General features: G+C 42.7%; 5 protein-coding genes across 9 annotated transcripts; 2 read left to right on the top strand and 3 right to left on the bottom strand.

The window, feature by feature from the left end:
* Nucleotides 1-6,873: 6,873 nt before the first annotated feature.
* On the bottom strand, nucleotides 6,874-9,247 carry LOC121996881 (putative kinase-like protein TMKL1). Its single transcript, XM_042551042.1, has 2 exons — nucleotides 8,826-9,247; nucleotides 6,874-8,470 (listed from the first exon to the last, which is right to left on the bottom strand). Exons 1-2 carry the CDS (start codon nucleotides 9,220-9,222, stop codon nucleotides 7,869-7,871), a joined length of 999 nt encoding a protein of 332 aa, XP_042406976.1. The 5' UTR covers nucleotides 9,223-9,247; the 3' UTR covers nucleotides 6,874-7,868.
* Nucleotides 9,248-13,789: 4,542 nt separating this feature from the next.
* On the top strand, nucleotides 13,790-15,222 carry LOC121996879 (homeobox-leucine zipper protein HAT4-like). The gene is made up of 3 exons (XM_042551041.1): nucleotides 13,790-14,088; nucleotides 14,163-14,527; nucleotides 14,628-15,222. The coding sequence occupies exons 1-3, from the start codon at nucleotides 13,959-13,961 to the stop codon at nucleotides 15,048-15,050; spliced, it is 918 nt and encodes a 305-aa protein (XP_042406975.1). The 5' UTR covers nucleotides 13,790-13,958; the 3' UTR covers nucleotides 15,051-15,222.
* A 1,133-nt stretch (nucleotides 15,223-16,355) lies between these two features.
* On the bottom strand, nucleotides 16,356-20,529 carry LOC121996878 (60S ribosomal protein L3-like). 3 transcript variants are annotated; one of them, XM_042551038.1, is made up of 6 exons: nucleotides 20,388-20,529; nucleotides 19,979-20,099; nucleotides 19,063-19,173; nucleotides 18,256-18,560; nucleotides 17,036-17,445; nucleotides 16,356-16,824 (listed from the first exon to the last, which is right to left on the bottom strand). In XM_042551038.1, exons 2-6 carry the CDS (start codon nucleotides 20,061-20,063, stop codon nucleotides 16,566-16,568), a joined length of 1,170 nt encoding a protein of 389 aa, XP_042406972.1. In that variant the 5' UTR covers nucleotides 20,064-20,099; nucleotides 20,388-20,529; the 3' UTR covers nucleotides 16,356-16,565. The 3 variants fall into 3 exon arrangements, with proteins under 3 accessions (XP_042406972.1, XP_042406973.1, XP_042406974.1); XM_042551039.1 differs by having other exon boundaries at nucleotides 19,979-20,089; nucleotides 20,388-20,508; XM_042551040.1 differs by lacking the exon at nucleotides 20,388-20,529 and adding an exon at nucleotides 20,269-20,287.
* A 144-nt stretch (nucleotides 20,530-20,673) lies between these two features.
* LOC121996876 lies at nucleotides 20,674-28,170 on the bottom strand. 3 transcript variants are annotated; one of them, XM_042551035.1, is made up of 10 exons: nucleotides 28,014-28,167; nucleotides 25,594-25,654; nucleotides 23,574-23,644; nucleotides 23,250-23,376; nucleotides 22,895-23,081; nucleotides 22,078-22,206; nucleotides 21,902-21,951; nucleotides 21,718-21,815; nucleotides 21,365-21,652; nucleotides 20,674-21,260 (listed from the first exon to the last, which is right to left on the bottom strand). In XM_042551035.1, exons 3-10 carry the CDS (start codon nucleotides 23,640-23,642, stop codon nucleotides 20,772-20,774), a joined length of 1,437 nt encoding a protein of 478 aa, XP_042406969.1. In that variant the 5' UTR covers nucleotides 23,643-23,644; nucleotides 25,594-25,654; nucleotides 28,014-28,167; the 3' UTR covers nucleotides 20,674-20,771. The 3 variants fall into 3 exon arrangements, with proteins under 3 accessions (XP_042406969.1, XP_042406970.1, XP_042406971.1); XM_042551036.1 differs by lacking the exon at nucleotides 23,574-23,644 and having other exon boundaries at nucleotides 28,014-28,170; XM_042551037.1 differs by lacking the exon at nucleotides 23,574-23,644 and having other exon boundaries at nucleotides 25,581-25,654; nucleotides 28,014-28,163.
* Nucleotides 28,171-28,907: 737 nt separating this feature from the next.
* LOC121996875 (coatomer subunit alpha-1-like) lies at nucleotides 28,908-39,402 on the top strand. The gene is made up of 5 exons (XM_042551034.1): nucleotides 28,908-29,067; nucleotides 29,190-29,399; nucleotides 29,831-30,322; nucleotides 30,633-33,593; nucleotides 38,922-39,402. The coding sequence occupies exons 2-4, from the start codon at nucleotides 29,192-29,194 to the stop codon at nucleotides 33,581-33,583; spliced, it is 3,651 nt and encodes a 1,216-aa protein (XP_042406968.1). The 5' UTR covers nucleotides 28,908-29,067; nucleotides 29,190-29,191; the 3' UTR covers nucleotides 33,584-33,593; nucleotides 38,922-39,402.
* Nucleotides 39,403-70,189: the final 30,787 nt, after the last annotated feature.

Below are 70,189 nucleotides of genomic sequence, written 5' to 3'. Positions count from 1 at the left end.
CATCTAGTCACTCCCTTGACCTGCTAGGACTCCCTTACCAAGTGTCCGGTCAATCCCTTTGACCCACTTGGACTTTTCTCTGTGCCAAGTATCCGGTCAATCCCTTTAACCTACTTGGACTTTTCTTTCATGCCAAGTATCCAGTCAATCCTTTGACCTACTTGGACTTCCCAGCACCAGATGTCCGATCATCCTTGATCCATCTGGATTTTCCCTTGCCTGGCTTCACTCACCAGGACTTTCACCTAGCTTCACTCACTAGGGTTTTCCATCTGCCTAGCTTCACTCACTAGGACTTTCACCTGGCTTCACTCACCAGGATTTCCATCTGCCTAGCTTCACTCACTAGGACTTTCACCTAGCTTCACTCACTAGGGTTTTCCATCTGCCTAGCTTCACTCACCAGGACTTTCACCTGGCTTCACTCACCAGGATTTCCATCTGCCTAGCTTCACTCACTAGGACTTTCACCTGGCTTCACTCACTAGGATTTTCCTTCTGCCTGGCTTCACTCACCAGGACTTTCATTCTGCCTAGCTTCACTCACTAGGACTTCCTTCTGCCTAACATCCCAGTTAGGACTTCCCAGTCAAGTATCCGGTCAACCTTGACTTACTTGACTCTTCTTCAATTAACATCTTATTGTCAAACATCTAAACCCAAACCAAGACTCAGCTTGGTCGAACAGGTCAACCTTGACCTGAGGGATGTTGCACCAATAGCTGCCATGTAGGATGAGTCATCCTCCATGAAGTGGCAATTCATCAAGTCAAACTTGATGTTTCAACTTCCCATTTTCGTCAAGTCAAAATTGACCAAATCTCTTCCATGTTGAGTTGAATTCATTCTTTGATTCAAGCCAATTTCAATCTAATGAATCTCAATTCATTAATATAAATTGACTTAATGAATCAAATTTAAATTAGACTTATTCAACAATTGAATCTAATTGAGTCTAACTCAATAAGTCTAATTTCTGAATCCAATCCTTGGTGCATCATATGAACCTAATCCAATTGGTTCATCCTATGAACCTAATCTCCATCCACTTGTTCTTTGTGTGTGACCCAATAGGTTCTTGTAACGTTGGCAATGTTTCTAAACTCATTTAAAAACATAAGCAATGAGCGGCATCTAGCAATACATCATTGCTACCCAAGTTATAAGAAATGTTGAGATCCAACATCACCTTGTGACTACTAATTGTGACTCCTCACAATATATGACAAGTGTCCTTCTATCCTAGACATCTAGATTGATCAATGTGAGGGATAGATCATGTCATCCTCTGACCAATCTAAATCTTGAACTCTAAGTAGACTCACTCGATCAAATGAGCTCAACATCTCATGTTGATTCATTTGGGCATGGCCATGCACTTCGTGGTCTAACTCTATCAAGAATACCGATGTTGCTCCCGTCATATGGGAGGGATAGATCCCATCTACATCACTCACATCCCTCTGCATAATTCGTTATATGCCCAGTAATCGCCTTTATAGTCCACCCAGTTACGGGTGACGTTTGACGAAACCAAAGTACATAACTCCTTATGTAGGGATCCATGGTGACTTCAGGTCTAAGGACTAGTAGTCATACTAATAGCCACATGAGAAAGTATATGACACTCATATAACGATCTATGATACTTTCTCATGGCGGGTCATTCAGTATACATTCTCTAATGCATACCCATGTGTCAACTTGATATCTCTATATTCATGACTTGTGAGATCAAGTCATCGAGTTGACCTACATGCTAGTCTTATTGCATTAACATTGTCCCTGAATGTTAATACTCGACTAGGAATGATTAAGAGTAGTGTTCCCTATATCATCTCATTATCGATTCAACCAATCGATTGATATAGGTAAGAACCTTCTACTTAAGGACGTTATTATACTTAGTTTATTTGGCACCAATACAAGTAAGTATAATAACAAAAAACTAAATGCCTTTATTTATATAGAATATGATACAATAAGTCCAAAATACAATCATCAAATGATTGGGTCTAGGGCTCTAGCTAACACATTTAGGTAAGTTCTTTTTGTACTGACTTAATAAAAGAACTAGACCTTAGTTATTATGGAAGTGTGTGCTCTTAATCCTAATATAATAACAAGCACATATATTTAATATTTATTTCTTTGACTTATCAAAGGGTGAGGTTTAGCTCGATAAATCAATATGCCCAATAAGTTGGGAAATAATATTACTTATAGTGTGTGTTGTTGATTATAGAAAGAATCTGTGTCCTAGTTATCTAGGTTGAGAATGCCCCCAAGAGGAGCTCATAAGGATTGCCATGTTAATTAAACCCTGCAGGTGGATTTAGTCCGACATGACAATAAAGTTGAGTGGTACTACTCTTGGAGCTAGATATTAATTAAGTGAGTTGTCAGTAACTTACTTAATTAGTGGACATTCGTAATCTTAAACACAGGGAGACTAACACAGTCAAGATAAGAAGGAGCCCATAATATAATTTGGGATTGGTGCGGTAGTGCGATAATAACTCTCTAGTGGAATGAGTTATTATCGATGAACTTGAGTTGTGTGTTCGGGGCGAGCACGGGATACTCAAGCTCATCGGAAGGCCAAAACTAATTTCTCCTTTAGGTCCCTGTCGTAGCCTCATTATAGCCTTAAGTCCATCCAAATGTAAGGCTCTTCTTGGTGTCCAAGAAGTGGGCCGGTCCAATACTTGGTGACCAAGTAAGGGCAGGCCACATCCTCTTCTATAGGAGCCGACCCTTTACTTGGTGACCAAGCATGAAGGGGCCGGCCACAATAAATCAAAAAGGAAGGGTTGTTTTGAATTTTTAAAATCTTCTCTTTGTAGAAAACTATAAGTTTTAAAAGAGATATTTTAATTTTCAAAAATTTCCTTATTTGAATTAGGCCACATGTTTTAATAGAGAGTTTTAAAAGTTTTAAAACTTTCCTTTTTTAACCATCCTCATGGTTTAAAAAAAAAGGAAGATAAGTTTTAAAATTAAAATTTTCTATCATTATGTTAAAAAAGAAAATTTTATAAGAGTAGTTTTAAATTTTAAAACATAGTTTTAATTTTTAAAATTTTCCTTTTTTAACTCCTACTTTAGGAAAGAGAGCTTGTAAATTTTATAAGAGGATTTCTTCTTGTAAAATTTTAAAAAATTATATTTCCTTTTTCCCTTGATGAGGTGGCCGGCCACCTTTCTTGGTGCCCAAGCAAGGGGCCGACCATAATTAAAAATAAAAATCATCACAAAAATTAATGTTGGTGATTGATTCAATCAAGAGGAAAGAAAAAGAAAAAATAAAAAGGGAAAAGGAAAAAATAGAGGATGATTTTATTTTTTGTAAAAAAAAATTCTTTATTTGGGTTGGGCAAGTAATATAAAAGAAGGGGTGAGGGGGCTTCATGAGATACAACTCTTATTCTTTTGTTTGGAGACCCTCTTGGTGTGGCCGGCCCTCTCCCTTCTCTTTTCCCTTTTGCTCTCTTCTCCTTGGTGGTGGTGGTGGCCGGATTTTAGAAGAAGAGGAAGAAGCTTTTGGGTGGTGTTCATCTTGGAGGATCGTCGCCCACACGATGTCCAAGGCGAGGCGAGGAATACGGCAGAAGATCTCGAGGTCATTAACTTACAAAGAGAAGGTATAACTAGTAGTTTTCTTCCGCATCATACTAGTTATTTTCTTTGTAAGAATTCTAAATACAAGAGGCAATTATATCTAGTTTATCAAATTTATTTTTCGAGTTTGTGTTTTCTTCTTTTTCGAATTTGTGATTCGATTGTTCTTTTTGGTTAACCTAGAGTTATTTAAGGAAATTAAATATTAGCTTTCCTTAAAAGGCTTTGTCTAGGCGGTGGTGGTTGCTCCTATATCCAATAAGGTCATGTGCCTCGTTATGTAGTCCTGGAAGCCAATTTTGGAAATTAATATTTAATGGAATTAATAACATAGGTGGATTTGAATCAATAGCGTTAAGTTCCGCTTGCGATTCAAATCTAAACCATTAAGAACAGATAAGTTAAATTTGGAATCAATGATGTTAAGTTCCGTCTGCGATTTCTAATTTAACTTCTAAAGAACACAATAGGTTATTTAAGGAAAGGTTCGACACTTGTACAAAAATTTTTATACAGTGGAACCGATACGTTTTTCCTAGGACTAACCAACACGACGATAATTCTTATTTCAACCCAGGAGGCGTTTCTCCTATTTTCTTCCTCTCGAGCTCAGTGTTGTCTCCGTTCAACCTACTCTTGAACAGGACTTGGACTGTTCTGCTGTTGAGATTGATGGTGGCGTGGTTCGACCGCTATCTTTTCGTCTTCTCTTCTCCCAACTGATCGGCGCCTATATCTTTGATCAGGCGACGATGATTGACGATACTACCTTCTTGGGGCCGGCCTGCTAGCCAGGTAGCAGTCCCGTGTATTATGAGTCACCGACTGATGGAAGGAGCAAAATATCGGCGTCCATATTTTGCCCCTAGAGGCTTTTGGTCGTTCGGCCCCAAGGTGTTGCACGGCATGCGTCCTAGGCTCATGTTGTGGTTGAGTTCCTCCTGATCGAGGCCCTTTAGGAGGTTGATGGCTCCTCGGTTGACACCACTCGGATGCCGCCACTGGTTTGGCGGGTGCCTCCTTTTTCCTGACCGCCTGGGCTTCTTCTACATTGATGTATTCATTAGCCACTTTTTTTATAGATGGCCAAAGTCCTTTGGCGGCTTCCGAATGAGTGATCAGAAGAATTCTCCTTCAGTGAATCCCTGAGTGAAAGTGTTTTACCAATACATCCGATGAGACCGTTAGGATGTCCATCTCCACCTGATTGAAGCGTTGGATATATGCCCTTAAGGCCTTTCGCGGCCCCTTACTTCAGTGAGAATAAATTCACGCTTATCTTCTGGTGGCAGCGACTGCTAGCAAAGTGATGTAGGAAGGCCGCTCGGAGGTCTTCAAAGCTATTGATCGAGCCGCTCAGCAAACGTTTGAACCAGCATTGTGCCGATCCAGATAACATGGTAATGAAGACTCAACATTTTACCGCATCGTGTATTGGTGCAGCTTGGCTCCATTGTCAAACTTGACTAGGTGGTCGTCAGGGTCGATCGTCCCATTATATTCCCTAATCGTCAATGGGGTGTAGTGCTTCAGCAGAGGGTCATTTAGAATCCCCTCTGAAAACTATTGGTTGTCTTGTTCGGGCGAGTCGCCCTCCCTGGGTTTCCTTTTTCTTGTGTTTAGAATGGGTGCCTCATTAGATGATGATCTCCGATCTCTGTTAGCCTTACCCCTCGCTTCTGCCGGGGTCCGAAACGACGCTCGATGTAGGGGGGTCGACGCATGAGGTTCTTCCCCATAGGTGTCGATCGACCTCTTTCCATTCGGGTCCTGAATGGAAAGATGTTCCGTTCGGTCTTCTCACTCAGCTCGGAGACCTTCCGCGGAAGCTGCAGGCTCCTGTACTTGCCATTCAGCCAACGCCTATTGTTACTGTTGCTCCAATATTTTCGTCACTTAAGCCTGTATTAATGCGTCGAGATCATCTCGTGTCAACGTCACTGTTGTGAGTCATCCAGTGTCTTCCATCTTCTTCTTGAATGCATGCTACGTTCCCACAGACAACACCAAAATGATCCTGTCCGAAAGCGCGAAGCTGGAAAGCCGGGAAGGTGGCAGTTCCGCTGACGGAATGAAGACCTGGCTCTCTGCAAAACAAAATCAAAACCAGGGAAGGGATCTCTGGCGTTAGCCCTCCAACGCTCAAGGTAAACAGGAGAGGAAAAAAATGAGCACTAAGGATAAAGATTTTTCTTGTCTTTCTTCATACCTGTCGTGCCCTTTTTATACCTTTTTTGGCGACCCTCCATCTTCTCCTGTTTAATAATATTGATTACCGACAGAGGATATCTTTGTCTTGACTTCTTCTCATTTAATGATAGATGGAGTGCTCTATTTAGTTTTCTCTTTCCTTTATTAATTATCCGTCTTTTCCTTTTTTATCATTTCATTGCTTCATTAAGTGTGTAATGCCAATTCCATTCTTCGAGCCAGACGGGTGACCCGCTCGGCTCGGGCTCCCGACTTACGTAGCTTGCTCTCCTGCCGACCGGACTAACTATACTTCTTTACTCAAATAGCCGATCTGACAAGGGTCTCTCCGACCGGCCAATGATCCGCTCCATTTTTCGAGCCAGACGAGTGGCCCACTCGGCTCGAGCTCCCAGTCCGCATAGCTTGTTCGCCTACCGACCGGACTAACTATACTTGTTTACTCAAATGGTCGATTCGACAAGGGTCTCTCCGATTAATCAATGATCCGCTTCCTTGATGTTGAACGTCTTGATTTTGACATATACCGTGATAATTGACTCGTGTCAAATTGACTCTTCCTTACCACCGCATCAGTACGATTCTTTACCACCGCATCAGTACGATTCTGATAACTATGGATTATTTAACAACTTGGTCACCAGTTTTTCAATTCCTTGGTGGTTATGAAATGTTATCATTTTTCATTGTAAAATTTAAATAATTTTAGTTTTGTCGCTACAAACGGTAGCTAATATTCTTCTTCTTCTTCTGTGTTTTAATAGGACTGCAGCTTCATGAAGAAGCATGGTTCAGATTTGTCATGGTCATCTTGATCGCAGTTGTGATATATGCCTCCTTTTGACAGTATCATGCTACATGAACTAATGAGTTGTTATTATCTCTTTTTCTTCTTATTCGGCAGGAGAGGATTCCAACTCTATCAAATCACATTTACTGATTCAAACATTTTTGAAGGTGTGAGTGAAGTCGTGGGGAAATAAACATTAACTTCCTGAGGATTTTCAACAAACTAAAATTTAGACAGTTTAGGGACAAAAATCTGTGTTGCAAAATAATATTCTCAAGTAATACAATTTATCATTATATATAATTAATGTGAAAGAACTAAATTTCCAACCACCAACATTCTCCAGCTGAATTATCTTAATTTGCCACGACTTTTCATGCAGTAAATTTACTGTAACCTATTTGATATCTGCTGGTGTGCCACAGGGTTTTGATTTTCAAGGCCTGTCAATTGGAATGCGTTGTTAGATCAACTTGAATAGGCGATTGGGAATAGTGACAAGCAGTTCTGATGATATTCAGAGTGTCTGTTGCAGTGTACATGACAGCTTCACGTGAGCTGATGAATGAAGTGGAGTTGATGGTTCAGACCACTCAATGATGCATTCTCAAGTGTGGCCCACTCAAATCTGTATCGAGTAACAGGGAATCTCTGCAACGCTCCTGCTTTTTCCTCGTAGCATGCAGTAAGACAATGATGCAACACTTCAAAAAGCAGAAACTAGAGACAAAAGCTGAATCCTTGAATTATGTTCTTCTTTCTACCCAAATAAGCAGAATTCTCGAGTGCCTTCTGTGTAGTTGTCCCTACTCCCTAGCAACTAAAGAAATGATTCTTTGTTGCAGCAGCCACTGAGAAGGTTTTATTGACCAATCAATGCAGCCTCCAGTGTAATGTTATTGCACTCTGTTGTCATCTGCAAGTATACAGCTCGTCGTGTCCTGCAAAATGAGCCCACGGTTCTAATTCTTGCATTTAAAGAGAAGTAGGCTCTGGGTCCGACTTTCACTGTAAAATTTCAGATACATCTATAGAACTCAGTTTGCAAATCCTATAGGCCATACTGGCATCTCTGGCGGTGCACTGGAGAGCGGAGACCACGTCCCGAGATACAAGTGACACAGACCTGCCACTGTTTCAATCAATAAAGGATTTTGTCATTTCTTCCTGGCTCTATGAACAAGTCTACCGTTTGAAGCAAACAAAGATCTTGCCTTTTCTTCATGGCAACAATAAGAGTGCATTGCTATTTTGAGGATCGATCACCAATGTCTTCGAGCCGAGCGATGACGAACTTGATTTCTGGTCTACCAGAAGGCTGGGAGGAGCAACAAGCCATTGCCAATTGGAACAACATCAAGACACCTTGTTCATTGGTGGAGTTTTGATTAATGCTATGGTTAAGCAGCTCAGGGTTGAAAACATCTGAGATTCTGTGCTCGAGAGCTAAATTTAGCAGGGAACTGGGCAAATGAAAATCCTTGGAGTGTAAGAATTTGCTGTTGTTGACAGGATCCTTCTGAGTGAGCATCTCCAGGAGGATCACTCCGAAGCTATAGATGTCGGTTTCTTTGCTGACATCTCTCACCTTGACCAGCTCGGGGGCTTTATAACCCTGAGCTGCAGAGACTTCGAGCATCTCCTGCGCCGCTGAGGGATTCAAGATGAGGTGCAAGCCGAAATCCGAGAGGCGAGGCAGGTAATCGACATCAATCAAAATGTTGTTGCTCTTGAGGTTACCGTGCACAATAGGCTTCTCCAGTCCCGTGTGGAGATGATCCAATCCCTTGGCAATGCCGATAGATATCCTGTAAATGATATCCCATCGGTGTGCTTCTGCAACACCAGCTGTAGATTATACAATTCAGTTAGTCCTTGGAACAGATTGATTATCGTGATCGATCGATCGGTCAGTGTTTCTTTCACGATTGATTTTTTTTTTTTGGCTAAAAAAGAATTTTATTGAATTACAATTCTGTTCCTCGTATTTATCAGGGAAAACAAACAGATCGTAAACGACAACTCGAAATGAGACAATTTAGAAGGACAATTTGGATAGTAAAACTTGAACTGATAAAATAGCAGACAAAAAGAGGAAATTTAGACGGTTAAAATTGCTATCTTCTATTGTGAACACCAGATCACGAGGGGAAAAAAAAATCACCATTTCCCCTTTAATCTGGAAAAAACACAACAAACTCACCTCTCAAGAGCTGCTTCAGAGACCCAGCGGCGTAGAAGGGATGGACCAAGAGCTTCTCTCCTCGCGGCCCGACGTACATCGCCCGCAGCGGAACCACGTTGGGGTGCCGGATCGCCCCCAGCGCCCGGACCGCCGGAAGCACTTCCTCGGTCCGCGCCAAGCAGGCAGGCCGAACAAAGCGAAGCAGCACCACCGCGCCAGTCTGCTCGATGCTGGCCCTGTACAGCGTCCCGTAGCCCGATTTCGCCACAACCTCCCCCGGCGCGTCCAAGATGTCGTGCACCGTCAAGCTCTCACCCCCGGCGAACTTCATGAGGTCCTCCGGCTCCAAATCTCCCGCCGGAGTGCCGATCTCACCGCCGATCTCCGAGGATTCGCTTTTGCTCCGGAAAATCATTCTTTTGCAGAGGAGGAAACACAATGCAACCAAAATGAGCGGAACGAAGGAGCAGAGAAAACCTAAGAGGAGCTTGATCTTGAAGTTTTTCTCCATGTCAGGCGTTCCAAACCCGATCTAGCAACCAGAAGCTAAGGAATTCAGCATTTTGGTGAAATTTGAAGGGAAATGTGGGAGGTCGATCGGGATCGGTTTGGGAATCGAGGAGGCTGGAGGAAGTTTAAAAGGAGACAGAGAACAGAAGTGAGATGATGGTTAGGGAGCAGTGCCAGGACGGAATCTCCAACGAGTAACGTGGATAGTAATGAGTGGTGGGTTGACGTGAGTCGTGTTTCGTGGTTGTTCTGCCGTGTAAAATAGGTCAGCGGGCGGGATGATGACAAGTGAAAATTAAGGGTGTCTTTTGTTTTTTGTTTTTAATTATTTGTTTAACAAATATAAAAAAGACACTCTTTTTATAAAAATTGTGAAAGAACTTTATTTTTTTAAAAATTTTATTTATTTATTTATTTATTATAAAAGTAAGTCCCATTACATCTCTATACACTTTATGTTTTTTTTTAATTACCTTGTTTTTACGCTATTATAGTAGTTATAGATTCCAACTTAGAAAATAGTTACTGCAGTATCTACATTTTAACTATCATTAATATAAAAAATTATAATACAATAATTATTATAATATAAACATTTCGATTCTGATAAAATATATTGCAATAGCATTTTATTTTGATAACCCTGATCAATATTAATTATATTATAATAGTACATTAATTCTGATAATACGATATTCTAGCAACTATAGTTTATAACTCTTCGGCATGAATTTAATCATCCATGTGGATCTTAACACATGCATTTGTCAATTTATGTTAAACTCCCTCTTAATGGTGTGAGACAGTTATAAGAGAGTCGTTAATGTGGTGATACCATATTTTTATAATTCATAACTCTTATAATATGAAAATTTCATATCTAATGAGCATTGTTTAATATTAGTCAATTAGCGAATATCACATTATAGAAACTATAAAATTATAGTTGTTGTAAGAATCATAATTGTTATAATTATATAACAGTTACATAATTGTAAATGTTGTAATTACGTAATAGTTATGATCTTTTAGTTGCTATAATAATGTGAAAAATAAGAGCCACGACCCTGTTTAAGTTTTATCTTATATTTTTAATAATTTAGATATTCTATTTTAATCCACATATTAAATATCTACCTCCAAAATATTCATTCTATTTAAATTTAATTCTTAATTAATAATAAAATATTTATATTAAAAAAAATAAAAAATATTTCTATCTTAATTTGTTATTTTAATTCTTTTAAAATACTAATCAAATATTATTATAATAATTTTTAATTTAAACTATATAATATTTAATCAAGATTATTTTAATCTGAATCTAAACTACTCTAATATTTATCGAATAACTGTAGAATTAATTAAAGCTAATAAAAATATTCAACTTAATTAAAAATATTATAATTATTATATAGTTTATTAAAACTATTACAACATAGAATTTCATATTATAATTGATAAATTATTATAATAATATTGAACTAATTAGGTGTGGAAAAATTATTTAGAAAAAAAAATATTTTTTTACATATTTTTTCTAACAAAAGAGTACTTAATCTCTTCTTTATTAGATTTTATGCATGAAAAATGAGAAAGAGCTCTTTGACATTGAAAGTTTATTTTTTAAAATAAATTATAGTGCTAAACCAAGTGGAAAACTTGTTTTGAATTAAGACTTTTATAATAATTTTATCAAAAAAATCTTTTATTTTTCTAGTAATTTAATATTCAATTCTTTAAACCAACCAATCGTAAAGATTAGTGAGAGCTAAGAAATACTAAAGATATCCATCCTATTTTTTTACCATCGCATGCTTGGGGAGGGAAATACAATTAGATTAAATTTTTATCTAATTATAGTCAAATTAAATAATGCAACTTGTTAGGCCACTCTCATACTTATTAGCCACTACTCCATCCCCAAACATTCATGAGCATCACTAAGTTTATTTTCCTACGTATCATCTTTTTTGGGGTCAATTCATCTATACACCCTTATTTGAATTATAGCCAAATTTCCCCCATCTACTTTTTCAACTCATAATTAAACGTGCATCACGAGTAGAAGTGGGCTACACGTTGCTTGTCGCATTGAAATAATAGTAGCAATAATGGCAATTTAATTCCTTAATTGTGGCAAATTTTACTATGTGCTCACATAAGTTTAATATTTTTTCCCAAATGGCATGCTCATAATCTAGTTTGTTCGATGCATTAATTAAATATATTATTATTTTTATACATTTATAATAATTATTTTTTTAAAAAAAAATAATACTTCATAGTCAATGTTATGACTTAATGTACTAAAATTTTATTTTATATAAATTTATAAAAATAAACAATTATTCCCATTAGTCAAACTATTTTTTAAATTTTCTAAAAAAAACATTCTCCTTTCGTTCACACCACTTTGGTATAACTTGTGGTTGGCTATAGACATTAATTAATTAATAAATATAATATCATTAAGTTTTGGAAGGCCCAACTACATTATTTAATGGGCTCGTAGACAGTAACGTGGGTCAAAGTGTGTTCCGACTTGATTGGGCTTCGAATTGGATGACTTTCTTCTAATTTAAGTATAGTTTTAGATAAATGCATTAAATGCCTATTAGTCTGACATAAATAACATTGAGTGGACTACTAATATTTCCTCATATTTCTTAATTTCTCCATACTTAATCGATTAATATTTCTACTATAAGGCAGGGGACACAATGCCCCACTTGTCCTGATTATCATTAACTAGTTCTAGTTGTGCCCCCACATTCTTTAGAGAACAAGGGATTGCAAAGTACACATTATTAAAGGTGCATGTGTAAGTGATTCCAATCATATGTACTCTGTGTTTTTTTTAAAATAATTAATTAAATTAACGATCAAAATCATTGATTAGCTCGAGGACTAATTAGCAATCAAATTAGTGCACTTAATTCAGTGGGAAAATAAGTATTTGGCAGAACCAGTGGAGGTCCATCAGCTTAAGCGCAAGTTAATCGCTAATTATGGTTAATCAATAGATTAGCTCTCTAATTACGACGTGCACGAGGTGTATGAGCTGGATCGTGTGGCCACGTGCTCATATAATAATAATTATAATCACATGGACGTTGCCGCATAATTAAAGCTTTAAAAGGAAATTAGAAGCAACCGGCTCCGTTCGATGAAACCCTGCTGCACGCGGCTCGACGGACGAGATTGGATCCGATTAGCTAGTGGCTAGGAATCATTAGAGGAATTATTCCAAGTCAATCAGTGGATATAATTATTGCTGCATGATTGTAACGGTTGGAAGATACCGCTCCGTTACACGTACGACTAAGCAGATGCGCTTTGGATTCCCGTGCCCTCGGCGGGCGGTCGCGATCCGACGAGCCCGTCCATCCGACGGCTGGCATCTCAGTCAGCGATCGAAGCCACGAGGACACTCCGAGAATGATACGAATAGATTCCCTTTTTATCAATTAAAGAAAAAAAGGGAAATCACGACCGTCGGTTAGACCGCACGTGCACGTGTTGGGTCGTACGCGCGCCTCGCTGTCCTCGCGGTGGTGTCACATGCCCGGGGGCACGAAGCCACCCGAAAGAGGCCCACCTTTATGTTCGAATTACGATGGCGCACCGAGTGGACTCGGGCGGAGTTAGTGCGAATCGCGCGGGGGTAAAATGGGAAGAGGAGGGCCTTGGGTGTTGGACCACGTGCGGGCCATATTAGTTTAGGGTTCAGGGAAATGATGAAGAGTATTGAGAGAGGGGGACACGTGGGACAGGTAAACATGCGATGATGGGGAGCAGGATTAATCATTAGTACGCTTCCGCGACACAATGACGGCTTTTAAATTCCAAGGTTCGATGGAAACATTGTGGAGGTTCTTTTGCATTTATCACATAAAATTGAGGGGAAAAATAAAAAAAAAAAAACATTCACATATCGCTGTTAGTGCGGCCTTAATGAAAGTTAAAGACTTAACACTTTGGCTAAACGCTGTTTGGAAAACTCTGACAAGTCGTAAACTGCGAACTGATTAATCGGTGGTTGGCAAATGATAGATGCAGTGATGATGGTGGGGTCTGAGAAGGACATAATGATGAGCGGCATTGCTTGAATAGGGGGACATTGAATGTTGTGTAGGACGCCATGTCGTATCGCCATCAACGGACTGTAATAATTGCACAACTCCACTCCCCATCGCATGCAATGCCATGAGTTGTCTCACTGCCATAATTTTAAAATTTTTTTCATCGTCACATTTAATTTATATATATATATATATATATATATAGGCAAAAGTCGCCGGTGCAAAGCGACGACGGCGATAAGGCAAAGTGAGCCACGGGTTTCGCGTGACCAGCTCAACTAACCATGGTTAGGAAAAAGCATGTGTGGTTAGGATAGACACAGAGCATGACACACACATGTAAAGGCGATCATAAAATCTGATCGACTATATATATGAATGCCGTTCTTCTCGGTCAGGGCCTCTGCATCTCCGCATTTCGCTTCAGGAGGAGGACCGAGTGAGAAAAAGTGTGGAGGAAATAAAAACGGAAGAGAAAGTACCAAAGAGATAGAATCGATCGATCGATCGAGAAAGGTAAATCGGTCAAGCAAGGAGGAGGAGGAGGAGGAGGAGGATGCTGAGGAAGGAGGATATAGGGCTTAGCCTTAGTTTGAGCTCATCCGGTTACCAGCAGCAGCCGGCGGCGTCTCCTTGTCTCCGCGGCAACTACAGGGCTCAACTTCTTTCGGGGGACTCATCTGAAGGTATTTACGGGCCTGGTTATTTAGATCTGGTCAATAATGGCTCCGATCTTCAAGATTGGGTGTTGGTCTTGCAGAGAAGAGATCGGTGGTGGTGTCGACGGACGAGGCGGAGGCGGAGGCGGAGGCGACGCGGTCGCTGCTGCGGGGGATCGACGTGAATCGGGGGCCGGGGGAGAGGGACGTCGTCAGCGAAGAGGACGCGGGAGCGTCGTCGCCCAACAGCACGCTCTCGAGCGTCAGCGGGAAGAGGGCGGAGCGCGACAGTGGTCACCCTGGACTCGGCGATCACGAGGTTCTAGAAGCTGATCGGTCCAGCTCTCGCGGCGGGATCAGCGACGAGGAGGATGGCGGGGACGGCTCTCGAAAGAAGCTCCGTCTCTCCAAGGACCAATCGGCTGTCCTGGAGGAGAGCTTCAAGGAGCACAACACCCTCAATCCCGTAAGCTCCTCCTCTCTTCTCCTCTCCTCTCCTCTCCTCCGATCCCTAATTCCTTCATTCCGCTATCATCGTTGATTCTCGAAACTGGTTTTGATGGCAGAAGCAAAAGATGGCGCTGGCGAAGCAGCTAAACCTGAGGCCGAGGCAAGTGGAGGTGTGGTTCCAGAACCGGAGGGCGAGGACGAAGCTGAAGCAGACGGAAGTGGATTGCGAGTTCATGAGGCGGTGCTGCGAGAAGCTGACGGAGGAGAACCGGAGGCTACAGAAGGAAGTGCAGGAGCTTAGAGCCCTGAAGCTGTCGCCGCAGCTGTACATGCACATGACTCCGCCCACCACGCTCACCATGTGCCCTTCCTGCGAGCGCGTCTCCAACTCTAACTCCGCCGCCGCTGCTTCCCCTTCTCCTGCGACGCCGATGCCGGACCACCACCAACAGTTCTTCCTCAGCCAGCGGCAGATCCCCTCGCCGTGGGCTCCCGTACCCCTCCGGCCCTTTCTGGAAGCTGCTTCTCTTCAGCGGTAGCTAATTAAAGCGCCATTTAGTTAATCAGGATCTGATCGATGCCTAATTAGCGAGCGAGCGAGTGGAGAGGGCTTTTGTGTTGTACGATGATGACGATGGCGACGGATGAGTGGGAATTCAAATTTAGTACGAGACATTAAAATTCGAATCCATTCTATAATAATTTTTTAAATACCAAAATTAAAAACAAAAGTACGTACACAACATATACACACACAAGCTAGCTATGGATTTGCAGTACGCAAGTCAAGCTTAAGAGTATCCGACCACTTCTACAGGATTATGGTACGATAATATGCGGTGGGATGAATTTTTTAGTTAATAAAAATTTAAATCTCACTCAGAATATATTATAAATTTAAATTATTCGTGATGCTAGATTGATTTATTTGCGTTTTCTGATTAATAAAATTTTTTCATAGAAGTGAATACATGATCCTCAATATTAATCAAATTGTAAGAGCCAAATAATTAGATTAAAAATATATATGTATATATCCGTCGACTTTTAAATTGCTCTCTTCCTAGGCTTATGCTCTTTAATTACAAATTGGTCAGGTTAATATTTAAATATAAATGAAGGATGCGAATTGACTAAAAGGGGTGGGATCTCAGCGGCCCACCATAACATGGGGGACAAAAGATGGGACTTAGCTCACAAATTATTGATTTATGATTATAAAACTCGTATACTTTTTTATTTTCTAGCCTCTTTCTTTACTTCTAACAGTCTTTCGATGTTGGAAAAAGAAAGAGTGAGGGCAGAGACTGATGACTCACGTGCTAACGTGGGTAGTGCTAGTGAAGCATCGGGGGAATATATATACACATCAAAAAAATATATATATAGGTCCCCGCAATTGGTAAAAACAAAAATGCAACTTGGTGTATAACAGTTAAACCAAACGTATTTAGATATAAGAAGCAGAAATAGAGGCTCACCAAGAAGGCACTAGAGACAGAAGCCAAAATTGCTGGACAAATCATTTGATTGCTGAAACTGAAGAACTCCAACTACAGGAAGGAGTACCGACGGACTTAAACAAGCTGGCAATATTGGCAGAAACAACAGGATCGGTTGCAATCATAGGCAGCAATCTCTTCAAAGATGTTTTTTAGTCCGCACAAAAGACAATGCAGGTAAAGAGAAGATTCGGTCACAGGAGGATTGTAGCATCATGGCAAATTAGGGAAAGACGACTGCATTGAAAGTTGAACAACATGCCAATGAAATTTTTTTGGGGGAGCAAATGAAGACCGCCTAAAATCTACAGCCGAAGTTATGCATCTAGACATACACACTGATTTGGTTGAATATTCATGGGAAACTAGCATTAGCGTGCAAAAGCCAAGAGTTTATGTAAAACTTTATATGGAACATAATAGATAGACCTGAGATCATGGAATAACAACAACATAAATGATGCAACCAAAAAATAAAACAAACAAAAGATAATGCTAAATGCAGGAATAGTCAATCTCCATCAAAGGACCAAGTATCAGACTACACTGAAATTAAGCCTTGAGTTTGCCATAGAATTTCTGCTTCTCCAGAGTAGTCTGGAAACGGCCATGGCCAAACTTGGATGAAGTATCGATAAACTTCAGCTTGACCTCCTCGAGGGCCACACGGGAAGTCTGCTTCAGAAGGGATTGGCGAAGGGTAACCACTCTCTTCTTCGGTCCCACACAGCAACCCTTGATCATGATATAGTCTTCTTTCACAATACCATAGTGAGGGAAACCACCCATAGGGGTAATGTCCTTCTCAGTTCTGTAGAAATAAACAGAAAGGTAATTGGTCAGAAAGGAAATATGGAATGAGTTTAATAGTGCTTTTGATAGATTTGCCAAAGTGAAGATGGTGATCAGAAACAACTAAGAAAACCCTGGTTGTAAAATGACTACAAAAGGACTAGCTTATCATTGAGCAAGAATACTATAGATGATAGTGAAACAAAAGATAAATGGATTTAAGAAATTACCTGTCAAACTCAGTCATAGCGTTATGTGTTTCATCTCCAGAATTACCAATCTTGTATATCTTTTTGTTCATTTCAGTACGATGATGGTAGCCATTCTGTCCAGCACGTGCAACAGTATAAGATACTCTTGCAGGATGCCAAGCACCAATACAGGCAACCTTGCGCAACCCCCTGTGTGTCTTGCGTGGAAGGCGAGTGACACCCCAACGAGTGACAACACCTTCATAACCTTTACCTTTGGTTACACCAATAATATCGATCATCTCATCCTTTTGGAAGATGGCATCAATTGGGACTTGCTTTTCAAAAAAGTTGTATGCAAAATCAACCTTCTGCGCTACAGTTCCTCCGTTAACCTGGATCTCCATCAGGTGTGCCTTTTTCTGTTTCAGACCCTTCATCTTCCTAATCTGTAGGACAAAACACAAGTTGATCCTAATAAATGAATAATATAAATCTGCCATTGATTTTGGAAAATAAAACTCAAAATAAATAATTCTTGGGAAGAAAGTAATACTTAAACGTGGCCAAACTACTGGATGAGTATTGGTAATTCCATATGGTGGTTAATTTGAATTACACCAAACATAATGCTACCTAGGAACTGAAACAAGGTTACAAGTATTGTTAGAGTCCATCTTTTAGAGACTACAAGGGCAGGTCTATAGTTTACAGCCAATTCTTAATGAGTTGTGTTGGCAAATTCCTACAAGCAAAAACTTGATACTTATTGCACTACAAAATATTCATTTGGAAAGGAAATTTCTCCCCAATCCATATGAAAAAAAGACACGTTCCTCCCAAGAATGACATTGTCACTGGAATTGGATGAATTTAACTAATAAGCATGCCAATTGTTACTCAAACTACTAATGAAGGTCATTGGAATGCTTAACTCCAACAAGCTCTAAATGGGATCAACTAAATGGTTAAGGTTGCTCACGTTATGAAGTTATCAGGTTCTGCCACATCATCAATTTTTTGGCATATCTGAGACAAGGATGGGACCTGATTCCAGGTTGAACTGCTTGGCCAATTAAACAGAGAGTCAACCTTGCATTTTGTATTCACAAACTTCTGTCAACATCATTTCTAACCACAATATATACGATGAATGATCATGGCTGAAGGATTTCTAACCATGACAACAAGCAAAACAGTCAAAATTGTCAAGAACTACTTGATTAACTGAAAAGAGAACCATTATCTTTCAGATTTACCTGAGTATGAGCCAGAACACGGATAACTGACCCATATTTCTTCATCTTTTCTAGCTGTGCCTGAATCTCTTTCTTTCCCTCATCACTGTCATACTTTTTAGAGTACTTATTGAAAGCCGTCTTCTTGCTCTTGTACCAGTTTTTGTAGAATCTCCTCCTGACTTCCTCACTTAAATGCTGAGCCCACACAGTATTAAGGGAACGAAGACCATGTGGCGTCTTCACATAAGCAACAAGCCCCACAACAACCATTGGAGGAGTCTCTATAATTGTTACTGCCTCACATGTTTCCTTCTTGTGAAGTTCTACAAGCAATAAGAATTTATGATGAACAGATGAATTTCAGATTAAAAATCATAAAATGTATGCTAAAAGGATGACATATTTCTGTCTTATAAAAATGTACAATACATTATATAAAGAAACTCTGGGTGCAAAGACAAAAATTATGAAAAGAATCTCCTTTGCTTTGTTAAATTTGTAATTGATACATCAATTTCAAATTCAACAAAGATGGGCATCAGATCAGAGACTAGTAAAATATGCTCAATTTTGGGGGAATAAAATATAACAAGGATGCAAACTTTGAATTTGTAGATATGCATATTTGGGCACAAAGATTAACAATATTTAAAATATTTAATCTAGTGGCAGCAAGTTGATCTTTTACTAATTATAGATGGAAAACAAATCATGAATAAACAAGTTCTAATTTACTGTGCTCATAATATTGCAACGATTTCAGATTAATCTGTGTGAAAGTTCAATTTCGAAATGTGAAAATTTGACAATTTGATAAACACATACTGGATCCTGGTTTCTCCACCTCACGCACAATGTGGGTCATTCCTGCCTTGTAACCAAGGAATGCAGTTAACTTGCAGGGCTTTGTGGGATCATCCTTTGGAAAGGACTTCACTGCATTCATAAATCACACATAAAATTGAGAGAAAAATGGACCACGTGAAAAATATTTAACCCAGAACCAAAAGACACACCGGTATTTTAACTATACTATACCAAACAAAAAGCCAAAGTACTAGTGCTCATGATGTTTAGCAGTCAAGTTGCAAGTACCAACAAGCTAAAAAAAAGATAAGTATGATCCAGAGGATATGTACTACATTTACATAATAAATGTTTAGTCTTAAAAAATAAATATTAGAATATGGCTTAAATACATGATTGTCAGACAAATATCATTCTCAATTTACCTATGTGCTCTTCATGATTAGAATACCAAATTCCTTTACAATCTAGAATAGATGTGAGTTAAGTTACATACATCATCTAAGTTCATTCAAAATTGTCGTTGTACTAGATTTGCCAAATTTTCCAAGTGAAATATAATTGATTTCTCTTTTCTTCTTTTGCTAAAAGCTCATACAATAGGAAGAATAGAATAGATATTTGAGGTCAAAGTGTTGACTTAGCTTCAGAATGTTAAGTGCACAAATGGTTTGAAATACTAGACTAGATTTTCAAAAGCTTTAGAAAAAAAAAGAGCAAATTGAAACCAATTTATTCCTCTCGTATTTAGCTCAAATCTCCATGTGGTCTGGATTATAAATCTATCGAATTAGAATTATAATAGTTTAATATACGTACACTAATTATTGAAAGCAAGCAATGGAGTAATATGAAGACAAAAAAATTACGCTGCCAATAGAACTTAATTACAATGGATGGAAACATAAACAAAACGACAGTTTCTACTTGTTACCTTTTCCACGGTGACGAGATGCACGCTTACGAGGGAGAAATCCGAGTGATCCATGCCTTGGGTGCTCAAATTTCCGGTGAGACATCTTCCTTACCAAACGTCGTCAGAAGCCTAATCAACACTTGAATGCAAATAAAATACGATGATTTCAAGCACGAGAGATTGAAAAGAAAAAAAAAATAGTAAAAAAATCGAGGCTATATTAACAATCTAGTCAAAATGGAATTGTTTCAGATCTATCCAGTTTAAAGAAAACCGGAAACGAAATCAGACAATCCACTTCCGTCTACCTTATTGTAACCAGAGAAGGCAAATACCATGAACTGCTAAGACAAACACAGGTGAAGATCACGAACGAAGACGAAAAACAATGGCTAGAAAATCTTTTAAACAGGATCGGGTTCCTCACCTGTGACGACGAGCAGGCGGCTGAAGACCCGTCAGTGAGGCTCAAAAACCCTAACGGGCGCTTATAACGCGGCGAAAGGTAGCGTTACGACCAAAAAGCCCTCCTAAGTTTGAGAATTCCCAGGCGAGTTTACGGGGTCAGGTCGGACTCTAGTTGGAAGCGATTGAGACCCGAATCCGTTTTTCAAGTAATAACCACAGACCGAATCATTTTTTTTAAAATGAAAATTATCACCTAAACTTTTGTCACTTTATATTATAAAGAAAATAAAAAGAAAGAATGAAAGAAAAAGGAAACGTATGGTAAATTGTGTAAAAAACTACAAAGACATGGTCAGATTTACAATTTGCAGGCACGACTCTTGCCCATTGTGGTCAGTCACCTTTACTCATCTTTGTTAGTAAGGTCATGCGTTCTCTTATGTGCAACCTCCACAAGCAGTGTTAGAAGGGCTTCGCAGGCTTTAGATGCATCTGTTTCGACAGGTTCATTCTTGGAGGACGAGTACACCATCCATGCATGGTCAAGCTTCTCATCCGGCCGAACCACAACGGAACCAGGAACCTCAGCATCTCTTCTCGTCACAAGGCCGTCGCTTTTCTCCCCGTATCTCACCTGCAACAGTTGAGCACAGGCAGCCATGGCAGCTCCGAGCGGCATGACCACTGGAAGCTTGGTGGGCTGGCCGTCGGCGAGCGGCATGATGATAGGAAGCTCAGCATGCGCCACTGGGGAAAATGTAGCGAGGACGCCAGGCTTGATTCCTGCTTCTGTGTGGAAGGAAACGAGAGGAAGTTCCTGCGGCAATGGGTTTTTTCTTAAAAACTCTCTCCTGCGCTCGTACGTCAGATCTTCTAGTGCCTGTAAATCACCCTGCATGCACCAAAAGACAAAGTAAGCTGGAGCACAAGATGCATCTAGCGTCACAACAAAAGAAGAACTCATTAAAGGCCAAAGAATGATAATGGTTTAAGCACCTTGAGGATTTTGCAAATCAAAGTTTCCGTGATTTTCCGCAGACTGACATAGTCTCCGAGCTGACCTTCACGCAGAATGTCAGAAGCAATTGGGCTTCCTCCATAAGGACTCTGAGCTAAGGCCAGTCCAGCAACCTTATCCTTCAACTCAGACCAGTACAAAGATAAAGCAGCTGCGGCATCAACTCCACCCTTGCTGTGTCCGAGAAGCAGCACACGTTTTCTTGAGCCCCAGAAGATTTCTTCTATGTACTGCTTTATCTCTCTCGCATTTTTTTCAACAGAAGCCTGCTAGCAGATATAATTAAACAATCTTCGATAAAAAATTTAACCAGCAGTACACAGACAATTACCTCGCTGTGAATCTTCGCTATGTGGCAAGTTAGCCCCATCTTCGAAAAGTATGTTTTTGTACTGACAAAGTACAGGGGTCCATGGTTGCTGAAAAGGCCTATCAGAATGATACTTCATGAGAGGGGAAACTAAAACATAAATACATAGCAAACAATAATTGTTTCTGCACCTTTAAAGTAATACCTGGAACCAATAAGTAAACTACAGAGTTTGGCAACTTGTGCTCGTTATTCCTAACAAGGACATGCATAAGATATTACATAATAAAATGATTCAGATACACATTTTGCAAAGAAGTTCTGATACAATATATTGGGTTAGTTCTCCAATCCCAATGGATGGAGCTTGGATTAACCAACCTTATACTCTCTTGTATCTCCCGAAAACGTCGAGTTCCATCTTCAACTGGAGGCATGTCTATAGCTCGTTGTAGCCATCCTATGTCATCTGCTGAACCACGAACAGTTTTCCTTGCCCGTTCTATAAGGCTGCATATACAGATTGCGCATGTAATGTACAGAAAATTGTAAACGTTGCATGTGACTCCTAATTTTTTCTTGACACCAGTATAATTTTGGGTTTAATGTTCAAAGCAAAAAATGACGGAAATGAAGATGCACATAATTTAAAGATAATATAATAGAGATAACGATGCTAAGAAGCAACTCGTCATGGCTGCCAGATCATTAGTTTGTATTTCAAATGTAGTCCTGCATCTCGAACCTCCAAAATGATTCTTTTGCAAAACTGCCATATATAAAAAGAAAAGTAGCGAGAAATGCACTATTCTTATGTTTCCTGTTATTTTATCAAGTGACATCCTAAGATACTCTTCATGTTTACTTCAGAGGCCAGCCTTGAAACCCATGGTGGGACCTGGTCTATAGGGTTGAAAACATGAAAGCAGCCGCTTAGCTGGACATAGAATAGCAAGGACTAATACCACTGGCAGCCGCATGAAATGGTTAAATACCATATTCCATGATACCTAGACAATCAAGGTCTCAACCATCAAAACCAATGGAGAATGAAACTTAAAAAACAATGGCTCTACTACAGTGGCAATAAATTTCCTACATATATGAAAATTTTATTTTCAGCTAAATTTCCTTATCAATGATGCATTTGTATGACCTGAAGACAGTGAAAGCTGCTTAATCTTTCAAGTGATCATACCCTTTGAACACTGAAGATCCATTTTGCAAAATGCGGTTTGACACCAATGGTTCATTTCTTCCCTGAGATGAACTTGCACCCATTTCCTCGATTGTGGATGAAGAAGTGCTGTCATCACCAGATGACATGTATTCTTGTGTAGGAGAAAGAGTTATCAATTCCTGCGCTTCATCAAGCTCAACATCACCTGCACAAAGGGCAACCAAATGTCATATGTAACCGACTGAAAAATAAAGCAATCAGCTATCAGTCATTTGTGCACTGTAACTAATGAAATTTGATGAACAAAAAATCAGTTTGGGTATTTGTTGAGAAAGCATTGCTGAGAGGTGACTCAAATGTCAATGAAACTAACCAGCAGAACCAACAAAGCAACTTGTAAAGTATGTTGTTGTTTGTGCAAGATATGAAGCTGCATTATTGAGGGTTGGAATGGAAGTAAACAACTGAAGCCCTTCAGATGTTGAATAATCATCATGCACCTGGGAGAAGTAAATTTTCTAATAAGTTTGAGACATGTCAAATAATAATCACAAATATTAATTCTCCATATCATTTATTTGTTCATCTGAATGGAACTAAAATAAGAAACTTCAAGCTGAGTAATCTCAGCAAAAAAGCAGTAAATCCAAAGAAAGAATCACAAGAGAGGAAAGAAAAATACACAAAATGTACTCACAAGTAATATAAGCCACTGGCACTTCAATGTACCAAAGCAGCATGACTTATAGCCATATACAACTAGCATAACTACATGTCATGAAAAATGAATAAGCAGTTAAAAGTTTCAATGCATTAAACATTTCTTTGTAAAATATTGAAATAGATCAATATTCATCCCACATTAATGTATCAGAAAATTCTATGATCAAAGACTAACAATAAAAAAAAACTGACCTCAACTGGAATGTGGGCTCAATTTATTCAACCCTAGATTTGTTGCCAAAATAATAATAATAAAAAAAACTACTGCAAACCCATTTCATGTTAATGCATTTCCACTATTATCTCATGATCATTTGTTTGTTTGAAGTGTTGGATCATTGATGCAAGAAAATTATCAAAACAAATAAATGTATGTTGTATGTCATTGTTCCTTTTGCTCTAATAAATTGATTTTTTTTTTTTTTTTGGCCCTCAGGCTACAGTGTAGCGGCAAGGTGCCCATGTAGTCTCCCAAGCACCCATGGTTCAATTACTAGCTACGACGCATTGTTGGCCATTTTCCTTCCATGGGATGACAAACCCGGGATGTTGGGCTACTGGGTCGTCCGTTGCAAGCACTTCTGGATTTAGTCTGATGGCTGGTGAGAAACTTATGTGGGATTGGGCCGATCATCCCTCTGTCCAAAGGGTTGGATACCTAGTACTAGCTAAAAATAATAATAATAATAATAAATAAATAAAGTGAAATTTTTTCATGAATTGTTGCATTACCCTTACCAATTTTTAAAGATTGATAATGCTTCCTTAAATGATTTATGCTCACCAAGAAATAATCTATTTTAAGTTCAGAGCTTTGGGATTCACTTCATGCCAATTAATGCAGTAGATGCACCATGAAGAAGCATTTGGTTACAAATACATGGTACATCTACTTGGTAAGAGAGATAGGAAAAAGATGGAGCATTCACCTAGTAGGAAGATGAAAGACATGATAAAGGGGTGTGTTGAGGCATAACTATGACCAAACAACAAACCCTTGTAATCTTTCCAATCATCACATCATGAAATAAACAAAATAATAATAAAAAATAAACTCTAAATATCGTCATAGTTGACAGGAACATGGAAAGGATATAAAACTCACCCACTTAATACGTGACTGATACATTTGCCTTCAATACAAAATGTCTACTCGGTCTTTGACAAAATATACCTCCTAAACGAAAATAAGACTATATATAACACCTTCAAATAGAGAAAAATGAAAAACCTCAGAAGTAGAAACATCAACTAGAGTACCTCAAGTTCATTGTCACGAAGATATAACTATGTTTTCCCAAACCTAGACTCCACTAACCCTATTCCTCCTAAAAGTTCATATTTCTTCATGTTTGTAATGTCTCATATTACTTCTGACTCATAAATAACTTACAGATTGATTACAAATAAACATACACCACCTTAAATTGCTCCAAAACAATATGATCTTACACAAGCCCACACAAAAACATGAATGCAAGATGCATAACTGCTAGAAAATATTTTTCCATAAAGTTGATATATTCTAAGATAAAAAACAAGTCTAAAATAGAAGGTGAATTTTATTTTATGCTCTAATAACTAGTAAATCCATTTGCAAATTCCATTCAACCAATTTAAAGCATGATCCTTCTGTTTGCAAATTCTTATAAATTTAAACTGCCAAAATTTTCCAACATTAAGTAGCACAAACAAACACTTTTGAGAACTGATTTTACTGATGAGCAAAGCGAAATTTCCTGTTGTACATGACAAAGACTATGATATGGATGTCTAAAGAATTTAAATTACATGTCGAGGAGAATGAAGCGCCATGTTATGTGAACTAAGTCAAAATCAAAGGGCTGGAATCACTCATTCAAGGCAATAGATCAACTTGATCAAACCAGTAAATAACTCAAAATAGGAGCAAAATGAGATGCAAAATCCTGCATTGGGTTCTTGACAGATGTAAATGCAAAGTTCGTAAGATAACACTCACAAATATTCCTCACCATCAAAGTTGAAGTTGACTCCCTCCCTCCATAGGAGCTTCCTTCCATGGTTGAAATAATCCTACATTCATTAGACTATTGTAAATGGTACTCTATTTATCACAAAGCATATTCATTAAAGTGAGTAGACTAAATGAAACACATTTCCAGAAAACTAGTGAAATTCATCTTCCCAACCCAAAATTCATGTTTGGTTCATTTCATAGTCTATGCAATAATTAATTAAACACCAAATGACACATATGGGCTTAACCATAAAATGGGTCATATAAAACCTGAGGTGAGCTATGAAGGGCACCTGGGGTGAGTGTAATCACCTTTGCTACAATAAAATGGGCCACATAAAACCATTCACTATAATTGTAGGTTTGCATTATGTCATCTGCATATCCTTCTTATGTTCCAAACTAACTAAAAAGAAGACAATCATACAAATATAACTTCTTTAATAAGAAAAAATAATCAAGGATTATTTAAATTAAAGAACATGAAGGTATTGCAAATAGAAGTTTTAGATATTTTAATCTATTAGTAAATAATGAGATAAGATATCATTTACAATATAAAGAGTGAGTGGGTAAGATGAAAAAAGAGGCTTTGTAGTCATATGTAATCCTTGTGCACCCATTATGCTAAAATAAAAATTTTGTAAGACAAATACATCTAAATATGGGTATTAAGGGGCCACGGCTGGGATGAACAAGGCTCGGGCCCATTAGGATCTTTTTCCTATGTTGAGCTAAACCTAGCATTGGAAAAAAGGGGTCATCCTCGACATATACCATAACTCCCATCTCCTGCCAAGATGCAAGAAAGTGTCATCCTCAACATGGCTCATGCCTCCCATCTCCTTATCTAACTAGAGTGGGTTGTGCACCTCATACTTATAAAGATGATATTTGGGAATTTTAGGTTATAGTTTTAAACATCATGTCATTTTGGTTGGTATGGTTCAGACAACTCATTTGATAGGGCAACTGAAATTGACATGAGCCTAGAATAAATGAATTGATAGAGATATATTCCAAACATTGGTCTCCTCTTTTGCTCATGAGATTAAAGCAACAAAGTCAACACAAAATGGAGCACAATTCATCATCTTCTTCTCACATAAGATCCATCATAGAGAGATACCTACCATAGTAAGCAAGACCAGAGGCAACATCAATGAGAGAGATGCAGCAACAAGCAAGAATGTTAAATCTCTTTTTTGTTGCTCCTACACCTATTCCTCCAAGAAGGAAACTAGAGTTACTTCTCGTGTTGATTGCACCATGTTTGCACACTAACATGGTACTGTCCATGCACAAAATAATATTTTATATTGTATATTTTCATTGAGATAGACTTATTATGTTTTGATTACAAAGAAATAAAAATAAAAAGAATGATATAGTCATAATTCACACAAATGTAGCTCTAAGAGATCGATGTTAAAATGAGTGAAAAGATGTTAAGAAAAAGATTTAACATGTTTAAGTACAACTGCTTAGATAAATAAGAAAAACACAGGCCCTACATCTTATATGTAAGCAATGTCTAAAATGTCCTAGATATTACTAATGATAATACGTGTCATAGTGCTCAATGACATTATAAGATCTATAGGGATGCATAGTTTTCATTGGTGCTCTTTCTATTACAATCCAAGTAAAATGATTTTGAAAAATGTTTAATTATTTCGTTCACTGGCTCCAAAACCTTAAATTGCCCATAAAAGGGCTCAATTTGAACTTTTATAGATTTAATACTCCCCTATTGTGTGAGAACTGATGTTATATACACGAGCCCAACAGGCTGAAAATCAACAGAAGACTAATACTATAACATTTAAACACGTTAAAAATTTTTGTATGATCACTTGTACCAAAAACTTAACCTATTAAGAAAGGGAACAAACCATCGTCTAATTATCTTAATAAAAGTGTCAAGTTTATCTAAATTTCAAAAATTCCTCAATGGTTTGATTCCTACCCTATCAGACGAGCACAAATGCTTAAAACAAACATTTTTTTCCCATTAACGCCAGCACATGTACTATAATTCTATCCCTGACTTTGTTCGCCTCTGCAATATCAATCAAAAATCTCCTATACTTCATTTCTACTTTCGACCTTCTTCTCGTGTTGAAATCTGGTATCCAGCATTCTCTCTATGCTTCCATGCCTGACTAGTTTGAGCCAACAAATTTTCCCCTCGAAATTTTCAAATGTTCCAGATAAATTAAGCGAGCGCATGACTTATCAAAGGAAATATAAAACCATATCTGGGATCAGACAGAGAAATGTTTTTTAAAAAATAAATAAATAAACAACGATGATGAGGTGAGATTTCCTGTCTCCAAATAGGTCCTTCCATGAACCCGCCTAAATTCCCTAACATCAAAAAGAAGAAGAAAACCCAATCGAAACAAAGCGTACCTTGTCGGCGAGATCGGTAGACAGAATCCCGCGAGAAGCAGATCAGAGATAGGATCGCAACTCCTAAGCGCGAGGGCGATCGATCGGAAGTTAAAACGGAATCCCGTTCGTCGACGTTACTTATAACGAAGGCCAACTCCTCTCCCTATCCCACCTCCAGTTTGGCTGACACATTCACCCGGATCGTCTCTTCGACAGACGGAGGACCAATAGGTCTCGCCTCTCTGATTTGAGGTATACTTTCGTGTAAGCAACGTAGCAGTCACAAACCTAGGTTCACGCTTTTTTCCTTGGCCGTGAAGTTGTGGACCGGAAGGCCGGTCGAGGAATGGTCCGCGGTCCGAGAAGTGTCAAACGAGCAAATCAAGCCGCTCGCGCTGGGTCAGGATCAGAGGAGAAGAGAGATGGAAATAACGAAAATACGAAGCGTTTTTCTCTAAAATGTTCTGTGCGCTTGGATAAACAAAACACTGGAAGAATTAAAAACATCATACCTTATTACCTTACACAAATATGGATAAATTAATAGATGAATTCAATAAGTCAACTGACAAATTTAATGTTGTCAGATCAGTTTTTCTAAAATTTCTGTCTTCGGTTTGACTAACAAATCTAATACTTCATTTTTGAAGCAACTAACGCTAATTCTATGGATGAATTACGAGGCATTTGTGTTGCTTCTAGGTTAAGAACATTGCCGTTGTGGAATGATTAGTGTGAGAGGGGCTGAATTCTGCATTTTTAATATACTAAGGGTTTATTTGGTAATTGGTCGGATGGGATAGAGTTGCTAATTGTTTTGGTTTAGAAGATTTTCAAGGGCGTAATTGTATAAATGGTAAATGTTTAGGGCCAACCTGAAACGCTGAGATTGAAAACGAAGTAATATGACTATATAATTTTGGGACGGGCGAAATGTAATTTCTATGTAGCCGGAAAGAAGAGATCTCTCCTCCACCATCGGTCGTCGGGCGACCCTCTTCAGTTTTTCGTCTCCTCCTCCAGATCTCTTCCGGGAGCGATCTAATCTCGAGATCCAGTTCTCAGATTCCAGGTCGGAAGACTCCTCAAGATCCGACTTCCGATCTGAGCCCTAGATCTGATTTACAGTGTGCGCTTCCTCTTCCTGCGCCGGGAGCTGATTTACATTTGTTTCGTGCGGTTTTGATCTTGCAGCTATGCTGACCAAATTCGAGACGAAGAGCAATCGGGTGAAGGGGGTGAGCTTCCACAGCAAACGGCCCTGGGTGCTGGCCAGCCTTCACAGCGGCGTTGTCCAGCTATGGGACTACCGCATGGGCACCCTCATCGACCGCTTTGACGAGCACGACGGCCCTGTTCGCGGAGTCCACTTCCACAAATCCCAACCCCTTTTCGTCTCCGGAGGTGATTGTTACTTTGTCCTTACAATTTCCAGGCTTCCTTCGATCTGATTGCCCTAGCGTTGCATTCGATTTTGCTCGTCGAGTATGACATCAGATCTTGCCCAGCCGTCCTTTGATCTACTTGCCCTGGCGTTATATTCTATTTTGCTCGTTGTGTCTGTGATCAGAGTTGGTTAGCGTTCCTTCATTGTGTCTCGCAAATGGTGGTTGGTTTGTTTTCATGATTGATCGCTTGAGACTAGATGAAATTGCTATCGATGCATATTTTTTTATTTGAAAATCAAATCTTCGGGACGATAGATAGGAATACGCCGTTTTTCTGGCCTTGTTTTCTTTGACGTTTTCAAATTTGTTAGGTTCAGATCCGTTCCAATAACCTCAAGTGTTCAATTTACTTGTACTTGTTTTCTGAAGGAGATGCTTTATTTGTAGGAGATGATTATAAGATCAAGGTCTGGAATTATAAGACACACCGGTGCTTGTTTACCCTCCTTGGTCATCTTGATTACATTCGCACTGTGCAATTCCATGATGAGCATCCATGGATCGTTAGCGCAAGTGATGATCAAACTATTAGGATTTGGAATTGGCAATCTCGGACCTGTATTTCGGTATTGACAGGGCACAACCACTATGTGATGTGTGCCTCGTTTCATCCAAAAGAAGACCTGGTTGTTTCTGCATCCCTGGATCAAACTATCCGTGTTTGGGATATTAGTTCCCTTAGGAAAAAGGTTGCGCCAGCTGATGATCTCCTGCGTTTGGGTCAGATAAACTCAGATTTATTCGGCGGTGTTGATGCTGTTGTCAAATATGTCTTGGAAGGTCATGATCGTGGAGTCAATTGGGCATCATTCCATCCTAGTTTGCCACTCATCGTGTCTGGAGCAGATGATCGACAAGTAAAATTATGGAGAATGAATGGTAACTTTGAAAATATCTGTCTGTTGAATCATTGACTTCCTTGCAACCTTTATAAAGTATTTAAACTTTATTTTTTCACTCCGGATAAAATCATATTTCATGGGATATCATCCACTAGAGTTGTGCAAATTTCTATTTTCATATTATATAAAATATGAAGAATATATAGATACTTACTTGCTTAGAACCATTCATTTTCTTGAGGATGGAAATGAAAAAAAAAAGATTATAAACTTCTGCAATAGTTTTTTTTTTTTTTTGAAATTCTGACAAACGAGTCGTGCCCCATTAAATATCCATTGTGTTGCAGATACAAAAGCTTGGGAAGTGGACACTTTGAGAGGTCACATGAATAATGTTTCCTGTGTGATGTTTCATGCAAAGCAAGATATCATTGTATCTAACTCAGAAGACAAAAGCATTCGCATTTGGGATGCTACAAAACGAACAGGTATTCAGACATTTCGCAGGGAACACGACCGTTTCTGGATTCTTGCAGCACATCCTGAATTGAACCTTCTGGCTGCTGGTCATGATAGTGGCATGATTGTTTTCAAATTGGAGAGGGAACGACCTGCTTTCTCTGTTAGTGGAGATGCTTTATACTATGTGAAAGATCGATTCTTGCGAGTCTATGAGTTCTCATCTCAGAAGGACAATCAGGTTGTTCCCATAAGAAGACCTGGTTCAGTTAGCTTGAACCAAGGACCTAGAACATTGTCTTTTAGCCCCACTGAGAATGCTGTCTTGATCTGTTCTGATGTGGATGGTGGATCATACGAGCTTTATATTGTTCCTAAAGATGCTGCCGGAAGAGGTGATTATATGCAGGATGCAAGGAAGGGAGCAGGGGCATCAGCTGTTTTTGTAGCTCGTAATAGATTTGCTGTTCTTGATAAGAGTAGCAATCAAGCCATAGTTAAGAATCTTAAAAATGAGATTGTAAAGAAGAGCCCTCTGCCAATTGGTACTGATGCTATATATTATGCTGGCACTGGTAATCTGTTGTGCAGGGCTGAGGACAGGGTGCTTATTTTTGACCTCCAACAGAGGATTGTACTTGGAGAACTTCAAACTCCATCTGTTAAATACATTGTGTGGTCAAGTGACATGGAATCAGTTGCTTTGCTAGGTAAACATACGATAGTAATTGCTAATAAGAAACTTGTGCACCGTTGCACATTGCATGAAACTATCCGTGTGAAAAGTGGTGCATGGGATGACAAAGGTGTGTTTATCTATACAACATTAAATCATATCAAGTATTGCCTTCCTAATGGAGATGGAGGAATAATAAAAACACTTGACAACACTATTTACATAACCAAGGTTTCTGGAAACAATATCTATTGCTTGGATCGAGATGGGAAGAACCATACAATATCAATTGATTCGACAGAGTATGTCTTCAAGCTCTCCCTGTTTCATAAACGTTATGATCATGTGATGAATATGATCAGGAACTCACAACTTTGTGGTCAGGCTGTCATTTCATATCTACAGCAGAAAGGCTTTCCTGAAGTGGCTCTCCATTTTGTGAAAGATGAAAAGACTAGATTCAACCTAGCTCTTGAGAGTGGTAACATTCAAATTGCTGTTGCTTCAGCAAAAGAGATTGATGATAAGGATCACTGGTACAGGTTGGGTATTGAGGCTCTTCGACAAGGAAATACTAGCATTGTGGAGTATGCATATCAGAGGACAAAGAACTTTGAGAGGTTATCTTTTCTTTATCTCATAACTGGTAACGAGGAGAAGCTGTCCAAAATGCTGAAAATAGCTGAAATCAAGAATGATATTATGGGCCAATTCCACAATGCCATGTATCTTGGTGATGTCCATGAGCGTATAAAGATATTGGAGCATGCTGGTCATTTGCCTCTAGCATATGTGACAGCTGTGAGTCATGGACTCAAGGAAATTGCTAGCAGGCTTGCTACTGAGTTGGGTGAAAATGTTCCCACTTTACCTGAAGGTAAAAAGCGTTCTCTTCTCCTGCCACCTTCATCTCTGATATGCTGTGGGGATTGGCCAATGCTGAGGGTAATGAGAGGTATTTTTGACAATGGGCTGGACACTGGTAAAGCAGGGAATGAGGAAGAGGAAGATGCTAGCAATGCTGACTGGGGCGATGAGGAATTGGACATTGTTGATGTGGATGACATGATACAGAATGCTGATATAGGTATAACTGCAGAACTCGATGATGGAATTCCAAATGAAGATAACGAGGAAGGAGGATGGGACCTTGAGGATTTGGAACTACCACCAGATGCTGATACACCAAAAGCTTCTGGAAATGCTACTTCATTATTTGTTGCCCCTACTCCCGGCATGCCTGTTAGCCAAATATGGATTCAGAAGTCATCCCTGGCAGGTGAGCATGTAGCTGCTGGAAATTTTGATACAGCCATGCGCTTGCTTACCCGACAATTGGGGTTCAAAAATTTTGCTCCTCTGAAGCCGCTTTTCATGGATCTTCTTCTGGGAAGTCACACCTATATGAATGCATTTGCTTCCGCTCCAGCTATGTCAATTGCTGTTGAGAGAAATTGGAGTGAGTCTGCAAGTCCTAATGTGAGAGGACCACCAGCACTCATATTTAAGTTTTTCCAGATGGATGAGAAGCTAAAGGCAGCTTATAGAGCCACAACTGATGGAAAGTTTCCCGAGGCTCTACGCCTATTTCTCAATATTTTGCATGCTATTCCGCTTATCGTAGTGGACTCAAGAAGGGAAGTCGATGAAGTGAAGGAGTTGATTGAAATTGCCAGAGAGTATGTTCTGGGCTTAAAAATTGAGGTCAAAAGAAAGGAACTTAAGGACAATTCAGTTCGACAGCAAGAACTTGCAGCTTATTTCACCAATTGTAAGCTTCAGAAGATTCATTCAAGGCTTGTCCTCACTAATGCTATGACTATCTGCTATAAGGGAGGAAATTTTGCAACAGCAGCAAATTTTGCCAGGATGCTTCTGGAGAACGGCCCAACTGAAATCCAAGCGAAAAAGGCAAGACAGGTGCTTCAACATGCTGGTGATAGACAGGATGCTAATCAGCTCAATTATGATTATAGAAATCCTTTTGTAGTGTGTGGGGAAACTTATGTCCCTATTTATCGGGGGCAGAAAGATGTTTCTTGTCCTTATTGTGGGGCTCGGTTTGTACCCTCTGCTGAGGGGCATCTCTGCTCTGTCTGTGAGCTTGCAGTGGTGGGAGCAGATGCCTCAGGTCTGCTTTGCTCTCCTGCACAATCAAGATAAATGAAAACAGGTACTTTTCTATGTAATACTTTTCTTCTGGCTAGTCTAACTTGTTACATATTGCTTTTCAAGCTGATTTTCAATTCTAAGTTTAAGATAACATTAGGCGAGTTGATTTTAATCATTTAACTTGGTTTAAGCGATTACTTGGATTAAAGGATAAGGTTTCAAAATTTAAAAACTTTTTTTTTTCTTGTTTTCAATATGGGGAAATTCATTTTGGTTTTAGGATGTGTTTGTTTAGTTTTTCAATAAAAGGCCTTGTTATTCTTTAAGCTCACAATTTGTTTCCATTGTTTATAGTTGTTCATTTCCCTTGGATCTTCTATTGTTGTTCAGTGTACTTTCCGTCTTAATTTTATCAACCTATTTAATTATTCAATATCATTTTTTTTAACTTTATTAATTAAATTAATTTATTACAACTTGAATTGATTCAAACTTTTATTAGCTATTTTCGGTTCACTATATTAATTGTGTTGTAGGTTGGTTGTCATATTCCGAACTAATTTTTGTTTCTAGAAGACCCAATTCAAACTTATCCTCACATTATTTCTTCTTGGTCTTACACTGTTCAATGTATAGTGTCTTGCCCATTGCCTAAGTCAAATGTCAGTCCCAACCCCCAAACTACCATCTACCCAACTCAACCTTATCTTAGCACACTAAGAATTAGATTTATAAATGAGCTAGGCAAAGCTAAGAGTTTTCAAGCTTGTTTATTTCTCTTACCGACCTTGTTTATTAAAATTCTTACTAAGCTCAACTAAGCTTGAGCTTATGACCATTTACCGAGCTCAATTTGAGAAATTATTGTATTTAAAATTTAGTTAAAACAATGATCCAATACATAAACTTTAGTATTTTCTTATTTTTAAATAATTTTAAATTATATAATTGTAAGACATTATATATATATATATATATGCTTTGTGACCAAAAGGTCACGGGTTCAAATCTTCGAAACAGCCTCTTGCAAAAAGTAGGGTAAGGCTGCGTACAATGGATCCTTCTCCGGGACCCCGCATAGCGGGAGCTTCGTGCACCAGGTTGCCTAGAGAATATATATATATATATAAAGAAATAAAACTATAATGAGACTTTAGACCAATTAATACAAAAAGTATATTCATGAATTATTCACGAGCTTTGTTGATGAATGCTAATGAACCAAACCAGAAAATTACATTTTTAGTCCGTAAGTTGCACTTTTTCTAATTTTCGTCCCATTATCTATAAATTTACATTCTTAGTACATTAACTTGCATTGTTTTCCAATTTTAATCTTTTTTTTGTCTGGAATTTGAATTGACCAACGATAATTGCATATATGGCGACAACAATGATAATATGGAGAATTTAGGTATTTTACTTTTGATGGACAAATCACTTACATGACAAATTTTTTAAGTCCACCTGGGCATTAAGATAAATAAGGAACACAAAATCAACGTCACATCACTTTAAAAATAAAATCAATAAAATTATTTTCTTTAAAATATTGTGGTGGAGAAGAATGGGGGATCGTTGGTTTGGGGGAAAGGGGGAAGATTTATAATGGGTGTAATTCCCTTTGAACCAAACTCAACAAACTCTATTATTGAGCTAATTATCGAGTTTGTTTATAATGCCCTATTCATTTACAACCCTATTAAAAGTTAGTATGTCAATTAGGATAATTATCCTATGAATAATAAAATTTAAGATTAGTGTTTGATTGAATTTCAAAAGGTTAAATAAATGACATGTATACATCTTATATGAAGAAATATCTATTAGTTAAAATTAGAATTGCTGGGAAAACAATTATTTTTCATGCGCTTATGATAGTAAACACTAGAACTCTTAGGTGGCGTTTAGTTTAGGAGTTTGGGAACGAGGGAATGGATTCATTCCCAAACCTTGTGTTTGGTTGATGGGAATGGAATTAAGATTTTGGAATGAAATCCAAAAACTTCGGTCTTGATGAAACCATCTCCTCCCTTGGGTTTTGATGAGAATGAAAATGAGAATTAAGTTTTGGACGAAAATACCCTTAATATATTTGTTGAATTTTTCTTTCATAGCACTTTCTCTCTCCTTATTTTCTCTTACTATACTTTTTCTCTCCTCATTCCATCATCACACTTTGTTTCTCATCATATTTTCTCTCTCAATCTCTCCCATCATACACTCTTCTCATTTTCTCCCATCACACTCTTTTCATTCTTTTCGATCACACTTTCGACCCCACGGGTCATCCGACATGGTAAGTGGTGGCATGCTTGCCACATGAGGTCGCGGGGTCGAACCACAGGGCTGTTGGGGCTTAAATCCTCGAACCGTGTGCAACTCACCCCACCACCACTTGCCCTCTCGACTGCGTGATTTACCTCCCTCGTGATGGCCTGGGGTTAGGTGCGGCGGGAGCACGGGGGGCGAGCGATTTCGCCTTTTGCCACATGTTTTCTCTTCCATCACACTCTCTTTCCTTATTTTGTTCTCATCATACTTTCTCTCTCATCATGTTTTCTTATCATAATTTCTCCCATCACACACTCTCTCCTCATTTTCTCTCATCACTTTCTCTCTCTTTATTCTCTCCCATCACACTTTCTCTTTCATCATATTTTCTTTCTTCTTATCCTCTTTCATCACGCTCTCTCCCATCACACTCTCTTTCCTCATTTTCTCTCATTTCTCATCATATTTTCTTTCTCATCACACTTTCTCTCTTATCATATTTTCTCTCACATTCAATTTTCTCTCACATCTAATTTTTTTCCTCTTATTTTTCTCTAAGGGTAAAAAAGAAAATTTTGGTTTATTTTGATAGAAAATATTCAACTAACCAAACATTGTTTTTAAGAGTAATATTCATGCTTATACCCATTCTCATTCCCTAATACTATGATTCCTATTCCCATTCTGATTCCTAGGAAAGAACCAAACACCACTTTAGATCCTTGAATAAATAGTGAAACAATAGTAGTGAGTTTTTTTGTGTCATCGCTCTCAACAGCATTCTCACTCGAATTTCTATGAAAGTCATACGTTGATTCCCAGCGTCTCATACAGTTAGCCCCATAACTATCTATAGAGAGGTAAATCAGGAACCAACCAGGCCACCACATGGGAGGGTATTTCCTCCGGCTTCACAGAGAATCAACCCTCTCATTTATGCAAGTCTACCATGTGGTGATCAGCTCAGCTATGCCCTGGGACAACAGTCTCACTTTAAAGAACCATACTAGTTGGGAATGAAAAGGTTAACTTTGTCTCATGAAATTATTATTAATTGCCTTAACATTTGTTTATGAGTGTCCCTTTACTCATGATGCTACATCTTTAAATTAAGTCGGAATATAATTCTTGCATCTAGGTTAACTTGGATGTACTGATCGAGTTATCTTATTGTCTATAATGGTTGAAATTATTATATGTTGAGTTATCTTATTGTCTATAATGGTTGAAATTATTGTATGTTGATCCTGTCTAAAATCGGTGAGAGTTGGACTATCGGTGAGGTGTCATTGAGGTTGACCAAGTTGCCATAATCAGGAGAAAGGAGAGGATGAGTTGTCTTCAATATCGACCAGGTCGCGTAGCCTTTGAAGAATAGGGTGAGTTGTCCCTGTCGCCAAAAGATTCTGCGAAGAGTAAAAAAGTGAGGAGGGAGGGGTTAGAATGGAGATCGGGTTGTCTCGACCTTCTACTTTGACGCCCAAGTCAATCTTGTAGATGTGCGTATCTTGGCCTACAAGGGCGGGACTTTTATAACTTGAAGGAGTGATGTGCCACATTTGTGATTGTCAGAAGGGATGGCGTGCTTCTCTCAGGATGTCGTATCACAATAACGAAGGTGTCCCATTGTCGTATAGGAGGTCACATTACTCGTATCTGGTACTCTAGAAGATATCATGGGATCACGCTAAATCCACTGTTCCACGTGTCACACAAGCCCACATGCTAGAGCATCTAGATATCTAGGTCTGAGAGAATCGTCGGATAGGAGTCGAGGTAAGTCGGAGTGTCCAACCGGTAGAGTCGATCGGACATGAGTTGTATCCGGTCGGAGAGTTGGGCCCTTGGAGTCAGGTGTACCGAGTAGTTCGGAATCAACAGGTGGATGCTTGGTTAGGGAGCTGGGACCTGGAGTCGAACGGAGAGTTGTGTCGACGGGGACAACTGGAGCGCTAGGTCCACAGGACGACTGCACGGTAGTGAGAGCTCGGAAGCCGGAGGGGGTGTCAGGAGCGCGGCTTTGAGGCAATGAGGGCTTAGAGGCTTGATCGATAATGGAAGCAGAGTGCAATGGGGGTGCACGACAACAACGACTAGGAGGCCCGAACAGTGATGACAACGGGCTCTGCCCCTCGGAGCGGCATGCTCCGTAGGCGGCCGGATCTATGTTGGAGGCGGCAGCAGTAGCGGGGTTTGTGCCGGAGGCGACGACAGCGTGGGGTCTGTGCCGAAGGCGATGACAACATCAGGGGTTGGTTGGAGATAGGCCGGCAAGGAGCGTGGAGGTCCATGACAGAGACTAATGGCTGGCTACATGACGCGTTGGTCAGGTGCTATGAGAGGACAGTGGTGGCTATGGTGAAGTCAGTAGGGTGGAGACTACCTTAGGGGGCTGCTCAGGTGGCGAGAGAGGAAGGGAGAGAGCTATTTGACGGTGGAGGGCATGGAGAAGGAGATCGGGGGTCGGAAGGCAGAGGCGACATAAGAGCATGCTCCGTGGTCCAGTAGTGCAAGATCCGGCGATAGTAGTGGGGGTGACGGCGGCATGGGGAAGGAGTGCCAATCAAATGAGTTTTTCATTAATCGTACAAATCTTAATGAGATCCATCAGAAGACATTAATAAAAGAACGTGAAATGGATTTTTTTTCTTTTTTGGTGAAACTTAATTTTTTAGAGGTCGACATGCCTAGTTATCAGTCTTGTGCCATTTAAGTGTAGAAACCTCATATAAGGTAGTGGAAACGACCTCACATAAGAGTTAAGATTCTCAAGTTGTGTCAACTGAGTGCTAGAACTTGAGAATTCATTCTTGTTGGAACATGGCTATATCAAGATTTTCCCTCACGGGCAAACCTGCTAGGGTTGAGATTTTGCAGGAACCCATGCAGATACACAACCTCAACTTACCTATCCAGTTGATGTACTGGTCTTTTGTCAATTGTCTTGGATGTCATTTTACCATGTCTCATAGAATGAAAATAATTTCCAAAAGTCTGAAGTCTTTATACGATACCTCAGAATTTTGTTAAACTACTCTTGGTACATATCTTATCTACAACTGATAAGTATAATTTACTTTTTTCCTCAGAAAATAATTTTCTTTTTATGTTTCAGGTATGCCTACAAGCTGTCCTGCTTCGGAAACATGCATTGCTCAGAGGCCTTTGTCATCCCATCTGTTTCTCTAGCTTTAGTAAATCTTATTTTTCTGGGGTTTTGGCACGGCGCAGCTATTGCCTCTGTCTTTCGTGGATTACAGTACTGGGTGGATGTTCTTCATCCATGCACAGTGGCCAGATTTTTTCCGAGGATAAAACTTAGCTTGGAATGTCTTCCAAACATTCACTTCTGAAACATTTTTTTTTATATATAACTAGACGTCATAAGTTGGGTCCTAGCCACCAATCTCTATTCTCCTTTTTTGTTTCATTTTTACGCATATCGATTTTTGTAAGTTTTCCATGCAATTAAGAATTTGTTGATGCGTTGTTGCCAAACCCGAAGGTATTTTTATTTTCCTTACAAGTTACTTAGATTGTGTGACAAATATTTCAATTTACAGAATTTTATGCATTACCGCTGCTGAAATTTAAAATAACCGTGCTGCATCATTTGTATCTGGCGATGGTATCTATGGGTTAAGATATCGATCGGTTATGTCAGCTTCTCGAAAGAAATATTTTGTTTTAATAATATTTTTTTGAATTTGAAATTTAATAAGCAGTTAACATCCAAGACTATCCTTATGAAACTTAGCCTATCGTTGTAGCTATAATTTTATTACATGACTTACATTTGGAAGTCGCGCTTACTCTTAGGACGATTTTTGTGCATATCGATATGTTACGATAGAACCTTTGTATGATTCTCATGACTATTTTAAAATATGAAATATGCTGGTGTGTGAATATGAAAATTATATGCAGGGATGTATATTTAATGTTTAATTGCTTATGTATTTCGTCGTATGTTTAATTGTTATTGCCGTTCATATGAGTTATGATAGGATGACTTATTAAATGAAGGAATCATATGATCGAGAAAGATAAGAAAAGTATATGACCAAAGTACTTTTACGTGCTCGGTCAGGTAAGTTCGATCGACATAAGGGTGCTTAGCCTTGTAGATAGTCCTCAGCATGTTACTGACTGATCAAAGACCGAGCGAGAACCATTACACTCATATAAGCTCGATCGAGCGAAGCCCGACCGAGCGTAAAGGCACTCAACCTTATGTATGACTTTTAGCACATTATTGGCCGATTGAAGGCCGAGCAAGTATCCATGTGTTCATATACGCTCGGCCAAGCAAAGCCCGCCCGAGTGTAAAGGCATTTAGCCTTATGGAAATCCTTAGTATATTACCGGCTGAGTGAAGACCGAGCGAGCACCGATGTATGCTTGCACGCGCTCGGTCAGGCAAAGGCCAATCGAGAATAAAGACATTTAGCCTTATAAAAGCTCTTAGTATATTACCGGCCGAGTAAAGGCCGAGTGGGCACCAATGAGTGTCTGCCCACGCTTGGTTAGGCAAAGTTCGACCGAGCATAAAGACATTTAGCCTTATAGAAGCTCTTAGTATATTACCGGCCGAGTGAAGGCCAAGTGGGCACCAATGCGTGTCTGCACACGCTTGGTTAGGCAAAGCTCAACCAAGCGTAAAGGCACTTAGCCTTATGGAAACCCTTGATATATTACCGGCCAAATAAAGGTCAAGTGGGCACTAATGTGTGCCTACATGTGCTTGGTCAGGCAAACCCCAACCGAGCGTAAAGGCATTTAGCCTTATTAAAGCTCTTAGTATATTACCGGCCGAGTGAAGGCCGAGTGGGTACTAATAAGTGCTTGCACGCGCTTGGTCAGGCAAAGCCCGACTGAGCTTAAAGGCATTTAGCCTTATGGAAACTCTTAGTATATTACCCGCCGAGTGAAGGCCAAGTGGGAACCAATGAGTGCCTGCCCACGCTTGGTTAGGCAAAGCTCGACTGAGCATAAAGACATTTAGCCTTATAGAAGCTCTTAGTATATTACCGGCTGAGTGGGCACTAATGTGTGCCTACACACGCTTGGTTAGGCAAAGCTCAACCAAGCATAAAGGCACTTAGCCTTATGGAAACCCTTAGTATATTACCGGCCGGGTAAAGGTTAAGTGGGCACCAATGTGTGCCTGCACGCGCTCGGTCAGTCAAACCCCAATCGAGCGTAAAGACATTTAGCCTTATAGAAGCTCTTAGTATATTACCGGCTGAGTGAAGGTCGAGTGGGTACTAATGAGTGCCTACACGCGCTTGGTCAAGCAAAGCCCGACCGAGCTTAAAGGCATTTAGCCTTATGGAAACTCTTAATATATTACCGGTCGAATGAAGGTCGAGTGGGCACCAATGAGTGCCTGCACACGCTCGATCAGGCAAAACCGGACCGAGCGTAGAAGCATTTAGCCTTATAGAAACTCTTAGTATATTACCAGCTGAGTGAACGCCAAGTATGCACCAATGAGTGTCTACACGCGCTCGGTCAGGCAAAACCCGACCGAGCATAGAGACATTTAGTCTTATGGAAACTCTTAGTATATTATCGGCTGAGAGAAGGTCGAGCGGCAGCAATGTGTGCTTGCACGCGCTCGGTCAAGCAAATCCCGATCAAACGTAAAGGTACTTAACTTTATAGCAGCTTATGGTATATTACCGGTCGGAAGCTTATAATCAGTATGCATTCGGCTGGATAAAGTCTGACCAAACGTAAGGACACTCAGCCTCCTAAAGTTCATAGACATTCTCGGTCGAAACATGCTTAGCAGGAGGTTTTCTCAATATATATACGACCAATTTGAACGATCGGTCGAAACATGCTTAACAGAAGTATATGAGTATAGCAGCCCGACAAACTTGGCGGGAAATATCTTCTAAAAGCTTCTTCAGTTATAATAACGTGTTCATATGCACATCTCATCATAAATATGAGTCGCAAACGACAAAAGAGGTACATGCGGGGTATAAAAAAGATTCCTTAAAAAGATTATTGCACGAAACTCGGGAGATAACTTTATCTCCTAACAAACCCTAACGAACTGGGGACTACTTCACGACTACGAAGGTCACATGAGGTAGTATAAAAGGGGGATCCTCTCCGTTGGCAAGGTACGCAAGTTCTAGTATCTAAACTATGTTTCAAAGTACTTTAGTTTCTTCTTCTTCTTCTTCTTCCACCCTTGAGAGAGAAATTGACTTAAACGTCGGAGGGCCTAGCCAGGGATCCCCACTCCGATCTTAGGTCACTAACGCTTTGTTGGTTTGTCTCACTGTGCATAGGATCGTGGAGAGGTTCTTTTAGGTCTCCAGGAGGCTATCTCCATCAAGGATCTTCGTTCACCGGAGCCAGCCCACTACTTCACATATTTCAGACAAGATCAAATTTGGCGCCGTCTGTGGGAAACTATTCACCTTAATCTGAAGCTATGAAGATGGAGGAAGCTGGAAAATCCAACACTATTACTATATCGCAGGAGGATCTGGAATTTCTCATCAATGCTAGAGTGCAGAAGATATTTCAACAACAACAACAAGTTAATATTGGTGGTACACTACCTGTAGCACCTCATCCGACGATGTTTATAACTTCTCATCATAAGGAAAGAGGGATCGAAGGGGGGGATCTGGTTTGTTTGCTCTCTACCCCTCGCTCTCCCACACGACGTCCTAAAGCGTATTTTCGGACACCTCTTGAACAAGGGGGACGAAAAGTAATTCTTCAGGAGTCTTCTGGAGAACCCTTGTAAGAGAAAAATGAAAAGAGAATGTCATAGCCAGTGATAGTTCTCTTGAAAGGATTATCACTCCATTTTCTCAACGAGTGCTAGATGATCCTTTGCCGAAGCATTATGAAAATTTAAATATCGAAGAATACTCGGGGACAACTAATCCCGATGATCATTTTCTCAAATTCGAGCATGCAACGCTCCTCTAACAATTCACCGATGGTGTTAAATGATGGATGCTCCTTATTACATTGGAGGGAGCAACTCAGAGGTGGTTCAAGCAACTACTGGAAAATTCTATTCGGCGCTTTAAGGATTTCCGCAAGGTGTTCCCACATCATTTTTCTAGCAATCGTAGGTATCATAAAATCCCTTGGAGTCTCTTTTCAATCAAGCAAGGACCTAAAGAATCTATCAAAGCTTATATTAAAAGGTTCAACTAAGTGGCCATCGATGTCCCTACAGCCACCACGGAGATCCTAATAAGTGATTTCTTTCAGGGGCTTAATGATAATGACTTCTTTAAGGATTTGGTCAGGAACCCTCCTACCAATTTTGATATATTAATCGAGCGGGCTTCGGAGTTCATCAATGTGGAAGAATCTCAAGTTGCTCGGAGGAAGGATACCACTACTTCCATGCCCGTTCATACCACGGTACATCCTGCAGGGCCTATTCAGCCTCCTAAGGGACCTCGAGCAGATCTATATCATTGTCATCTGGAACCTCAACCTCAAGCAGTACAACATATGGAGGTTCCTTAACACTTTTCTTAGAGATGGTGCACATATCATCTGACAAGTACTCATAATACTGAAAAGTATTTTGCTCTAAAGAATTAGCAAGTGGTTAACACCCACTACCATCGGTGTTTCCCAGTGCTAAATCGTCGACGATATCCACGGCAGAATAGCCCGCTTATGATTGAATATCAACCGAGCGGATCACAAGTAGGAATATTACCTCTCCCCGCTGTACAGGCATAAACACCAGACCAAGTATAATCAGAGCAACCATCGACTCAGCAAGAAGAGAATCGCAACAACGCTGCTCGAGGCAATATGAATATGATAGCAAGAGGACCCACTGATGGTGATTCCAACTGGGTGAGAAAGTCATACGCTCGACGATTAATGATACACGCTATCGAATGTAGTGCCAAGAAGACAGCGGGATTAGAAATTAGTTTTGAACCTAAAGTTAGTAGGGGTAGAAATGTCCCATGATGATGTATTAATAATTAAAGTTGTTATAGTCAATTACAACATTTTTCATACTTTTATTAGCACCGGAAATTCTGTTAATATTATCTTTAAACAAACTTTTGATCAGTTGCAGATCGACCCAAGCGAGCTTCAGCCTATGGTTACTCCACTATATGGGTTTACAAGCAATGAAGTACAATCGCTAGGTTAAATAAAATTGATCATATCTTTAGGAGAGGAGCCCCTTATGAGGATACGCCGATCATCCTGTTAGGACCTTCGGATGCGGCTAGAGAGGGGGGTGTGAATAGCCGACCCCAAATTCGCGTTTCTTTATACAAATCAAGTTAGCGAAGCGAAAAAATAACAACAGAAACGTAAATGGAGAAATCAAACCTCAAGCACAGCGATGTAACGAGGTTCGGAGATGATACTCCTACTCCTCGGTGTGTCCGTAAGGTGGACGAAACCTATCAATCTGTCGGTGGATGAGACCCCGGATAACCGGCTAATATGAACTCCTTCTGGGTGGAGAAACCTCGCCACAAAGTCTTTGCAACAGCAAAACAGAGGAGTACAACAATAGAGGAAACAAACAAGAACAATAGAAATTGTAAACACACTTGCTTGCCTTCTAGTCAGAGTCCGTTGATGAAGCAGCAGCTTCACGTCTCCAGCAGCTAGAAAACCAGCACGAAGCTCACGCGAAGCTTCAGCAAACCGAGAGCTCAGCAAAGCTCAAGTCGCAGTTAGGAGAAAGAAGAGTTGTAACTGTAGAGGCCCTCGACCTTGATATATAACCTGCGAAGAAGAAGACAGATAAACTAGCCGTTGTGTCGCAACGGCTAGGGCCTGGACCGATCAGGCACACTCCTGATCGGTCCAGGAGTGTTCTGATCGGTCTTGGGACCGATCAGGCCTTATCTGATCGGTCTGTGGACCGATCAGGACTCAGGTGGATCGGTCCACAGACCGATCCCCCCTCTTTCTTCTCCCGATCTTCTTCGCTTCTGATCGGTCACCAGACCGATCAGGTAATTCACAGAAACACACTGTTTGGTTACTGATCGGTCACCAAACCGATCAGTCAACCAGCGTATCACTGGATCGGTCACCAGACCGATCCAGGTTTAGAGCTCCTAGCCCTAAACCCTACCTAGTCCGGAGAACGAGCTACCGAGCCCTCTCCGACTTCGTCCGGTCCAGAGAACGAGCTACCGAGCCCTCTCTGACCTAGTCCGGAGAACGAGCTACCAAGCCCTCTCTGACCTAGTTCGGAGAACGAGCTACCGAGCCCTCTCCGACTTCCACGTCCGGTCCAGAGAACGAGCTACCGAGCCCTCTCTGACCTAGTCCGGAGAACGAACTACTGAGCCCTCTCCGACTTCATCCGACCCAGAGAACGAGCTACCGAGCCCTCTCTGACCTAGTCCGGAGAACGAGCTACCGAGCCCTCTCTGACCTAGTCCGGAGAACGAGCTACCGAGCCCTCTCCAACTCTGTCTGGTCCAGAGAACGAGCTCCCGAGCCCTCTCTGACCTAGTCCGGAGAACGAGCTGTCGAGCCCTCTCCGACTTCGCATGCCAAGCTTCCATACTTGGACTTCTCCCGTGCCAAGCTCCTTGCTTGGACTTTTCCGTGCCAAGTCTCCATACTTGGACTTTACTCATGCCAAGTATCCATACTTGGACTTTTCCGTGCCAAGTCTCCCTGCTTGGACTTTTCCGTGCCAAGTCTCCATACTTAGACTTTTCTCGTGCCAAGCTCCTTGCTTGGACTTTTCACCAGATGTCTGGTCAACCTTGACCTATCTGGATTTCCCTTGCCTGGCTTCACTCACCAGGACTTTCACCTGGCTTCACTCACCAGGATTTCACGAATCAGGTCGACTCACCTTGGGTCAACTAGGTCAACCTTGACCAAAGATTGCACCCACAATCTCCCAAGTTTGTATTCTATCAAACATCAGAATACAACTTTTCTACTCTCGTCAAACATCATAATAGAACTTTTCTATTCTCGTCAAACATCAAAATACAACTCGAGTCAGGTCAACTCGAGTCAGGTCAACTAGGTCAACCTTGACCTAAGGTTGCACCAACAATCTCCCCCTTTTTGATGTTTGACAAAACCATAAACAAGTTAGGTTAACCCGATAACCTAACTTAGGTTTTCTAATGTTCTTTCTTGAACATTCTCCCCAAACTCTAATGTTCTTCCTTGAACATTCTTCGGACATTCTCCCATTCTCCCCCTTTTTGACACACATCAAAAAGAGTGAATCAAGGTCAAGAGTTTCTTCCAAATGAAAGTCTCATACTTTTCATTGAAACCCTTAAATTCCCCCTTGATACTAAAGTCAACAATCAACTTAGTGATAATCCCATATCACTCAAGTCTTTAGAGTAAAAACTCCCCCTAAAAGTCAACTCCCCCTTGACTAATAGGTAAAAACTCCCCCTAAAGGTCAACTCCCCCTTGACCATTGCACCAACAATGTCTTGGAGAGTTTCAAACCTTTAGAAATCCAAAACACAAACTGTGTTTTAACTTTCAGCTGAAATTTCAGACAACACAGTCAAAAATCAGCATTTTGACACGCCCAGCCTTTACTGGATCGGTCACCGGACCGATCCACACTTCCCTGGATCGGTCCAGTGACCGATCCAGCATCCCCTGGACCGATCAGGGAACCTCCTAATCGGTCACACATGTCTAATTTCTGAATTTCTTCCTCCCGAAATTCAGAAACCCCTACAAAATTGCAGGAAATTCCAAAAATTATAAAATTTTGAGGATACATTCCTCATAACATATACTATCATGGAAAAATAGTTTTCTATGAAAATAACTTCCATTTTCAAATCTTGATACAAAGTTTAAAAACTTTGAAATAGTTCAAGTTTACCTCAACTTTGTATCAACTTGCTCAATGATGAATGCTATCACTAGAAAAGCTTCATCAAGGTTTTTCAAAATAATTTTGAAATGATTTTAAACCATTCAATTTAGGACCACAATCTTAGGGCTAAGTGTACATGACTTGTACACAAGCTTTCCCTATGATCCTCCATTTAGAATTAGGCTCATCTAGGTACAAGAGCTATGCACCTTGATCCTAACTCATAATCCTAATATCTCACACACATCTAAGGTGTATCAAACACATCCAAGTCAATTTTGATGTGAGATATGGTTTAGGTCATCTTAATCTAAGTTCTCATGCATTATCTAAACAACAATTTGATCTCCATATCAAATTGTGTTTTTATCCTTAAATCAAATTAATTGATAAATGCAAGAGATGATGACATGACATAAAATAATATCATAAGTAAAAACATGTGCCAATGTCATGATGTCATGTCATAAAGTATGAAACTTAAATAAGGCATGACATATAGCTAACCTAAGTATTATCATGACATTTCAAATGATAATGAATTAAATATGATGTCATGACATGGCATATGGCAAACAATACATGGCAAATAATATATAAAGGTATAGAAAATACCTAATTCTAGCCTTAGTTGCCATTTTTGATAATTTTGATCATTTTGCCATAAATTCCATATTCCTAAGTGTAATAGACCTAAAATCATATACTAAAGATTTTTAGATCACTATGTGCCAATTAGATTGACCCTAGAAAACTCCTCAAATGTGATTGGCACATCCTAATCACTTTAGGAATAACTTTCCATTTAATTTTCAAGGCTTGATTACACCTTGAAAATTCCTAAAGTGCCACCTTTTGCCATGATTAGGTTAACTACCTATTCAAGTAAGGTTGGCACACCCTAAACCATCTAGCGTGATGGAATCACGCCCTTAGGAACCCAATACCTATTGGAGCTCATTGGGTTCACTAAATATTCACTAGGGATGACTTCCCTAGCAATCCTCCTAATGACCCTCCTAGGCTTTAAAGCCTTGGTCATTTGGGACTCATCAAGATCAACTCTAGGGGTGACTCCCCTTGTGACCTTGGTGATGGTCTTTCTAGCCCTAGGTCTTGTTCCATAATCGAATGGAATATTATGATAAGTGGGCTTGACCACTTGAGTCTTAGGTTTGTGACCCAAACCTCTCATGTTCTTGGGCTTTGATTTTTGACCCTTAGACCCTTGAGTTGACTTCTCTAAATTTTTAAGGGCCTTTTCTAAATTGTCAAGTGTTGACCTCAAGACTTGATTTTCCTTTTCTAATACCTCAAGTTTTAATTTGTCATTTTTCTTTGAGGTATACCTAGGCATATGTCTAGTTGTTTTGGGATTCCTACCTAGGTTTTCCTTAACCTTAGATGAGTTAATTCTAGGGTTGGTTTTTCTAGTATTTTCCTTATCTAGGATAAAATGTTTGGCACCTAAACACGTGTATCGGTTACTATAGTTATCATGCTTATTATTATTGACAATAGCAATAAGGCTACTAGTATGCATCCTACTAGAATTGCAAGAATGTGCCTTAGAGATTACCTTAGGGTTTCCCTTAGCTCCCCCTATAGACGTGCTCGGTCTCTTGTCCTTGTGAGATTGCCTCCCCCTCGGACATTGGCTCCTATAGTGTCCCCTTTGCTTGCATTGGAAGCACACCACGTGCTCCTTACCCTTGCGTATCGGGACTCCAGCTTTCTTGACCTTTGGCGCCGGTGGAGTCTTCCTAATCCTCCTTGGACATTTACTCTTGTAATGCCCAAATTCCCTACACTCAAAGCACATTATATGTAATTTACTTGAAAGTAAATTGCTTGAGTTACCTAGGGTTGAGGATGGTTGTATGCTTTCTTCTTCATGTAGGTCCCTTTGGAGGCCGGCAAGAGGGGAGGGGTGAATTGCCCTACAAAATAAAACCAAAAACCCTTCTCGGATATTCAACTAACTTAAAAGAACTTGTAATTAAAAAAAAAGGCAGAGACTAAGTAAAGAAAAACAGACACCAGAGTTTTACTTGGTTTGCAATCAGGGGATAGCTAATCCAAGGAATGTAAGCGCACTATCTGATTCTCCTCTGGGCGGAGTAGCCTCTTACAGCGTTGAACGTACAAGAAGAAAAGTAAAGCACACAGAAGTTGATTACAAGTTCGTCGTTCTGATTAATTGATTTGCTTCTGGACCAAGGCTATATTTATAGTTGGGGGCGCCTGGAAGGGTTCCGGGCGCCCTGGGGGGATAAAACTTTATCCCCTAACGTTCAGATCGAGTTTGACTCGATCTGGTCAAAAATCTCATTCTGGGCGCCCCGGATGGTTCCGGGCGCCCCGGAGGGGTCCGGGCGCTCCGGATGGTTCCGGGCGCCCCGGACCCCAAAAGTCAACTCTGGTTGACTTTTTCCGTCTGGTCGCTCCGCTTCGGTTCAGCTCGTCTCGGTCCGGGTCTTCTGTTCCGGCTCCACTAGCTTGGGTGATCTCGGCCATCCGGAATAGGACTCACCCGAACCCATGTTCCGGCCTTCTCCTCGAGTAGCCTTCCTTCCCGGTTTCTCGTCCCTCGAACACCGCACACGTTCTTCTCGTCCACCGGTGTACTCTTCCGCGGACACCTCGTCCCTCGGACGCACCGAGCCCGTCGGCTCTCTCCCGTGCCGTCCTTCTCGCTAGCCGCGTCTTCCGCTCGACTTCCTGTGTTCCTAAGTTCCTGCACACTTAGACACAAGGGTTAAACAACGCAGGACCTAACTTAACTTGTTTGATCACATCAAAACACCTCGGGGTTCCAACAATCTCCCTCTTTTTTATGTGAGCAACCCAAGTTAAGCTAGGGAAAAACATATGCAATAAAAATAATTTATTTGTAATTAAGTCCAAAGATATTTCATAAAAAAGTTTATATACCTCCCCCTAGACTTAACATTCTTCTCCCCCTTTGATCACATTAAAAATAGGGGTTCTTTAAACAAGTCTAAGGTAAAAAAATTTAAGTGAATTTTCATAAAAACTTTCTAAGGCAATTAATATTAATTTCTAAGGCAATGTTTCAAAAGAGAATATTTAGTAAAAAAAATTCTAAGTCAATATTCAGAAAATTTTAACGTGAATTTTTATAAAAGATTTCTAAGGTAATTTTCAAAGAAAAATGTCTAAGACAGTATTCATAGAAAAATTCCTAAAAAAAATATCTAAGTTAATTTAAAAAGATTTAAGTCGATTTCCAAAAAGAATTTCTAAGTCAATTTTCAAAAAATTTCTAAGTCAATAATTTTCAGAAATTTTCTAAGTCAATTAAAAAAAATTAATTTAAAAAAATTATTATAAATTATATAAATTGAATAACTCTTTTAAAGCATTAGGTAAATTAAATTAATGCTTTTTCAGTTAGTCAATTAAACTTTTCATTTCGATACTTGGCTTCCAGGTCGTGGCGAGGCACTAGGCCTTCTTGGTTATTGAGCAACAACCACTTCCTTAGACAAAGCCTCATAATGAAATTAGTCGTTTAATTTCCTAATGAAAATGCTAAGTTAAATTAAACAGTTTTGGAACCCAGAGAGGTTCCTACCTACATGGTTAACCAAGTATTTCCTAGGTACATAGATTTTGATATATTTCTAATTTGACTTTGATGAAATCTATAATACCAATTTAAACCTCTATAATTTCTAAAAGTAGAAATATTTGAACTTTTATATTTTTCAATCTTTCTATTTCTTCTTTTAGTTTTTCATTGTGAATTTTCAATTTATCAAAATCCTCTATTAGACATGATTTTGCTAAAATTCCTTTTGTTTCCAAAATTTCATTTTTTAATTTGGCATTTTCTTTTTCTAATTTATACATGGATTTAGTCATTGCCTTAATGCCGGAGTAAAGTTGATCAGGGGGTAAGAGGCATACCTCACTTACCATGTCAGACTTAAAGCCTGAATCTCCCCCTGCTTCGCTGCCTTCATCCGAGGTCGCTCCCTCTTCATCGTTGCTCGATTCTGATATACTTTGTCCATCGTAGCTTGCCATCAGTGCTATCCCGGCGTATTCTTGAGCTTCTGATTCAGATGAAGAAGTGTCATCCCAAGTTGCTTTTAGGTTGTGTTTCTTGGGAGACTTCCTTTTGTCCTTTTTGAGTTCTGGGCAGTCTTCTCTTATGTGTCCCTCCTTCTGACACTGGTAGCATCGCACCTTTCTTCCTCCTTTTTGATTCTTTTTATTCTGCATTTTAAATTTATTAGACCTAAAGAATTTTTTAAAATTTCTTACCATGTGCGCTGCTTGATCGTCTTCGAGTCCGACTCGAGTTCATCCTTCCGAGTTGTGTTCAGGCTATAGTCGGGTTGTATCCTTTGTCGCTCCGCACATCTAGTTTCGTAATTCAAGAGTAGAAAACATTCCTCTAATGTACTTACCTCCGGGTCCTTTGAGATGTAGTAGGCGTCGATGATTGACGTCCACTCTGGAGTTCAGGAAAGGCGTTGAGTGCGTGGCGTATAGGCCCCGATTTGTTACCTTTTCACCGAGGTTCTCGAGACCAGTAACTAGTTCTTTTACCTTTGCATGTAGACCGGCTACTTTCTCACCTTTCTCCAAGCGGATGTTCATTAGTTTGTTTCGGAGGATGTCCCTTCTAGCGAGCTTCGCTTCGGATGTGCCTTCGTGGAGTTCTAGAAACTTCTTCCAAAGTTCTTTAGCTGATGAGTAGCTTCCGATGCGGTTTACTTCCTGAGGCGGTAATACGCTTAGCAGGTGATGTTCCGCACGGCTGTTTGCTACGAACTCATTCTGCTCTTTTTTTGTCCAATTGCTTTCTTCTTTTTCTTCACCGTTCTGATTTGTTGGAGCTACAAAACCGTATTTCATAATAAAATAAATTTCAATCTCGGTTTTAGAAATACCTCCATACGACGCTTCTAGTGTCCCCTCGAATTTTGGTGGAACGATGCTTGGTCCGCCATCTTTCTTGCTTCGATCGGTGGTTAGTCCTCCCGACCTCGCTCCGATACCACTTGTAGGTCCCTTTGAGGCCGCAAGAGGGAGGGGTGAATTGCCCTACAAAATAAAACCAAAACCCTTCTGATATTCAACTAACTTAAAAGAACTTGTAATTAAAAAAAAGGGAGACTAAGTAAAGAAAACAGACACGGAGTTTTACTTGGTTTGCAATCGAGGATAGCTAATCCAAGGAATGTAAGCGACTATCCGATTCTCCTCCGGGCGGGCCTCTTACAGCGTTGAGCGTACAAGAAGAAAAGTAAAGCACACAGAAGTTGATTAAGTTCGTGATTGATTAATTGATTGCTCGACCAAGGCTATATTTATAGCCTTGGTCGGGGCGCCTGAGGGTTCCGGGCCCAGGGGGATAAACTTTATCCCTAACGTTCAGATCGAGTTTGACTCGATCCGGTCAAGTCATTCTGGGCGCCCGGATGGTTCCGGGCGCGGGCGCCCCGGACCCCAAAAGTCAACTCTGGTTGACTTTTTCCGTCTGGTCGCTCCGCTTCGGTTCAGCTTGTCTCGGTCCGGGTCTTCTGTTCCGGCTCCACTAGCTTGGGTGATCTCGGCCATCCGGAATAGGACTCACCCGAACCCATGTTCCGGCCTTCTCCTCGAGCAGCCTTCCTTCCCGGTTTCTCGTCCCTCGAACACCGCACACGTTCTTCTCGTCCACCGGTGTACTCTTCCGCGGACACCTCGTCCCTCGGACGCACCGAGCCCGTCGGCTCTCTCCCGTGCCGTCCTTCTCGCTAGCCGCGTCTTCCGCTCGACTTCCTGTGTTCCTAAGTTCCTGCACACTTAGACACAAGGGTTAAACAACGCAGGACCTAACTTAACTTGTTTGATCACATCAAAACACCTCGGGGTTCCAACACTTAATCCCTTCCGGAAGTAAAGGCTTCTTCTTCTTGCTCCGATCTTGAAGAAGAACTCTCCTCCTCCTCTTCCTTAGATGTTGAGTAGCCCTCAACTTCTAATTCCTTTCCTCCATGATGTGAGCTACTTGGCTCACTTGACTCCTCTTCATGACTTGAAGTGGAGCTCTCCTCATGGAACTTAGCCAAGTTGTTCCATAATTCCTTGGCATTGTTGTATCCACCTATCTTGCACAACATATCATTAGGTAATGAAAATTCAAGAATTTTTGTTACCTCATCATTGATCGTGGATTGGTGGATATGTTCCTTTGTCCACTTCTTCTTCTCGAGAGGTTCTCCCTTCTTATCCACCGGAGGAGTAAAACCTACTTGGACACAACTCCAATTAACTAGATTAGTCATAAGAAAATACTTCATTCTTACCTTCCAATATGCGAAGTCGTCGCGATCGTAGAAGGGTGGAATCGTGACGTCTTCTCCAAGTTGATCCATTCTCTAGCTCGTGCTCCCCTGGGTGTTAATCTGACGAAGAGCAACCTTGCTCTGATACCACTTGTTAGGACCTTCGGATGCGACTAGAGAGGGGGGTGTGAATAGCCGACCCCAAATTCGCATTTCTTTCTACAAATCAAGTTAGCGAAGCGGAAAAATAACAACAGAAACGTAAATGGAGAAATCAAACCTCAAGCACAGCGATGTAACGAGGTTCGGAGATGATACTCCTACTCCTCGGCGTGTCCGTAAGGTGGACGAAGCCTATCAATCCGTCGGTGGATGAGACCCCGGATAACCGGCTGATCCGGTAGTAAGAGTGGGCCCCCCTGCAAAGTCAACGCCAAGTGGAAGTCACCGGAGCAGCCGCCCATCCGGGGAGAGTGGTCCGACCGGACGGACGGCCGTAGACGGCCGGTCCGACCGGACTGCCGGCCGGCTCGCACTTATGGTTGGAAGGCACCCTGTCAAATCGAGGTTCCGACGCTCAATTGAAAAGGTCATGGACCGAGCTGACCTTTTGACCGACCAAAGTCATAAAGCACCCCTGCTTATTAGTCTCCACAAAGCACAAGTAAACCACTGCGAATGTCCGGCCGGATGTTGAGGGAGCTGTCCGCCCGGACGACAAGTTTGGAGCAAGGGAAAAGGACAGGGGACTTCTTTCTCTGACAACCGGTAGGTTTCACGTGTGTGTCATGCTCCAAATCTTGTGACAGGGGATTCTGCTGTCCCATCAAGGGCATGCTTTGACTGTAGCGATATGGGTCAGGTAAGCTTTCTGACAGCCGCATACCTAGGAAAGGACAGAGGACATGTATGCACCTCGGTACACGTGCCCAAACCCTTCCCAACTCTATATAAAGAGCCTCAGACTTCGCCGGAAGGGGATATTTTTTCCAGGTATTCTGAGACTTTGGGAGCCACCTTGTTCATCGTAATTTACCTGACTTGAGCGTCGGAGGGTCGCCGCCGGGAACCCCCTTCCCGGCCCGACTTCTGTGCAGGTTAGCCGGAGCATCGCGCCACCAGTTGGAGATTTACATCAGCGGAGATCTACATCAGCGAGTCGGAGAGCGCCACGTGCCCAGCGTCTGTTGACTTCTGGTTCGGACAGGATCAATTTGGCGCCGTCTGTGGGAACGCACCTGCATCTGAGCAGAGGCAATGGACGAGGCTGGAAGAATACATACCGTGGCACTCTCACAAGAAGAGTTGGACGCTCTAGTCGAGATAAGGGCCGCCAAACTTGTGGAGCAAAAACAGAAAGCAGCAGCCGAACGACCGGAGCAACAAGCAACGTCTGCGTCGGGTGGCCGAGCGGAAGCACCTCCAGCCACTGTCGCATTCCATCGAGCCTTATTCCGTACCCCTGAAGCCATACCAGCTCGAAGGGATAGAGGATCTTCTTTAGACGAGATGCCTAGGTGAGATGACAGAAAGGGGAAAGCTCCCCGAGCGGACTCATCTCCCGAGCGGATCAATCGCCAATTTTCGAAGGCTATTCTACAAGACCCTCTGCCCAAGCACTACGTGCCTCCGACGATCGGCGAGTACAATGGAACAACGGACCCGGATGATCATCTGGGTAAGTTTGATAACACAGCCACGCTCCATCAATACACCGATGGAGTAAAGTGCCGAGTCTTTCTTACCACTCTCTCGGGATCGGCTCAACGGTGGTTTCGGAGGCTGCCGGACGGATCCATCACAAGTTTCAAGGACTTCCGAACGGCCTTCCTCCACCACTTCGCTAGCAGTCGGCGTTATCAGAAGACAAGTGTCAGCTTGTTCGCCATCAAGCAAGAGCCAAGAGAATCGCTTCGTGCTTACATCCAGCGATTCAACCAAGTGGCGATGGATATTCCAACGGCCACATCAGAGACCATGATGAATGCCTTCACACAAGGCCTAGTGGATGGGGACTTCTTCCGATCGCTCATCCGAAAGCTGCCCCGAGATTATGATCACATGCTACATCGGGCCAACGAATACATAAACGTGGAAGAAGCGCAAGCCGCCCGGAAAAAGGAAACTCCAACCGAGCGGGCACCTATTCAGGCCGAACGGAAACAGCACGCCGCTCATCAGCTGCCCAGAGGATCGAAGGCCGAAGCAATCCGATCCCCCCACGCCAAATCACACGTACAAGAAGTAGCTGCCGCTCGAAGCAAGCCAAAGAAGAAATGGCCCCTATGTTCTGCTCCTTCCACCGGACGGATACGCACAACACAAGGGATTGTCGAAGTCTTCCCTTCATGGCTAATCCCGTTCCCAGGAAGGTCGAACGACGGTCTCCTTCCATCGACAGGAGGCAAAGGACCCATGAAGCCGACCGGACCCGCACCGAGAGGCGACATCAACAGACACCCGATCGGCATCGATCTCCAAGACAGGAGAATCGCCGAGCGTCAAGAGAATGATCCTGGCCGTCTACTCGGGAAGAGGAAAACAGAAGCAATACTTCCCGGGGTGAGATCAACGTTATTGCTGGTGGGCCGACCGGAGGAGACTCCAACCGAGCCAGAAAGGCGGGCGTCCGGCAGCTCCAGATCCACGCAGTCGGTTGCAGCCAAGAGCGGGCAAGTGGACCAGAAATCACTTTCGGGCCCGGCGACTTAGAAGGAGTAGAAGTGCCCCACGACGACGCTCTGCTCATTAAAGCGGTAATAGCAAATTATACTATTCACCGCATATTTGTTGACACAGGGAGCTCGGTCAACATTATATTCAAGAAGGCGTTCGATCAGCTGCAAATTGATCGAGCCGAGCTGCTACCCATGACAACGCCGCTCTACGGGTTCACGGGTAACGAAGTACAGCCGGTCGGACAGATCCGGTTGGCTACCTCACTGGGAGAAGAGCCGCTCAGGAGGACCAGGACAATAAACTTCGTGGTGGTCGACTCTCCTTCGTCCTACAACGTCATTTTGGGACGACCGGCGCTCAGCGAATTCCGAGCAGTCGTCTCAACCTTCCATCAGAAGATCAAGTTCCCCGTGGAGGACAAAGTAGGAGAAGTACGTGGAGATCAGCTAGCAGCTCGGCGGTGCTATATAGAGATGATCCGAGCAGAAGCCTGTTCCGCTCGGAAGGCGCCCCGGATCGAGGTACACGCCATAACCGAGAAACCTCCTGCTTTAATTTATGATGAAAAGGAGGAGGTTCAGATCCATCCGACCCGATCGGAGGCCACGACTTTTATCGCCTCTGATCTGGAGGAGGAGCAGAAGGAGGAGCTGATCCAATGCCTCCAACGAAATCATGATGTCTTCGTCTGGTCGACACATGAGTTGCCCGGAATTTCGCCGAGCTTAGCGCAGCATGAGTTGCATGTCCGACCGGACGCTCGGCCAGTGAAGCAGAGAAAAAGGGATTTCAGTGCTGAGCAGAATGCCATCATCCGGGCGGAAGTGGAGAAACTTCTGGAGGCCGACCACATACGCGAGGTGCAGTTCCCGAGCTGGCTGGCTAACGTAGTATTAGTCTCCAAGCCGGGCAGCAAGTGGAGAGTCTGCATCGACTTTCGGGACTTAAACAAAGCATGCCCCAAAGACTTTTATCCTCTGCCCCGGATAGATCAGCTGGTGGACTCTACGGCCGGCTGCGAATTAATATGTATGCTCGACGCTTACCAAGGCTATCATCAAGTGTCGCTCGCCCGTGAAGATCAAGAAAAAGTCAGCTTCGTGACGGCCGACGGCACCTACTGCTATAATGTGATGCCATTCGGATTGAAGAACGCGGGAGCCACTTATCAACGCTTGATGAACAAAGTGTTCAAGGAGCAGATCGGGCGGAATCTGGAAGTTTATGTGGACGACATTCTTATCAAGTCCGTCCGAGCGGCCGATCTCTTCAAGGACATGGAAGAAACCTTCAGAACGCTACGCAAATACGGAGTCAAGCTAAATCCCCAGAAGTGTCTGTTCGGAGCAAAAGGAGGGCGTTTCTTGGGGTACATAGTGACCGAGCGGGGAATCAAAGCAAATCCCAGCAAGGTGAAAGCTCTACAAGACATGCCGCCTCTAAGAAATACAAGGGAAGTGCAGCATTTGACCAGTCGGATAACTGCTCTGTCCCGGTTCATATCCAAAACTGCCGACCGGAGCCTCCCTTTCTTCAAAATTTTGCGCAAGGCAACTAAATTTCACTAGGACGAGGAATGCGACCGAGCATTCGAAGAATTGAAGACATATCTTAATTCTCTGCCTATACTAGCCAAGCCGATCGGGGTGAGTCACTTTATATTTATCTGTCTTCAACCGAGCATGCTGTAGGCTCGGCACTTGTAAGGTCCAGCGGTGAGGAACAGCCGGTGTATTTTCTGAGCCACATCTTAAAAGATGCCGAATCTCGTTACACTGGGCTCGAGAAGTTGGCCTTTGCTTTGGTTCTAGCCACTCGACACCTCCGACCATATTTCTTGGCTCACACCATCATTGTCCGGACGAACAGTCCACTAGGAAGAGTACTGTTGAATCCAGAAGCGTCCGGACGGCTCATCAAGTGGACGACAGAACTGAGTGAATTTGACATCCAATACCAGCCCCGCTCGGCGATCAAAGCGCAATCCTTGGCTGATTTTGTGACCGAAGTGCAAAACCCAGAGCCGGAAGCTCTGTGGAGAATATATGTGGATGGGTCTTCCACTCGGCTCGGAAGTGGGATTGGAATATTGCTGCTCTCGCCTCAAGAAGAAAAGATGCACTTATCCGTCCGGCTGGATTACAAAGCTACCAACAATGAAGCAGAGTATGAGGCCCTCATAGCCGGATTACAGGCAGCACGGCATGTGGGAGCCGGTCGGGTGACACTTTATTCAGATTCACAGTTGGCTGCTCAGCAACTATCTGGCACCTTTGAAATCAACAGCGCTCGGCTTAAACTCTACGCCGAGGCCTTTGAAAAACTCAAAGCTAATTTCCGCGAGGTTCTTATTCAGAAGATTCCCCGAACGGAGAACCAGGCAGCCGATGAGTTGGCCAAACTAGCAAGTTCTATAACGCCGGTCATTATCCCGATGCTAATTGAACAAGTATCTTTGGTGGCACATGTTGACCGGATGGAAGGCCTCATGTTTCCGGACGACTGGAGGACACCCATCATGGAGTTTTTGCGCTCGGGCACCACTCCTGCCGATCGGGATGAAGCCCAGCTACTCAGGAGGAGGGCCGGTCGGTTCACACTCATCGGCGATCAGCTCTACAAGAAGGCTTTCTCTCGCCCGCTGTTGAAGTGTGTGAGCTCGGAAGACTCGGCTTACATCCTCCAAGAGGTACATCGAGGATCGTGCGGAGGACATCCAGGCGGACGATCACTAGCCAAGAAGATTTTGCTAGCTGGATACTTTTGGCCGACCTTACAAATGGACGCCGCTCGGACAGTATCTACGTGCCTTTCATGCCAGAAGTATCACAACTTCTCACACCGACCGGCAGAGGAGATGAAGACATCAGCCGTTTCATGTCCTTTCGATCAATGGGGAATGGATATTGTGGGTCCATTTCTGATGGCGACCGGGCAGAGGAAATTTTTGCTGGTGGCGGTCGATTATTTTTCCAAGTGGGTGGAGGCCGAGCCACTAGCTAGGATCACCGAGCAGATGGTCAAAAATTCATCCGCAACACATCATCTGTAGGTTCGTATCCCTCGCCGATTGGTTTCCGACAATGGGCGGCAATCACAGGAAGGTGCTAGAAGATTGGTGCAAAAGCTACGATCGAGCAACATTTCACGTCCGTGGCTTACCCCAAAGCAACGGTCAAGCGAAGTAGCCAACCGAAAATTCTCCAGATTCGCGTGCTCGGCCGACCACGGGAGGAAGTTGGCCGGATGAAGTGCCGGGCGTTTTATGGGCCATCCGGACGACTCCTAAGGAAGCAACGGGCGTCACACCTTTTCATCTGGTGTACGGCGGCGAAGCAGTCATTCCGGTTGAAGTCGGCGTCGAGTCCGTCCAGGTCCAATTGTACGATGAAGGCAACGTCGATCGGAGGAATATGGAGCTGGATTTGATTGACGAGGAGCGAGCCAAGGCATCCGTTCGGCTGATGGCATACCGTCAACGAATGAAGCAAAACTACAACCGCCGCGTCATTCCCCGATCATTCCAGGTCGGCGACCTTGTCTGGAAGAAAGTCAAACCGGTCGGCGACGTCGGCAAGCTTGAAGCTCCGTGGGCAGGCCCCTTCAAAATCATCGAAAAGCTCCGCTCGGGCGCATATTATTTGGAGGATGAGGACGGCCGACAGCTAGATAGACCGTGGAGCGCGAACCACCTCCAGCCTTACCGGGCGGGGTGAAAGGTGTGCCAATGTAAATCATCCTGTGTACTTTTTTCGACTGAATACTTGAAATGCAGAAATGAAAAATCAAGAGAACAAATATAAGGCATCGTCAACGAGGAACGAAGGCCCCGCGCCGTTAGGCCGGAGGTAAATGGGTCGAGCCAAGCGCTCGAGGATCGAAGACCCAGTACCTTCCGGACGGAGGTAAATTATCCGAGCCAAAATGCTCGACGAAGCAGACCCTGAGCCGTTCGGCCAGGAGTACGTTCTCCAAGCTGGGTGAAAGGGGCATATGGATTATCCGAGCCAAGCGCCTGAATAGCGAAGGCCTCCCAGCCGATTGGATTCGCAAGCAAATGACCCGTGCTGTTCGGCCGGGCACAAAGACTGTTCAAGCGCGAGATAAGTTATGAAGGCCAAGGTCGCTCGACCTGGTAAGGAGTTAGCCTTGAAGCCCGTCTAGCCCAGACGCTAAACCGTAGAGCCGCGCCGACCGGCTATAAATATCCGCGCCGACGAGCTCCGTCGTTAAAGATCGAGAGCCGCGCCGACCAGCTATAAATATCCGCGCCGTCGAGCACCGACGTTAAATATCGAGAGACGAGCCGGCGTCTATAAACGTCCGAGCGGAAAGCCGACGAGCTCCATCGTTAAAGATCGAGAGCCGCGCCGACCGGCTATAAATGACCGCGCCGTCGAGCACCAACGTTAAATATCGAGAGACGAGCCGGCGTCTATAAACGTCCGAGCGGAAAGCCGACGAGCTCCGTCGTTAAAGATCGAGAGCCGCGCCGACCGGCTATAAATGATCGCGCCGTCGAGCACCGACGTTAAATATCGAGAGACGAGCCGATGTCTATAAACGTCCGAGCGGAAAGCCGACGAGCTCCGTCGTTAAAGATCGAGAGCCGCGCCGACCGGCTATAAATGACCGCGCCGTCGAGCACCGACGTTAAACATCGAGAGACGCGTCGGCGTCTATAAATAATCCGAGCGGAATATCGTCGACACTGCAATTATCCGTATTCTCCGCCGATATTGTTAGACCGACGCTAAGTTCCGCTCAGACTCGAGGTATAAAGGTTCTGATCGGCTTATAACGAGCGATTCTTGCTAGCATCACAGAATGATATTCGGCCGAACAGAAGGGCTGGGGAAAACACTTACAAGAATGTACCCCGAATGCCAAAGGTGTGATAGTAGACGAGCGGGCAGCACAAGTATTAGCAAGGGGACAGTGCAAAAAAGATAGAGTACACGAAAGGAAAGCATTTCATTGAAATTAAAACCTTAGGCCGAGTGGCCTAAGTATAAAAAGATTCATGTTCAGCCGAGCGGCGAAATTACAAGAATTACTCAATGTAGTCGTAGAGGTCCCTCGGAATGTTGCTCAGGAGCTCCACCTGATCGCCGGCTGGAATATTGGTGGACTCCGGAAGAAGGCCCTTCGACTTCAGATAGGTCATAGTGGCCGTAATGGCCAAGTCGAAAGCTGAGTACATCCGCTCGCAAATTTTCTCCGAGAACTCGGGCGATCGGATATGGCTTTGTCGGAGAGCGGCAACTCGGCTCGGCTCGGCATCCTGGTATTCTTTGAAGGTCGCCTGGGAGCTTGTGAGGGTCTCATTCAGATGTTCAATCTTCTCCGCATCGGCCGAGCGGCCTGCCTTCTCCCGGTCGAGCTGCTCCGTCAGCTCCTTTATCTTCAACTCCAGGCCCCGGGCCTCCACGTTTTTCTTCTCCAGATCGGAGATGGCTGTGTTCTTCCGAGTGGTGGCCAGAGTTATCTTTGTGTCAAGCGACTTGACTTGTCGCTCGGACTCGGCTAGGGCGTGGGCCTGGTCAGCTGTTTTCTTCTGCTCAGCAGCCAGCAGAGTTTGAGCTTTCTTCAGCTCTTTTTGCAGCTCGGAGTAGAAAGGGCCTTGGGAGCTGCTCGGACCGCCTGCCGCTTGCCGCCTGCAGTTGCCTTATCTCCTCGTCCGCCATAGCTAGGCGGCTGGAAACTGCTATCTCTTCCACCCATCTCTGAAGCAAGAAGGCGCAGTTGTTAAAAGCCGAGCGGAAATATTCAGGCAAAACTTCAAAAAACAAAAAAAAAAAAACAACAAACTTACCCCCGTAGCTGCTTGCATGTGGCTGTTGGCTATGTTCCGGAGGGGGATCATTGCTACGCGCGCCCGAGCGTCGGCCCACATCTCGGCAAGGGGCCCTTTCAAAGTAATGGTGTGCTCGGGCACGGTTGGCCGGTCGGCTTTTGGTAGCAACTCTTCAGTTGGAAGATGAAGAGTAACCCGTATTGTGCGGCCGTGACCAGGGATCGCCCGACCGAGATCAGAAGCTGGTGCAGAAAATCACGAATGGATGGTCGAGCGTTGGACTGAACTACGAGCAGGGGGGAGAGTGTCGACCGGAGTGGCCTCAACCGGAGCAGCCAGCTCGTCCCAGTTAGAAGGCGTCCGGTCGGACGAAATGGTCTCGGGCACAGGCGCCTTGCCTTTAGCAGTCACGGCGGCCCGGTCGGAGGGTTGGACCGCGGAGGTAGCCGAGCGCAGCAGAGTCTCCACCCGGCGCCTCTTTTGCAGGGGCTGTTCCTCCTCCTGAGCGGACCCTTCCTCGGGGGCCGTTGGTTCCCCGGAGGGGATAGTTCCGCTAGCCACCTGCTGTTGAGAGGCCTGAGCGGCCGATTCAGCCTGGGTGTCGCTCTCTCCTTCGTGAGAACCGACCGGCTGAATACCCAACGCTTCCATTTCCTTAGCCGCAGCGGCCTCCAGCGCCGCTGCCTTTCTCTTCAGAACGCCGGCCATCACCGAGTCCATGACGATGTCAGCTGCATGAAAAGAAGAAGAAATCAGTTAGCAATTAAAGCAAATGCCCAAGCAAAATTCTTACCGAAGCCGGTCGGAAGTGGGGTCCGTATAGGACTCAGCCCAAAAATGTACATCACTCCCTCGTAAAGAAGTTTGTTGATGTCAAGCCGCAGACCGGCTAGTACATTTGCGGCGTGAAGATAATCCGGTCGGGTCTTGAATTTCTTCAACTCGGGAGGAGGAGGCAGACTGACCTGCCACTGGGTCGGGAAGTTCGGCTGATTGGGCATGCGGATGTAGAAATAATAGTCCTTCCAATGTTTATTGGAGGTGGGTAGTTTGTTGAAGAAGACCAAGCCGGGTCGAGCTTGGAACATAAAGGTGCCCGGCTCGGCTTGCTTAGGGTAGTAGAAATAAAAGAAGACCTCCGGTCGGAGGGGAATGTTGTGAATCTTAAATAAAACGACAACACCGCAGAGGAGACGGAAGGTATTTGGTACTAAACTTCCGAGCGGCACGCCAAAATAATTACAGACGTCTACTATAAAAGGATGCACGGGGAACCGCAGACCGGCGGTAAATTAGTCGCGAAAGACATAGAAACCACCGCGCGGCGGTCTGTGTGGCCGAGCGGCGGGACCAGCTAGGCGAACTTCGAAATCCTCGGGGATTTCGAAATTGTCAGCCAAAATATCAAAATCCCGTTGTTCGAAACGGGACCGCATGGTAGTATACCATGGGCCTAGGGATTGTTCTTCGGGATGAGAAGAACTGGCCATGATCCGGACAGAAGAAATCAAAAAAGAAGTTTCAAAGACGAAGAAAAGGAGTTTCAAAGACTGGAGCTAGGGGAAGAAATGCGAATTAGATACCGGAAAGGAAGAAGAAAAGATCTAAAACCTTACTGAGGGGAGAGGGATCGAGGAAAGGCGCCGAAGAGCGTCAGAGGGCAGAAACAAGATCGCCGGAGCTCCAAAGCGCAGAAGGCAACAGTAGAGGTAACGGAGGCGAGTAAAGGTGAGAAGGAAACGAAGAATTTATAGGGTGAGGGCCGGGCGGCCTCCACCGTCGGATCCAGGTCACGGGAATCAAAGCATGCATCTAGCCGTTTATTTCGAATTGCTTCGATCACATCAAAATATCATGCCACCGCCTCCATACTCTGATGGCATTGCTCCACGTGGCAGTCAATCATTCGGAGCATTTAATGAAGGTATGATCAACCTTGATGTCGAAGATTGGCGCAGAACGCGAGGAGATCCGGTGAAGGCCATCATTGATTCATTCAAGGATATCTCTACGGCTGACCGGGCGGAGAGTATTAGCATGGAGGAGCCGTTCGGCTAGACTCACAGTCCAGTCAGTCGGACTATTCGCCTCCTTCGACTAGACTTGAAGGGGAGGCAAGTGATCCGGTAGTAAGAGCGGGCCCCCCCTGTAAAGTCAACGCCAAGTGGAAGTCACCGGAGCAGCCGCCCATCCGGGGAGAGTGGTCCGACCGGACAGACGGCCGTAGACGGCCGGTCCGACCGGACTGCCGGCCGGCTCGCACTTATGGTTGGAAGGCACCCTGTCAAATCGGGGTTCCGACTCTCAGTTGAAAAGGTCATGGACCGAGCTGACCTTTTGACCGACCAAAGTCATAAAGCACCCCTGCTTATTAGTCTCCACAAAGCACAAGTAAACCACTGTGAATGTCCGGCCGGATGTTGAGGGAGCTGTCCGCCCGGACGACAAGTTTGGAGCAAGGGAAAAGGATAGGGGACTTCTTTCTCTGACAACCGGTAGGTTTCACGTGTGTGCCATGCTCCAAATCTTGTGACAGGGGATTCTGCTGTCCCATCAAGGGCATGCTTTGACTGTAGCGATATGGGTCAGGTAAGCTTTCTGACAGCCGCATACCTAGGAAAGGATAGAGGACACGTATGCACCTCGGTACACGTGCCCAAACCCTTCCAAGCTCTATATAAAGAGCCTCAGACTTCGCCGGAAGGGGATATTTTTTCAAGGTATTCTGAGACTTTGGGAGCCACCTTGTTCATCGTAATTTACCTGACTTGAGCGTCGGAGGGTCGCCGCCGGGAACCCCCTTCCCGGCCCGATTTCTGTGCAGGTTAGCCGGAGCATCGCGCCACCAGTTGGAGATTTACATCAACGGAGATCTACATCAGCGAGTCGGAGAGCGCCACATGCCCAGCGTCTGTTGACTTCTGGTTCGGACAGGATCACCGGCTAATATGAACTCCTTCTGGGTGGAGAAACCTCGCCACAAAGTCTTTGCAACAGCAAAACAGAGGAGTACAACAATAGAGGAAACAAACAAGAACAATAGAAATTGTAAACACACTTGCTTGCCTTCTCGTCAGAGTCCGTTGATGAAGCAGCAGCTTCACGTCTCCAGCAGCTAGAAAACCAGCACGAAGCTCACGCGAAGCTTCAGCAAACCGAGAGCTCAGCAAAGCTCAAGTCGCAGTTAGGAGAAAGAAGAGTTGTAACTGTAGAGGCCCTCGACCTTGATATATAACCTGCGAAGAAGAAGACAGATAAACTAGCCGTTGTGTCGCAACGGCTAGGGCCTGGACCGATCAGGCACACTCCTGATCGGTCCAGGAGTGTTCTGATTGGTCTTGGGACCGATCAGGCCTTAGGCTGATCGGTCCCCAGGCCGATCAGCCAACTTTCTGTGAGAGTTGGCCTCATCTCTGATCGGTCTGTGGACCGATCAGGACTCAGGTGGATCGGTCCACAGACCGATCCCCCCTCTTTCTTCTCCCGATCTTCTTCGCTTCTGATCGGTCACTAGACCGATCAGGTAATTCACAGAAACACACTGTTTGGTTACTGATCGGTCACCAAACCGATCAGTCAACCAGCATATCACTGGATCGGTCACCAGACCGATCCAGGTTTAGAGCTCCCAGCCCTAAACCCTACCTAGTCCGGAGAACGAGCTACCGAGCCCTCTCCGACTTCGTCCGGTCCAGAGAACGAGCTACCGAGCCCTCTCTGACCTAGTCCGGAGAACGAGCTACCGAGCCCTCTCCAACTTCATCCGGTCCAGAGAACGAGCTACCGAGCCCTCTCTGACCTAGTCCGGAGAACGAGCTTCCGAGCCCTCTCCAACTCTGTCTGGTCCAGAGAACGAGCTCCCGAGCCCTCTCTGACTTAGTCCGGAGAACGAGCTGCCGAGCCCTCTCCAACTTCGCATGCCAAGCTTCCATATTTGGACTTCTCCCGTGCCAAGCTCCTTGCTTGGACTTTTCCGTGTCAAGTCTCCATACTTGGACTTTACTCGTGCCAAGTATCCATACTTGGACTTTTCCGTGCCAAGTCTCCCTGCTTGGACTTTTCCGTGCCAAGTCTCCATACTTGGACTTTTCTCGTGCCAAGCTCCCTGCTTGGACTTTTCACCAGATGTCTGGTCAACCTTGACCTATCTGGATTTCCCTTGCCTGGCTTCACTCACCAGGACTTTCACCTGGCTTCACTCACCAGGATTTCCCGAATCAGGTCGACTCACCTTGGGTCAACTAGGTCAACCTTGACCAAAGATTGCACCCACAATCTCCCAAGTTTGTATTCTGTCAAACATCATAATACAACTTTTCTACTCTCGTCAAACATCAGAATAGAACTTTTCTATTCTCGTCAAACATCAAAATACAACTCGAGTCAGGTCAACTCGAGTCAGGTCAACTAGGTCAACCTTGACCTAAGGTTGCACCAACACATCCTTCATGGTGGTTGACACCCCATCAAGTTATAATGTTAGCTTGGGTCGACCGACGTTGAATGAATGCAAGACGATCATTTCTACTTTCTGTCAGAAGATAAAATTTCCCGTAGATGATCAAGTGGAGGAAGTCAAGGGAGATCAAATAGTAGTATGTAAGTGTTATGTGGAGGTTGTGAGAGCGGAAGCTAATGTTGCCCGAAAATCTCAGAGGATGGATATCAATGTCATCCATGAAAAACCACCCACCCTTGTATATAAGGAGAAAGAGGAAGTGCAGATACAAATCAGCTGACCGGAAGCTACTATCCACATCGCGTCCGATCTTGCTCCTAATCTCAAGAAGGACTTGATAAAGTGCATTATGAAAAATAGTGATGTGTTCGCCTGGACACCTAAGGAGGTGAAAGGTGTAGCACCAACGGTTATGGAGCATGCTCTTCATGTACATCCAAATGCCCGGTCGGTCAAACAAAAGAAAAGGGATTTCGGAGCTGATCAGAATAAAATTATCAAGGAAGAAGTGGATAAATTGTTGGAGGTTGGATATATTCCGGAAGTACAATTTCGAAACTGGTTGGCTAACGTCGTCTAGGCTTCTAAGCCAGGTAATAAGTGACGAGTATATGTTGATTTCATGGATCTCAACAAGGCTTGCCCGAAGGATTATTATCCTCTGCCTCGCATAGATCAAGTGGTGGATTCTACGGCTAGATGTGAATTTATTAGTATGTTAGACACCTATCAGGGGTATCACCAAGTTCAGCTCACTAAGGCAGATCAGGAAAAGGTTAGGTTTATAACTGTTGAAGGTACTTATTGTTACAATGTTATGTCATTTGGTCTAAAGAATGCAGGAGCTACTTATTAGAGACTCATGAACAAGGTTTTTCATAAAAAATTGGAAGAAACATAGAAGTTTATGTGGATGACATATTTATTAAATCTATACAGGCTTCTAGTTTATGTGTTGACATAGAAGAAACTTGTAGGACCCTGAGGAGATCCGGACTCAAACTCAATCCCAACAAATGTTTATTTAGGGCCAAGAGTGGAAAACTCCTAGGATACATGGTGACCGGGCGAGAAATAGAAGTCAATCCCAACAAAGTAAAAGAACTACAGGACATGACTCCTCCACGGAACCTAAAGGAAGCACAAAGATTGACAGGGAGGATAATCGCCCTGTGCCACTTCATCTCTCGGTTGGCTGATCGGAGTCTCCCCTTCTTCAAAATACTCCGACAAGAAACTAAATTTCAATGGGATGAGGACTGCAGCAAGACGTTTGAGGAGTTGAAAGAATATTTGTCTACTCTCTCTGTATTTGCTAACCAGTAGTAGGAGAGACCTTGTGGATGTACTTATCAGCCAACAAACATGTTGTTGGTTATGTGTTGATGAGGTAAGAAGAAAAAGAACATTTACTTGTGTATTTTTTTGAGTCATTTATTAAAAGGAGCAGAGTGTCGATATACGACACTTGAGAAATTAGCTTATGAATTGATTTTAGTAGCTTGGAGATTATGTCCTTATTTTCTGTCACACCCAATTATAGTATTAACTAATAGCACTCTGGGTTGGGTACTCATTAACCAGAAGCGTCCGAGTGGTTAATCAAGTGGACAACCGAGCTTAGTGAATTTGATATATAGTATCAGCCTCGAACGGCCATGTAACGACCCGGCCCCTCGGCCCCTTGGGCGGCCACACTAGCGACCCAACTGGCGGCCCAACCTTGGTCCCTTGGGCGGCCACAATGGCGGCCCAACTGGCGACCCCATATGTCGTCAACCGACGACCCTTCGGTCGTGCCGTTACTCACAAGGACTTCCCACCCCTGGCCAGTGGATTTTTGCCTTCCCCAGGATTCGAACTCTAGATCTCCAGGTTAAATACTAGAGTTTATGAATCCTGGTAGCCAAGTGAGCATCAAAATCCACTGGGCCGCCATTGTGGCCGCCCAAGGGACCAAGGTTGGGCCGCTAGTGTGGCTGCCCAAGGGGCCGAGGGGCCGGGTCGTTACAATAAAAGGCGCCTTTTTATTGTAACGTCACAGCCCCTCGGCCCCTTGGGTGGCCACACTAGCGGCCCAACTGGCGAGCCCTTATGTCATCAACCAACGACCCTTCACCCGTGTCGTTACTCACAAGGACTTCCCACCCCTGGCCAGTGGATTTTTACCTTTCCCAGGATTCGAACTCTAGATCTCCAGGTTAAATACTAGAGTTTATGAATCCTGATAGCCAAGTGAGTGGAGGTCTAGAGTAAATAAATTGTCACGCCCCGGGGGAGTCCTTGTACGAAGAAATTTCAACAGCACCTCCCTAGTACGGGTGACAATTTGAAACTTTTCTACAATGCCCTCAGGGCCACATATACATCGGCCAACACGGCCGGAACAATAACGATAATATAATGCAATCACCCACGCAGTTAATAATTAACAAAGTAGAACAGTGTTAAGAAGACTCAAAAACAACCCTACTCAACTACACCCATAAAGCTCAAAACCGATATCCTACTCCACTAAACTCGTAAAACACAAATCACAATGAACTTACCTCTTCTGTCATCCAGCAGGTGTGTAGCAAAACACATCCAATCCAAACCCATCGACAAATAAGAATCCATACAAGATCCAAATTATTAAAACAGAACAAGACTAAACATAGTCTAAACAAGAAAAACTAAAAGATCAACACACGTCCTCGTGGACTGCAGGGGACTAGCGACTGGAACTCTCTGGACAACATCAACCTGAAAATAACAACGGAGAAGGGTGTGAGTCCAACACTCAGCGGGTATCAACTGATATGCATAATAAAGAAAATAACAACCAGCACTAATCATGCGTACAGTCTCCTGATACAAGAAGGATAAATACAACTGAATAAAGCAGGAAAAAACTGTACTAACCAAGATCAGGGTATAAGTACAACAGGGTCGTCAGACCGAGAGTGTCATAAATCCTGTATGCATGCCAATCATATGCATCCATATAAATGCAGCAAGTAAATGCAGCAAACACAAGCAATAAATGCATCATGCATATGATGCAAATATCATGGTCACCCCTGACGTCAGTCAGCCATCTCACACACAATGGTGAGACCGAGTGGGTAGGGCTGTGACAACCGTACACTCTGCCATCACTGCTCCTAATGAGTGACCAAGTGGATGGGATGCTGTCGGAGTACACCTATCCTCCTACCCCAAATCATAAATGGGGGAGTTCAATGCTCTCATCTCCCTGTACACGATGACGGGGAGGAATCTCTGCCGGCTACCACGCTACATCACACTACCCATGAGCGGACCAACGGAGCCAAACAGAGTCCAACCGCCTGGCGACTACCACGCTGAGTCACCAGACTAACAGAGCCAAACAGCAGAACCGCCACACACCTGTCTGATATACCACTAACCCATGAGTGGTGGTGTGTACAGATACATGTAACTGGCGATGTGCTCGACAATAATGGAGCAGACTATCGCACAGCATGCAATCATGCGAGATGATGCATGACACTAAACATGACAATATCCTGAACAGCATAGTAATATCCATATATAAATATAAAGTGTGTACCATAGGACAATGAATCAAATCAAAGGTACACAGATCAGATAAGGTATCAAAAATCCTAGGTCCTGAACATAATATATAACATGGTTGTGTCACTACCCCTATAAGCATGTATAATCAAATAAGGACTAACATGATGTGCATAACAAATAAACAAACAAGCATGTAACAGATCGGGTAGTGATCAACCGAAGCAGATAAGAAAACACAATCATTGTCATTTGTTAAAGACATTACTATGCATATCAAATGACATAAAGTCAAAGTACCCGCCTCCAATAGAAAGGATCGTATCCGGTCCAAACTCGACGTTGAGAGGCTTGTCTCGCGTCAAAGTCCTGTGTCATCAATATGTATACTTTTATTTAGCTAACATTCAAAGGAATGGCTAAATAAAATCCTTAAGGCTAAATTAGGGTAAAACCCTAATCAACTTAACCATCGAGTATAATTCATCTACAACAAAAATGATCATACCTAACTAATATCAAATTCAAAACATGACTATAATTTACCATGTATCAAAACGTACCTAAATCACTCCATAACCAATGATGTATGTAACAATTCATACCTAAAACAACATGTATCAAGAGCGTGTCAACTCAATCCATACACCAAACCCTTACCTTACTGCTAAAGGAGGTTGCTGCCGGAAGAAGTAGCTGCTGGAAACCCTCCTTACTGCCCAAATCTATTTTGGTTAGC

The sequence above is a fragment of the Zingiber officinale genome, chromosome 6A (assembly GCF_018446385.1).
Source record: "Zingiber officinale cultivar Zhangliang chromosome 6A, Zo_v1.1, whole genome shotgun sequence".
Lineage (NCBI taxonomy): Eukaryota > Viridiplantae > Streptophyta > Magnoliopsida > Zingiberales > Zingiberaceae > Zingiber > Zingiber officinale.
Note: the sequence above shows the minus strand (reverse complement) of the source record. Positions and strands in the feature narration are given on the sequence as shown.

What these genes read in the sequence shown, in the direction of transcription:
- LOC121996876 (XM_042551035.1), bottom strand. Translation starts at nt 23,642, where the DNA reads ATGCTAGTTGTATATGGCTATAAGTCATGCTGCTTTGGTACATTGAAG. An exon ending in GGATCTTCAGTGTTCAAAGG is followed by an intron (nt 22,207 to 22,894) that starts GTATGATCACTT and finishes CTGTATATGCAG; the next exon opens with CCTTATAGAACGGGCAAGGA. An exon ending in GAGATACAAGAGAGTATAAG is followed by an intron (nt 21,952 to 22,077) that starts GTTGGTTAATCC and finishes TGTCCTTGTTAG; the next exon opens with GAATAACGAGCACAAGTTGC.
- LOC121996875 (XM_042551034.1), top strand. Translation starts at nt 29,192, where the DNA reads ATGCTGACCAAATTCGAGACGAAGAGCAATCGGGTGAAGGGGGTGAGC. An exon ending in ACCCCTTTTCGTCTCCGGAG is followed by an intron (nt 29,400 to 29,830) that starts GTGATTGTTACT and finishes CTTTATTTGTAG; the next exon opens with GAGATGATTATAAGATCAAG. An exon ending in AAAATTATGGAGAATGAATG is followed by an intron (nt 30,323 to 30,632) that starts GTAACTTTGAAA and finishes ATTGTGTTGCAG; the next exon opens with ATACAAAAGCTTGGGAAGTG.
- LOC121996878 (XM_042551038.1), bottom strand. Translation starts at nt 20,063, where the DNA reads ATGTCTCACCGGAAATTTGAGCACCCAAGGCATGGATCACTCGGATTT. An exon ending in ATCTCGTCACCGTGGAAAAG is followed by an intron (nt 19,174 to 19,978) that starts GTAACAAGTAGA and finishes TTATGAATGCAG; the next exon opens with TGAAGTCCTTTCCAAAGGAT. An exon ending in GGTGGAGAAACCAGGATCCA is followed by an intron (nt 18,561 to 19,062) that starts GTATGTGTTTAT and finishes TATTGCTTGTAG; the next exon opens with AACTTCACAAGAAGGAAACA.
- LOC121996881 (XM_042551042.1), bottom strand. Translation starts at nt 9,222, where the DNA reads ATGATTTTCCGGAGCAAAAGCGAATCCTCGGAGATCGGCGGTGAGATC. An exon ending in TCTGAAGCAGCTCTTGAGAG is followed by an intron (nt 8,471 to 8,825) that starts GTGAGTTTGTTG and finishes TATAATCTACAG; the next exon opens with CTGGTGTTGCAGAAGCACAC.
- LOC121996879 (XM_042551041.1), top strand. Translation starts at nt 13,959, where the DNA reads ATGCTGAGGAAGGAGGATATAGGGCTTAGCCTTAGTTTGAGCTCATCC. An exon ending in TTCGGGGGACTCATCTGAAG is followed by an intron (nt 14,089 to 14,162) that starts GTATTTACGGGC and finishes TTGGTCTTGCAG; the next exon opens with AGAAGAGATCGGTGGTGGTG. An exon ending in AGCACAACACCCTCAATCCC is followed by an intron (nt 14,528 to 14,627) that starts GTAAGCTCCTCC and finishes TTTTGATGGCAG; the next exon opens with AAGCAAAAGATGGCGCTGGC.